General features: G+C 37.8%; 6 protein-coding genes across 10 annotated transcripts; 2 read left to right on the top strand and 4 right to left on the bottom strand.

The window, feature by feature from the left end:
- Positions 1 to 463: 463 nt before the first annotated feature.
- vrtn (vertebrae development associated) lies at positions 464 to 6344 on the bottom strand. The gene is made up of 2 exons (XM_079888753.1): positions 6201 to 6344; positions 464 to 3611 (listed from the first exon to the last, which is right to left on the bottom strand). The coding sequence occupies exon 2, from the start codon at positions 3607 to 3609 to the stop codon at positions 1564 to 1566; it is 2046 nt and encodes a 681-aa protein (XP_079744879.1). The 5' UTR covers positions 3610 to 3611; positions 6201 to 6344; the 3' UTR covers positions 464 to 1563.
- Positions 6345 to 10895: 4551 nt separating this feature from the next.
- Positions 10896 to 13516, top strand: LOC307168693 (uncharacterized protein). Its single transcript, XM_079888862.1, has one exon. The coding sequence runs from the start codon at positions 11014 to 11016 to the stop codon at positions 11830 to 11832; it is 819 nt and encodes a 272-aa protein (XP_079744988.1). The 5' UTR covers positions 10896 to 11013; the 3' UTR covers positions 11833 to 13516.
- Positions 13517 to 23713: 10197 nt separating this feature from the next.
- On the bottom strand, positions 23714 to 29240 carry zbtb1 (zinc finger and BTB domain containing 1). The gene is made up of 2 exons (XM_079887685.1): positions 29047 to 29240; positions 23714 to 27749 (listed from the first exon to the last, which is right to left on the bottom strand). The coding sequence occupies exon 2, from the start codon at positions 27743 to 27745 to the stop codon at positions 25712 to 25714; it is 2034 nt and encodes a 677-aa protein (XP_079743811.1). The 5' UTR covers positions 27746 to 27749; positions 29047 to 29240; the 3' UTR covers positions 23714 to 25711.
- An 886-nt stretch (positions 29241 to 30126) lies between these two features.
- zbtb25 (zinc finger and BTB domain containing 25) lies at positions 30127 to 33836 on the top strand. The gene is made up of 3 exons (XM_079888101.1): positions 30127 to 30244; positions 31563 to 31741; positions 32033 to 33836. Exons 2-3 carry the CDS (start codon positions 31569 to 31571, stop codon positions 33159 to 33161), a joined length of 1302 nt encoding a protein of 433 aa, XP_079744227.1. The 5' UTR covers positions 30127 to 30244; positions 31563 to 31568; the 3' UTR covers positions 33162 to 33836.
- Positions 33837 to 35466: 1630 nt separating this feature from the next.
- On the bottom strand, positions 35467 to 38969 carry LOC307168308 (uncharacterized protein). Its single transcript, XM_079888100.1, has 2 exons — positions 38837 to 38969; positions 35467 to 38258 (listed from the first exon to the last, which is right to left on the bottom strand). The coding sequence occupies exon 2, from the start codon at positions 38142 to 38144 to the stop codon at positions 36735 to 36737; it is 1410 nt and encodes a 469-aa protein (XP_079744226.1). The 5' UTR covers positions 38145 to 38258; positions 38837 to 38969; the 3' UTR covers positions 35467 to 36734.
- A 589-nt stretch (positions 38970 to 39558) lies between these two features.
- mthfd1a (methylenetetrahydrofolate dehydrogenase (NADP+ dependent) 1a, methenyltetrahydrofolate cyclohydrolase, formyltetrahydrofolate synthetase) lies at positions 39559 to 58547 on the bottom strand. 5 transcript variants are annotated; one of them, XM_079888097.1, is made up of 28 exons: positions 58247 to 58547; positions 58036 to 58148; positions 56222 to 56306; positions 55350 to 55409; positions 55217 to 55270; positions 54789 to 54925; positions 53842 to 53942; positions 52608 to 52744; positions 50927 to 51038; positions 50701 to 50828; positions 49248 to 49345; positions 48966 to 49139; positions 48610 to 48746; positions 47312 to 47358; positions 47118 to 47225; positions 46954 to 47028; positions 46765 to 46857; positions 46443 to 46577; positions 46299 to 46367; positions 46042 to 46153; positions 45709 to 45842; positions 45514 to 45555; positions 45197 to 45297; positions 44772 to 44949; positions 44084 to 44191; positions 42673 to 42825; positions 41506 to 41597; positions 40087 to 40158 (listed from the first exon to the last, which is right to left on the bottom strand). In XM_079888097.1, exons 1-27 carry the CDS (start codon positions 58268 to 58270, stop codon positions 41526 to 41528), a joined length of 2787 nt encoding a protein of 928 aa, XP_079744223.1. In that variant the 5' UTR covers positions 58271 to 58547; the 3' UTR covers positions 40087 to 40158; positions 41506 to 41525. The 5 variants fall into 5 exon arrangements, with proteins under 5 accessions (XP_079744221.1, XP_079744220.1, XP_079744223.1 ...); XM_079888095.1 differs by lacking the exon at positions 41506 to 41597 and having other exon boundaries at positions 39559 to 40158; positions 58281 to 58547; XM_079888094.1 differs by lacking the exon at positions 41506 to 41597 and having other exon boundaries at positions 39559 to 40158.
- Between the last annotated feature and the right edge of the window lie 13542 nt (positions 58548 to 72089).

Raw genomic sequence — 72089 nt, forward strand, 5'->3', positions numbered from 1 at the left:
GATCTATCCATTAAAAATGTGCAAATTCAAAACTGACTCACAGAGACGTGTTTATTTCTGCAGATGTCTGGCATCCATAAAGAAAAACACTCCTTAATTCTGATGCTCATCCCTGAATGCTTGGCCTGTCAATTATTTTCATGCTACTGTGAGGTAAACACTTCTACAGTGTCGATATGGAAAAATCTGGCCGATGAGTGCTCCAGAAACACAAGACAAGACAGATATCACAATGTTGATGAATCACACATCACACCAGCAAGATCTCTCACTCACATTTGCCATTTTTTAAACCAATTACACATTGAGAAAAATGTCAAGCTGATAATTTAAACATGCAGGTGCAACTTTTACTGGGCCAATTTAAACAACAGTTTCTTCTCAAAGACTGTTGGACTAAATGATCTGCCTAATCTGAAGTCAACATATTTATTTTCAGAATCAACCCCAGAGCATCTTTGTTCTCAACTCTAACAGAGATCTTTATTAACAAATTAACTCAACACTAGGCGGTAAAGTTTCTAATACTTCATAAACATTTACCTACAGAGAGAACAGTGGGCATAAACCATATTTTATTGCACAGAGCAATTGGTCTCATACATGAGATGCTCAACATGATTAAATGAACAAAATTAGCATTGTGCTCATCCAATTCAGCAAAATGATCCAAGGAGCACATTGTGAACCTGTGTAATTTTTTAGACAAGTTAACCTGAAAGTTATAGAACATCATAAACGTGAAGCTGAAAATAAAATAAAAAATCAGATAGGTAGTTGAACACAACTTCAGCAAACACTTCAATAGTATCAAGTCAGATTGTCAAATATTTACTTACACCTTTAGCAGCAAGAAAAAAAAAATACATGTGTGAACTGAATCATGGTCAAAAACAACGTGCAAAACCGCAACAATTCTATAACATTCAGTTGTGAGAAATCCATTTTAAATTGGCCACAAAGTTTTCCCGAGCAGAGATCACATTCAATTGTCAGTATAAAAATATATATGTATAAAAGAAGAAATAAAGAACACTCCAATGTAAGAATTAAAATAATATACATTTTTGTTTAAGAAAATCCTCAACTGGAACTTTTTCAACTGGAAAATTATAGAATAAAACAAGTATAAAACAAAATAATAAAAATGAAAAAGACCCAAAAACAATTAAAGAGAAATAGACAAGAAAATAAAATGAACCTAATCAGACCTTAGAACTAATTTAAATTGTAAATATTTGGGGGTGGGGGTCAGAAAAGAGCCTGATAGTGTCTTTGAACTGCCTTTTGCCTGGGGGCCATCAGCACTTACTGTAGGTGGACACAAAGACTGTCTGATTTCACACACACGCAAATGTCCTTGAGCTAGAACCAAGTGGTCAAATAAAGGAAAAGGGCAAATAATTAAGATGCATGAACTGCAATTATGCGGGTGACTAAAAAAACAAAAAAACACACAGTCAGTCTCAAAGAAACATTGCATTGTGAACAAAACAAAAAAAAAGCAGTGTCAGTTTTGGATGTAATTTCTGGACTTTACAGTGGTGAAGAAAACAACAGCATTCAGCCATGAATTAATGGCACCCCGTGATGCAGAGCCCTTTTCCACATGTAGTAGGTGGAACGAGGAGTAAGAGGAAAGTAGGACCGGAACTCTTTGAATGTGGGAAAGGACTTCTCTTCAAAGCGTTGTTGCAAAAACAGCTTTGCTTGGGCCTTGAAATTAGCCAGTGCCACGACATCCATTACAAACATATGTTCATTATTGGACTGGTCAGGCAAAGTGTATTCAGGCAGTGTGAATTCAGAGGGACGAACTGTCTGACCATTCAGGCAATCGATGTTCCCATCAAAAGTAAACATTCCTGGGGGTTTTATCTTTTCGAAGACCTCTGGTGAGACAGCCAAGCTCTGGGATTCCTCCGTCTCAGACATCATGACGGGCTTCTTGGTTTTCCCTTTCAAAGGATCTCTCCAGAGCCAGTAGAAAGAGGAGGAAACTGAAGGGAACTTGAGTTTGAATTTAATGAAGGACATCTTTGACCTCCGGATGTGCATTTTGGCTTCTTCCCTTAACATTTTCCTCTGGTGGTATGCCAGCCTTAGGTTCCTTTGTTTGCGTCTGGAGATCTTCACTCTTGGTGACAGTTTTTGTCTGTCAAACTTAGCAATGGACACTTGACTTCTGGGACTCTGGGTTTTATCAGCATCCGAGCTTTCCTCGCTGCTACCTGAGAGCTCTTTGAAAGGTGTGAACAGCATGGCTTCCCTCCTCCAGTTGTAGTATGTGGATCTGGAGATGCCTGGAAACCTTCTTTTGAAAATTCTGTAGGGGAAGGAGGCGTTCGCAATGATACAGTTCTGCAAGCTCTTCTTCGCCTCCTGCATCAAGGCCACATTTTGGGCCCGTTCTCCTTCCAGTTTCTCACACTTGAACGCCAACATGCTAGCAAAGCTCCCTTGGTTGGGCTTCTTCTTGACTTCTGGTGAGGACCAGTAGTCCTGTTCAGTGCTGTCTCCAGGACTCAGCTCCCCTGTGGAGCCGCCCGAGATGCTGCAAGTAGACACAAGCTCTTGCTTCCACGCGTAATACGTGGATCTTGGAATTTCTGGGAAAAGCCCTTTAAAGTGGCTCAGGGGAATCAGCTTCCCTTGCTTGTAGGATGTCAGGAAAAAGTGTTTGGCCTCATACCTGGCCACCGATTTCTTGTGGTACTCGATGCTTTGCCTCTTCCAGCGGTAAAAGGTGCTCTTGGTGATATTGAACTTGTCTTTGAGGTTGGAGTACGACAGCTGGGCATCCTGACTCAGAAGCTCCAGGGACTTTACCGAGGGCATTCGCTGCTCGCTGTTGGGACTGCCGATTTTGAGGTCGCTAGCATGAATCAAAGCTACAAAGTTGAGGGGTTTGAAAACAGAGCCTGCCTCCAGGTCGCCCGACCACATGATGTGAAGGGTCAAGGGCTCAGAGTCTTTCAACCATGTCCTTGGGCGAATGAGTCGATTAAAATAGGGCCGAATCTTTAAATTGAACATGGGATAAACCGAATAAATGTTGCACTGCAGGACAGACGCCAGCGCATACACGTGCCACATGTTTGCAAACGAGCCAGGGAAGCAGGAGGCCTTGACATCTGCGTCAAAGATGGCCTCCAGCACCTGAATCGGAAGATTGAGCATGTCCTGAGACTCCTCGGTGCAGAGGGAAAACCTTACAGCCTGCAGCATCACCTTTGAGTCGATCATACCACACAGGTAGTATCTCTTCCAGAGAAGCATCTCCACCACTGTCCTGACCTGCAGCTCCAGACTCAGGCACGTAGAGCCCACTAGAAGCATGCTAGCTGCCTCAAACAGCATGTTTCCTTCTCCTTTGCAGACCAGAGGGAGCAAACCCGCCGGGGCGTCTGCCGGATACAGTCTGTGAGCTAGTGCGTCGATGCCAAGCCATGAGGAGATCTCAGAGCAGAGTGCTGAAGGAAGACAGAAAGAGGCCAGGGCCTGTTCCACCTCCACAGCAACTTTAGTGAGGGCATCAAGACCCATGCACTCTGTGGCCTCCTGCAGCTCCCCCAAGACTGAGAGCACCACCTCCATCCTCTGAATCATGCCTACAAAGAAAACGCATGAAGAAATAACAACAAGATTAACATTGGCAGATCTATATTTTGAGGGGTTGCAAAATGTGCATATATTTTTTTATAGACAGATGTAAAATATCTATGAAGAGAGATGTCTACTTCAGCACTGTGGTGAGAAAAACATCTAAAACATTTGTATGAAATGAAATTTGTTTTTTGCATAATACAAATAGCAGTGATAATAACAGGAGGACCTATGAATCATAATAATATACGATTCAATTTGATCAAATTCCTAGTCATTGCATCGTTATTTTAAAATATGATAATGCTGAGTAATATGCCAAATGACGATGCGATGACTTGTAATATGACAAAATTTAATCGTTAACCCATTTCTGTGACCAAAATTTACTTTTTTGGTTTGAACGGTCTAAAATAATTACTAATCATTATCATTTCGCACAGCACTGACAACTAATACTGTCTTGATTTCATGTGCACATTTTGCATCATTGTTTTACGGAAGAGGATTAGGGCCAGGCAATAATAAAAAAATAAAACCATCTCGAGATTAAAGTCATTATAATGCGAGATTAAACTCGTTAAATTTCGAGAAAAAAAGTCGAAATACAATCTTGAGAATAAACTCATTAAATATCGAGAATAAAGTCGTTGTGTTGCGAGAAAAAACTCGTTAAATTTCGAGAAAAAAAGTCGAAATACAATCTCGAGAATAAACTCATTAAATATCGAGAATAAAGTCGTTGTGTTGCGAGAAAAAACTCGTTAAATTTCGAGAAAAAAAGTCGAAATACAATCTTGAGAATAAACTCATTAAATTTCGAGAATAAAGTCGTTGTGTTTCGAGAAAAAAAGTCGAAATGAAATGTAGAGAATAACGCATTCGATCAGTGTTCATTGCATAGCCTCGATATCAACCTCATCGAGGTTTCGTGGTTTCCCAGGATACCATAAGACACATTATTAATCGTTGTTGGTTGTGTACGCCTCCATCCACAGAATGTAACGACTGTAACCATCTATACAGCCATTAATGGCAATGCCGTACGGTTTTAATTTATCATGGCTGTCCATATGCCAGAGTGTATTTGGGCCAGCGAAAGTGGCGTCTTCTCAAGCGTCTCCTTCGTCGAAATTCCACACCTTGAGGATCAACAAGTTTAATAATGCGTCTTATGGTATCCTGGGAAACCACGAAACCTCCATGAATTTCATGTTGGACAAAAGCGAGTACATCGCGCAAATTGGACTGATTTTTTCTTCTAAAAACACCTAGCCGACCTAGACCTAATGTTCTATTCTTTGTTACTGAAAGAAAGTCAAAAATATAGATTGTCTAAGTGATCTAACTCTGCCATGTCCTCTATCAGGTTATGCAATGAACACTGATCAAATGCGTTATTCTCTAACGTTACATTTCATTTCGACTTTTTTTCTCGAAACACAACGACTTTATTCTCGACATTTAACGAGTTTATTCTCACAATTACTTCGACTTTTTTCTCGAAATTTAACGAGTTTTTTCTCGAAACACAACGACTTTATTCTCGAAATTTAATGAGTTTATTCTCAAGATTGTATTTCGACTTTTTTCTCGAAATTTAACGAGTTTTTTCTCGAAACACAACGACTTTATTCTCAATATTTAATGAGTTTATTCTCAAGATTGTATTTCGACTTTTTTTCTCGAAATTTAACGAGTTTAATCTCCCATTATAATGACTTTAATCTCGAGATGGTTTTATTTTTTTTATTATTGCCTGGCCCTAATCCTCTTCCGTATTGTTTAGTTCCAGTTTGCCCCTCTTAAAATTGTTGAAGCTCTAGAAAAAATGGAAGCCTATTGCCTATAACACTAATACGGTGTATCTGTATCATAGAAATAATGATCACATGTACTCATGTCAGTAGTCACAGACCCCCGTTTTGATTAAGAAACTGATTGATTCACATTAGCTGAAAATGGCATATTTATGTCTTATGTTAATTGAAAAAGTACATATGCAGTTATTCTCGGTTTATCAATCCATTTTTTCCACAGCTGTGTGGAAAATTAAATATTTAATTGTTAGTTTATTTGCCACTTTTCATTAGGTTTGAATTTCTTTTTTTACTGTAGATTCCCACCCATAATTTCCCTGACTTGAAACCCTTGTTTTAAATGGAAATTTGGAGGCCATCAAAAGAGTAGGCTAAAATAGATAGGTGAATATGTATTAAATGGAAACAAGAAACGGCAAGCCATTACACAGAGATCAGTAACAGATACACTTAACTAATAATACAGTGAAGCCTAAACGCAACAGAGACGAGCCTACGTTGACAAGGCGAAAAAACACAATTCAGACGAAAACTTATAGCACTTTCGTTACTTTTTAGCATGCACGGTTATGCATAATTTTTTGTCAATTTCCTTTGAAAACGACAATTAAGTTGGCCTAACTCAATTAAGTAAATGAGAAAATAAGATAAAATAGGCCTACACTTGAGAAAACAAAAGTGGATTAACTGAATTATTCCGAACAATAACAAACAATTTCATTCAGAGTAAACTATTCAAACGGACAAAATTATCGCGCAAATAGGCTACCTTACCTAGCTTTTCACTGTTTCCTCCCTTGAGGTTTAAATCCGTTCGTAAAGCAGTCAGGAATTGCAAAACTGCGACCGTCTCACAACTCCAAGTTTAATCCATTGTGTGAGGTGGACAACGTGCTCATCATAGGTGACAACGAGCGCAATCTGAACCCACGCAGTGGAAATTTCACATGATAAGGGAGGGACCTCCCTCCAGGAAATTGTCAATCACTGAGTTGCGTTGTACACACACACACACACAAACACACACATATAATATAATGAGGACTATACTAATGTTTATTATAGGCTACCCTATAAACTTCACAAAACGGTTAATAGTGGCAGATTTAAAGTGAAACACAATTTGACTCATTTATAGCCTTACAAATAGTGAATTCCACACATTTCGCCATACTTCGCTATATCTGTGAGGATGTTTTCCAAATAATTTTGAACTTACTGATATAGACAAACCTGTCCACACACACAGGCCCCTGGAAGATAATTTTCAATGTGAAGTGTAAACAAAAGCCAACTTTTTTATATGGCTATCAGTAGGCTATCACCAAAGACATGCAAATTATGTAAAAGTGCTGCATTTTAAATTAGATAATTTACTGAGCTTAATTATATTTTTTTAAAAAAAAAAACAAGGTATGGATAATTTATGGTAAAGCTGCATTGTTTGCAAATGCTGTCACGTTTTAACTGTATTCATTGTTTCTTTAATCTGTTAAGTAATGTTACTTTAGAAAAGGCCTATACTAAAAATGAACAGTCTCTCTACACAAATTTTGAATGAAAAGTTTGTTGCAAAGTTCAGCCATATATGTTTGCATTTTTATATTAGCAATAACAGTTCAAAAATGAAAAGATTTTACATTGACAACAAAGTTTGAATAGGGTCTATTGCTTCCTTAGTAATTAAAGTTAAGCTTCACTGCGCTTTTGGAGTTAGCCAATTATCATTGAGGAATGCTGTAAATTTCCATTTCCATAGCTCAAAGTGAACTCCCTCAGACAATGGCTTTGAAGTGTTTTCTTTCCATGCCAAAAGCCTGGGGTCCAGTTTCAATCAGATAGATTTTTCTGTATACCCGGGGATGTGTTTAGTAGTGTTCTCTTTTAATGGATTAGAAAGACCTTGTTTTCCATTTGAAACCCCTGAACACATTCTCAGTATTCCATAAATTCAGCAGGTATGCAATTTTCTAAAACCATTTCCCTTTTAGTCATAGTGCTGCTCATGCTCCAGTTATCTCACTAAAAGACAAGTCAGACCAGCAGGACACAAGGTCAAGCTCACAAATTTGTTGATTGGAGTTGTGCTAGAGCAGACAGTATGTGCAAATGGCAGAGAGAGAGAGAGATCTGGGAAGGTGTATCTGCCTCATGTTTCTTCAGGGTATCACTTTTAACACTTCTGCCTGTCTACCTTTTGCACCCTTTCACAGAACCTTTTGTTTCTACTCCTTCACCCCCTCCACATCATCCTGACCTCATCTACCCCTACATCTCTCCCCCTGAATTTATCCTCTCCAGTCCAGTTTTTTGAGGGGAGAGAGCTTGGTGCCAGGCTTAAAACAATGCGGAAGATCCCTCTAGCGTGTATTTATTTATTCTTATGCCAATTATTGGTTCAGTTGTCTCAAACGGCCAGTCCGAAAGTTGCAAGTCAAACAAGTCAAGCATCATGCTGTTATGGTATATATGGGTGAATCGTGCCTGTGAGGAGTTGTAATGTAAAAACTCACTGAAATGCTGAAATGTTGATGAGCCGTTGTGTGCTACAACACCTCAAGTGTTCTCTTTCCATCCTGTGCTTAAAATGCAAATGGAGCAACATTGGGTCGGCTCCGGTAGTCTGCCACATGCTGAGGTTGTATGTATGTGCTGGGGTATGGGCCGTGCTTGTGTATGTTGGGGGGTTGAGGGGGGTCGTCAAAGATCTGTGGGACACAGACAAGGAGAGTCTTGCAACCCTTTGTTCTTGAGCTTGGCCGTGTGGACTCAGGCACAGTCAAGAGCAGGCCCTTGACACCTATTGGGGCATCTCAACATGGGTTCTGCTTTTGTGAAAGCACATGCAGTCAGTCAGAGTTTGCTTCTAAACAGCGTTTCACCTCATTAACTGACAAATACAAACTAAAGGTGCGTAAAGATAAGGAAACACATTTTTAGATGCCATTGTTACTTATTTTCTAAAATTCTGGTTAAGAACTTAAGTTCGTTCTGGCAATATTAAAATGTATTTATTTAGTTATTTGCATTTCAATGTGATTTTTTTTTCAAGGAAATAAACTATTAAGATTTTTTTTTTCTTTTATGAAAATGTATCTGCACTTTCTTTAGCAAGTAAAAAAATGGCAATTAAATGGATAGTTCACCCAAAAATGAAAATTCTTTCATCATTGACTCTCAAGTTATTCCAAACCTGTTTGAGTTTCTTTCTTCTGTTGAACACAAAAGAAGATATTTTGAAGAATAATGGTAACCAAACAGATGATGGACCCCATTGGAAGAAAAAATACTATGGAAATAAATGATGACAGAATAAAAATTTTTGGGTGAACTATCCCTTTAAGTGGCTTAATATCAATTAAGTTATTTGATAAAATAAGAGAAAACACACTAAAGAAAAGAAATGTACCCTTGTGCTAATAATGAATATAGTGCAAAGTAAACTATTCAAACAAGCTTAATTAAAATATCAATTGTTTTAAATTAATTTGCCGTTACTCTTTTATTTGTTGTCATCAGATTTACTCTTACTATGTATAGGATGTTGGTCTGTGTCTTTAACCCACACACAATGTCTTCACTGAGGTCATTATTTCCTGTAATGGGGGTTTGTCTTCACGCATATAAAGTACAAACAAAATAAAAAAACGTGTTTTAAGCCATAGAAATTAAGAACGCCTTTTTGTAGAATTAAACCGTTTGTGAATGTTTTTAAGATTTTTTGTATGTGGTATCACAACTTCACCCTGACCGAGACAGAAAGGCACACTTGCTAAATAAGGAATACAACTCACAGAGGTGAGTTCATGCCCGAGGAATTGTAACTGCTTTAGTCCTTATTTAGCAACTTGCTAACAACTTACATTTAAAAAATAACAGCCCCCCCTCAAAAAAAAAAAATTAGGAAGGAACCCAAATTTTTGCTCTTTTGGGTTAGCCTGCAATTTGACATCATGACTGAATGGCTCTAATGGGAAATATGACACACTGCTGTTGTGAAAAGTTTAATGGTTGTGGTTACAAGGGTGTAGCTTCTAGCAAACTGAAAAATGGGCAATGTGACATATTTCTCCGTCTTCATATTTTATCCCACACATAGTGGCTTACAACTAAGCATTTACATTTACTCAGCCGAGTCCACGTTACGGAGGTTAAATACAACAGACAAAAAAAAAAAAGTCTGTTATTGTCCTGCATTGCTAAAAGTCAAGCCATCTAGTGGCAACACTAGTCCTCAGTGTTTTCTCTATTGTCTGGTTACTGGAGAAAAAAATAAAATCTGCTGTGTTAAAAACATGTTGAGAGGTGTCAAACGGACAGTAAGTAAAAATGACAAGCTTGCTTTGGGAGTACACAGAATGAGACACATCAAATCTATCTTCTCTCCAAACATCTTCAAATATCTCTCTTCAGACAATCAGATATATTGTATCATCACAATAACCAACAGCAATTATAGTGTACCTTGTTCGACCAATAAACTAAATATTGACTTGTGATATGCTGAAGAAAAAAAAGAAAAGAAAAAAAAAATCAGTAATAGTGCAGTGTAGCTGTTTGCCCAGCTGGTGGCATTAGTTCATTGATGAATATCCATGAATAATGTGCCAAAACAAAGGCACTCAGTACAACAAAAGCAATATTTGACAAAAGTCATAAACCATTCTATATCTGAAATGGCCAAAAAGTGTATGTCCTTTAGACAGATCCAGTAAAACCTTTGACTAGTTTCTAAAAAAAAAAACTCTAAATTAAACTATTCAATACATAATATATTTAATAGCCTATATTTATATAATAGCCTAAATATAGCCAATATGAAAACAACTGTCCTGCGCCAGGGTTTCTAAAACAGGATAGAAAACTATTAATCGAATCAAGACCGGTGACAAAGAACTGAAATTTGTAAAAATGTCTATTTGTGTACAGTTTAATGGTTTATAAAGTTGCTAGAAATGTGTCCTGCAAAAAAAAAAAAAAAAAAAAAAAAAAAAAAAAAAAACAGAATTTCCCTACCTAGTTTATAATTATTTATAAGCGAACTGATAAATGCAATACTGTTCAAATGTATTTGTGGCCAAATAGGATACAGTTTCCCTTTAAATGTAACAATGTCTTATGTTATTTGTCAGCTACCCAAACACAGTCAGGGGGATTCTGACAGGATGACGTTTAGCTGTGGGCAGCGACTTGTTAGTGCGCACTAGTAAGACCCACCTCCGTTCATTTTAGCGGTAGCACAAGGTCCCTTCACTGAACAAACACAGAGGCTGTCTGGATGTCAGTTCTCATGTCATTTAGCAGATGAATCCCATCTCTGCTCTGGTTTAGACAGAGTTAGATTGGTTTAGTTTACCGGTCATCTCTGCATGGAATAACGACCACACGCTACTGTCATGCTGGAAACATCTCGCTATTGGATCGGATTTGCAAAATTGGAGGATTGATGAATGAATAAAAAACAGCGACGTGGATAATCGACAAGCGCTGTGTTTTAAACCGTCAGCAGTTCTCTTGAATTAGTCGTCAATAACAAGCGTTCAAGACGGACGGCGTACTGGAGCACAGAGGGAGAATCCGCACGAACATGAGGGAACGGGACTTTATGCCCAACATGGAACGGGGCAAACCGGCTACATACACGGGAGATAAAAAAGCTAAAATGGCTGCTAAAACCAATAAAAAGTGGGTGAGACTGGCTACTGTATTCGCATATGTTTTGTCAGTGTCTTTAGCTGCTATAATACTGGCAATTTATTACAGTTTGATATGGAAACCGACGTCTGGCTCTGTGTCTGGACGGTCAGATGTGTTGGTGACGGCCGCAATGATGCCCATAAACACAAGTAATATCACAACAAGTGATGTACCAGCAATTAACAAGATGAATAATACACCACCGGTGAGCTTGAGATCAACACAGACTCCCACCTACGCCCACTCCACTTCTCCACAGGGACAACTGCACTTGGTTGACAACAAAGGTCATGAAGGCCTTCTGAATATCCCCACAACAAAAACAGAGGAAACTGACCAAATAGGAACATTTGACCCAGTACACATTTACGAAAAACCATTTAGTTTCAGTACAGCAGAAGTTAGCGATGAGTCGAAAACTAGTGTTCTAGTAGCAGGTGCATCAATTGAACCTCCTTCGGCGCATGGAGCCACATCTTCGACTAAACAAAACGTCTATGGCAGTTCTAGGTTCGACACCCCTGAGAATCAGCCAAATATTTGGGATTCAGCCTCTCCCACAACTGACCAAGCATCTTGGACAAGCTACAGTGCAAGACCTGACGTCTCGTCTTTGACAGAACATGGTCTAGAATTAATGGAGGGTTCGTCGCCGTTGCAAGAGGAGTTGGTTACCAAGGACACAGAGAATGCAGCTATTGGAGTGTGACACCAGATTATTTGTGTGGCATCACTGGCGTGTAATTATATGACATTATCGGCAATGACTGTGCAGTGAGAGAAATAACAACTGTGAATGTCATACAGTTTCTATTAATTTTGTTTCTTTTTCAAGGACAGAAACTGTGTTGACCTACCTGTTCTATACCCGGAAAGCTCTTATAAAGGTTGTCACAATTATAGAGTGCAACAGTCAGGTTCCAGAAGTAAAAATCTTATTTATTTTCTCCAAAGGGGAATTCATTTTGAATTGAAACTAATAAAGACAGACTGTGAGCTATGAGGTTGTTAATTAATGGTATGTGTTTTTATTTAAGCTACCAGCCCGCATTATTTCTGATCGCACATTATATATATTTTTAAATAATAGTGTTTAACAGCAGAATTCCTGTTGAAAAAACAACATTACTTCGGCAGATTCTGCTGTTTCATGAGATTGTATAGTTCTAAAAGCCATTAAGTACACAGTCATGTACCTTGATCTTTTTTTTCTGATTTTCACATCATATAGCTTCAAATCAAAGTTTGTAATGTGATTATCTCATACCTGGTTTGGTTCATGGCTTACAACTCTTTAATGGAGTATATATATATATATTTAAATCCTATGTGGAAAAATACATCCAGAACCATCCAGGCCGTTGAAAAAGTGGCCGGGCACTGCTGCACTCTATAATTCGTTTGCAGGTAATCACAGCCACGCTGATATTCAGAACAACAGAAGGATTATATTGCTTTTATACAACAGTTCTATAAACATGGAAATGAATATCCAGTAACTTACATGTTAGACAAAAATGTATCAGTTAGTTTGTATATTTCTTTCCAATGAAAATAGTTCCAAGAGAAGTCAAAGCATCAAATCTTTAGATGTGCAACAGACGTAGGCCAGTAAGAGCTGTGTGTGTAAACCTCACTCCTCTTGCCACAAGAGGCATGCCAGTTACTGCAGTTTTTAGCGTCCTTGTTAGTGCACCCGCCAACCACGCCGGAGACCCCGGTTTGAATTCCGCTCAGAGTGGGTTGAGTAGCACCGGTTTTCCAAACATAGACAAATTAAGTTAAATCATTTGAGAACAGTAACTGTTGTATAGTGGATTATAAATCATAATAACAGCCTTTACATACAAAGATTATGGTTCCTTTGGAACAACAGGAAAATGAGCCATTCATATCACCAAAATTGGACAAATCCTACAGTAGCATCTATTTCATTGTGTAGTAATTGTGAGCAACACTGTTTAAAGCAAGTTAAAACACTTTGCCAATAGAGTTCAGGAATGCTCAGGAATGAAATATCTATCTGAATGCAAAATACCTGGCTAGTAGGAAGAATACACTGTGCAAACTCACCCATGTTGAAAGGGGTGTTTTATAAATCAGCGTGGGTTGAACAAGATATATAAGATGCAAAATATGATGTATGAATAAACAAATATTTTCCTTCAGTCCAATGTTATTCAGCTTGATTATAATGTGTCCACCTTAACTATAAAGTGATTATCTTATAAACAAAATGGTCCTGCTTAAACACCAGATAACATTTATATATCAGTTACACTGTTTAAATATAAAGCATTATTTTTTATTTTTTTATGAGGCCCTTGTTTTAAACTTGCACATATTTGGGAATTAAGATCTTCCTGTAATTTTATTATTTTTTATTTAATAACATGATTAAATAAAAAAAAAGTATGTAGTCATCCTTATTGAATAAAAGACATTAAATTTAAATCTAGTTGTAGTACTAGTATTAAATGACTTTTTGGTCCATATTTTATACCAATATTTTTATATTTATATTTTATATAAACAATAAGACCAACTTGTCAGGTTTTATTTCATTTAATTAGACTCTTAGTGTAGAATTATTTTATAATTATTTAGTTTTTATGTATTTAATAATTTTGGCTAGATTTAACCCAGATAACTCTAACTTTGAAATATGTCGGACTCATCAAAACAGTCAGATTTATGTTTCGAACCATTGCGTTTAAAGCACTTGAAGATAGCAGCAGTAACCAGATGTCTGCACAAGTGCCCAATGCTCACAACTGAAGCTTATAGCCATCTCTGAATCATCAATCTCCCTGAGGATGCATGAAATGTAAACCAAACCCCAGTCTCAGAAAATTATATATGCTTAGTCTGAACAAATACAAATAAGTTCATAGTAAGATGTCACATTGTATATGGGGAATTCAGTTCGTTTGTTACTGAATGAATGGATCAAGGGATAGTGCATTAGGGACATGATGCATTTAATCAGTGCAGTTCTGTCAAAAGGGAATGGTTTGCTTAATTAACACAGACTTTAAAATCATACTCTTTCAACTATTTGGCATCAAACCAAAGTAGTCCAATAAACAAAAATCTAGAAACAGCTCTAGAAACAAATTCTTGAACTCCTGTTAGACGAGCCATTTGTTGCTGCTGGTTTTAAAGTGACCTGAAGTATCTCTCGCCTCCAGCCATCAGTTCTCCATGGGGACTTCTTCATCACATTAAGCCTCCAGTCGACCAAACTGCCTCTGAGCAGATTCCCATTAGCTTTAGATGAGCAAAGAGTGTTTACGCCATAGCAATATCAACTTAAAATGGGACCTCACTATTTTTTTTTCACCTTTTGGCCCTTTTGATCTTTCAGGCAGATCCATAGACCACAATGCAACATGATTGTGATGTCACAGCAGATGGTGCTTAATTTACCCAGACCCCACACAATCTAGTGTATTATATTAGTTATTTTGACATTTAACCACATAATACTTGTAGCTACCGTAAGCTGACTGTTATATATATATATATATATATATAAACTGTAAATAATAAATCAGCTTCATTGTGGATTTCAAGTCATCAAGGGTTTGGGGCGTTCCATTTAAAAACATTGCAAGGGATCCTCCTGTAGGCTCCTGGGCACTCGTGCAACGTAAGAAATGACGCACATCCAAGTAAGCAAGATGAAGGGAAGTTAGTGAGGGAAGGGCATAAAAAATTGGACTTAAACAAGGCCACTGATGAGCCAAAACATTCTGACCAGTCTAAGGTGAAGTGAATATTGTTGATAATCTCCTAACAAGGCCACATAAGATCTATTTTAGATGCTAATCAAACAATCAGTTCTTGTAATCAAAGTGTTGAGTGCAGGAGAAATGGGCAGGAATAAAGATCTGATTGACTTTAACAAGGGCCAGATTGTTATGGCAAGGCACTGTTCCGAGCCAACAGAAGGTCACAAACAATTTTAATGATGGTTATGATGATGTCCATCCTCTTCAAAGATTAAAGTCTTTTTAATCTCAAAGATTAAAATGATTTGTTCTTTGAGTCATAATTCTATTATGGTATATGTTCCCAAGAGTTTGGACTGTGAAAGTATTAGTTCACCTTGATTGGCCTCTTTTACCTTTTGTGGATTAAGTTCCTGAGGATTCGCTGTCTCTGGTTTCTATCTGACGTTTCACAGGGGGCATCACAGGACAAACCAACACCGTGGGATTTAGAAACACTAGGGGAGCAAGACAGGTGCCCTCAGACGAAAGCATTTGGGCCCATAGGGCTAGAATAACTGACATATGTCACCTAAACATAATTAATATGAATTATTATTATTTGAATAACAGAAAAGGAAATGAGGGCGAAAGGTAGCAGAGAACCCATTTTGTGGTTGGCTTCATCTCTACATGTATATCTTAAAAAAAAAAAATACATCCACCTTACCATTCAAAGGTTTTGTAACACTTGGAAACTAGTGTCCCAATCTGACCTTAAATCATACAGAGATTGAGAAATATAGAGACAGAACTGTGCACGTCACATAACCAGGATTTGCAGGATCCAACCTGCATTTGGTGATCAAAAGTAATTGTGTTAACAATTTTTAGTCAAGGTTATTCACAAAGGGGAGGAATTGATTTGGTGACGCACACATTTAATCTTATCAAATACCATCAAGAGCCAACCTTGATTAATATCTACACTCGTCAAGCAGGCCAAAATACAGTTTTAACACTTTTTCCTCTGCCAAAAACTGATACAGTGGATGACTGTGAAGATGTCATTAAATAAATACACAGCCAACATGTGCTGTCTCTTTCCCTACATCATTACGGAATAAATTTATAGCCCACGTTTTTTTCATCATTTATATTGTTACCCCAGCAGCTGAGGTTCTTGGCAAATAATGTCAGCCACATTTTTAACCAGCATGCAGATTTAAGGGACTTAGACAGATGGGTCAGTTGTCATTTTGAAATATTTCAAGAATTGGTCATGTCCTTTTAAGGCATGAGGCTCTAAAAGCTATATCTCACAAGCTATATACAGAAGCACAGAAGCTATCTGTAAACATTCACACCCAAAAAGTGGGTCAAGAAAAAAAAAAAAAAAGACTAGTTAACTCGACATACAGTAGTCTATATTTTTATTTTATTTTATCTAAAGGCCATTGAGTACATGACTCAGCTACATGAGTCCAGTCATTGTGTGAAAGGACAGACGGTGGGAGTAACAGATAAGGAGAAAGCCATAAGCCATAATAAAACAAAAAGTGAACCTATTTTGGGGTTTTCTAGCATCACATGCAATTGGTGTAAATAAATAAATAAAAAGTTGTGTTTTTCCTTAGGCATATGACATGATGACCTGGGTGTCTGTCTTAAATATATCCACACATGACACATTAGAGCGTGGGTGGACTGGAATAAGGAATCAGCAAGAAAACTAAAGATTTTACAAGGTCAGCCCAGATCGAACGATCAAACCATAGTCGATGAACTCATCAAAGTTCAATCTTAAGTCACTCTGGACAGAGGCATCTGTTGAATGCCTAACAGAAGTGTCCTGTGGTTTATCTGAGCCTATAATACTCATGAAAGATTAATTCGGTAAAGAGGAGTGACAGCCAATGTCTGTGCTAAATGACAAGTAATGAAGCAACTACAAAAGGACCAGGTGGCTGTGAAGTGCTGTAAAGTGCACCTTCAAGAGGACCATGCCTGTAAACATATGACTGGAGTGGGTGGATGATGTGTTATGGAAACTCTCCATTACTGAAGTCGGCGTGACCAGCTCCCATGAGGACCAGACACCCACAGTCGTGACAAACAGACCTGCCTTAAAAGGACATCATGAAAACCAGACTAAATCAGAGGGGCACGAAATGAGACGGGCTCTCCGGGTCCGTGATCCAAGGCAGAACTCTGCTGTTTTGGAACATATAATTAGGGATAATGGAGAAGAAATTCAATTAGCTGGGTGTAACGGAAACAGACTGCGGCGTCAAAGATAAGGCCATTTTTTGAGAAAAATCATTATGTGGTTTAAGTCATTTCTGGTTTTAAGCAATTCTAAAGAAAGTTTTCTGAAGAAAGTCTTCATGTTATAAGGGTTGAAATATACTTTACGCAAGAATAAAAACCAGTAATCATTTATTTGTCATTCTGTCATTAATCTGGATGTATTTTCTTAGTTAAGTTGCTACTAACTTTCTCAGCAAGGCTCTCTTCAACCTGTTGCTTTGCCATGTTTACCTGATACTAGAGAAACTCAGAGGCAGCATCCGAAATCACATACTTCCCTATAAAATAGTAGAGGAAAACTTGACAAAAGAAGTATGTCCGAATTCACAGTACTCATAAAAAAGTAGGCAAAAAACGACCCGGATGACCCACTTCTTCCGGCGAGATTCTGAAATGTGCATACGAAGGATACTTTACTATCCCATGAGGCCACGGGAGTGGATTTATTAATGGCAGTGAAGTGACGCAACTGACGCTGGGAGGCAAGGTTGGGGGCTACTCATTACAAGTAACCTGAGTTACGTAATCAGATTACTTTTTCAAGTAACTAAAGTAACGCATTACTTTTTCAATTTACAACAAAATATCTAAATTACTTTTTCAAATAAGTAACGCTAGTTACTTTTACACATTTATTGACTGACAGCTCTCCTGTCCCCATGTTGAGAGAAATAAAGTGAGGAGGTGTTGTGTGCGCTGTGTAAACATGATGGTTATTTTAGTTCTAAACTAAATGTGAACATTCATTTACTCATCTCACTTGCACAAAAACATTCAGTATTCCTCAAAATTAATAAAAACAGTGTAACATGCAATCTCAGAACTATATTAAAGCTGCATTCCGTAACTTTTTTGGGTTAAACATTATCCAAAATACATTTTTGAGCAAATACTTAACCAGCCAGTCTTCAAAACGATCTGTTTGCCTTAGCTTGATTCAAAACGGTAAGCTTGTAATAATGTTTTTAATTCCTGTGGTACTGGTGTATTTCCGCAGGAAATTTGAGCATGTCTTTGCGTCATTACATCACATCTGTACAAATAAGGTGTCCCGGCTAGTAGGCTATATTGTGTGTAAGGATGTTGGAGGTGGAGATTTATAGCCTTTTCTCACAGCACTTGATATAATTAAACGTACTGTATCAATTTGATGGCGGATCCAGAAAGGTTCAAATGACAATCACCAGTGAATACTGGAGATTCACCCGTTGTAAAATGCAAAAGACTTCGTTCAGACTTCGGAGTGGCTACAGAAATAAAAAGAGACTGCAACCGGGCCCATGCGAAAACAAGGATAATATCGCCATTAGGGCATATAAGGGCATTAAATGTAGTCACGCAATGCTGATGTTGTTAACATTAACAGTTTGAGAACAAAGTATAATTTGCATTTGACGTGATATGATAAGCGATCGTTAGATTTAATCAGTGCGATTTACTGCAATGCTATTTTTCAATGCATTGACCTTCAATGCTCTAATTCAACCATAGTAATAACCAAAAATTACTTTAGATTAGATTTAGAAACAAGAGTGTTGACCTTTCTTCTCCTGTCCTATTGTTCTTTAATGCAGAATGGTAGCACAGCTGAAATGTTTGTTTGAGCTGCGCCCTCTACTGTTCAGGCATAACTATGCATTTCCTTCAGCCTGAAGGGCCCTACACACTGGGACGAATATCGGCGCGCGTTATTCGCCAGCGTTTTTCAAGGCGTTTTTTGTGTTCACACCCAAGCGATTTTCGCTGACGATGAGCCGAGTGAACATGCAAATTCATTCCCTGACATTAGATGGCGCTTAATGTAAAACAGAAACCACTCCATAACAGTTCTCTTTTATCAAGATTTTTGTAGTCGCTGTCGCGTTTGTCATATAGTTCTTTATGTTCCGACACCAACGAGACCAGCAGCTCTACAATCTTGCCTTGCATCTTCCTCGTCTTATTTCTTCCCGGCAGTGTTTAGACGTTACTTGGTGTATATCTTCTTCGCCGTTACGTATGTGTGCTCGGCAAGACCGTTTTGTGTTTGAGCGCCCCCAAGTTGTGTTTTACAGTAACTTCAGAAGCTCCAGACACGTGAACAAAAGCGCCAATCTCATTGGTCAGATAGTTTTTGACGCGGCGCGTCAAAACAAAAAAACAAAAAAAAACAAAAAAACCCGAGGCGTTTTTTAAAAAATGACACTTTTACGCGTGCCGTTTTTCGCGCCGGTGTGCACACTCACATTAAACTTTGTTTAAGTCACGAGGCGTTAAACGTCGGCGAATATCGCGCGCGAAATTCGTCCCCGTGTGTGAACAGGCCTTGAGGCTTATTCATTTCACTTTTGGTGTGACAGGGCCTCAACAATTGCCAAAAATAGATTATTTTTTTAAATTTTTTTTTATTAAAACAAGTAATAAAAACTCAGTGAGTGTTTTAGCGCAATTTTCTGACGTCATGGGATCACAACACTAAGAGATAGTAAATCTTTTTATGTTTTATTTTTTTTTTTTTTTTTTTTTTTTTGTGTGTGCGTTCCCGAGATTAGACCTTCCTTAACATAATGCCGAAAACCCGAAGTCTCTAGGTGGTCTGGTTGAGGAGGAGATAGAAGTGCAAGATTGGTGCGCACAGACAGAACAGAAATCATGAGTTAACAATCGCAATTTTGTCCGTAGGAAAATTGCGCTAAAAAAAAACAGGCAAGCCCAGCCCATGTGAGAAAAAGTAACACAAAAGTAATGTAACACACAGAATAATACTAATGTAGAATAGTATAGTATAGTATACTAATGTAACACTTTACTTTTCATAAAAAGTAACTAAGTAACGCATTTAGTTACTTTTTAGGGGAGTAATGCAATATTGTAATGCATTAGCCAAAAGTAACTTTCCCCAACACGGCTGGTAGGTCACATGATAATGACAACATGGCGAATGTAGTATGTCCAAATTATATTCATACTACAGTCATACTATATAGAACGTACTCTTTTAGTGTCATGAAATAATGGTTAATTAATTCATTAAATAACTTTAAGTATTGTGGTTTTCTGCCATGTTTCTCACTGACACGCCCCCAACTCGTAAAGACCGGTTCTGGTGCGTTCAAGTCATCTCGTATAGATCGTATTTACGAGTTGAACGCACATGAACGCCACCACAATGTCGTAAATACCAGTGGGGAGCTCGGGATTTTCTTTAAGCCCCGATCTGTACGAGTTGGGGGCGTGTCAGTGATTAACATGGCGGAATACACAATACGTAAAGGTATTTAGCTGTGATATTGTCAGGCTTTTCTATTTACAGAGCAGTTAGCTAATCGCCAACACAGAATATGATAGTATTATAATATAACAATGCAACATATAACGATGAGCTGGCAGTGGCTTCATAAACTAATTAAAAACATAAGAATACAAAGTACACCTGATGCACATTTCTTTGTTCTTCATTTTCTAGAACAAGAGTTTAAGAATCTTACTGTATTTTTGTGTAATTAATTAAGAGAAAGTACTCCGCCATCTTGCTCCGACGAAAGTGACTTGAACGCACATGCCGTTATAAGCACGACTTCCCACCTCGTACGTACGAACTTCCCAGGAGGACTTGAACGCACCATCAAATAGAAAATCCCGAGCTTCCCATTCGTATTTACGACATTGTGGTGGCGTTCATGTGCGTTACTCGTAAATACGATCTTTACGAGATGACTTGAACGCACCATATTTACTTATTAAAATATGTAGGCTACCTACTCAAGAGAGTATGCGATTTCGGACGCAGCCGCTGTAAAAGAAAACAGTCACTCTATAGCACCCCTTGCGGCAACGCTAAGAAAGCATAGTTCATCTAAATGCGTCTGTTTACATACTTTGTTCACGTAACAGTGAATACCGCTGTGACCCTGTAAAATATTACAGACAATTTTTTGTCTGCCAACAAAAGAGATTATAGCAAACCGACCTGAAAATCGTTTATAGATTTAAATAGAAAAATAACATTCCAGCAATCATGTCATGTATGATTATTTGATTTCTAGTTCAAAATCAAAATTAGATTCATTCGGACAGTTCACTCACGCACTGAACCGTTTGCAGCTGCATTCCGAAATAGTAACTTGTTTCTTTGACAGAAAACAAAAATAACATTGAACGAGGTGAATCCATGACCATGTAGGAAACAAACATTTTTGTCAACGATGAAGCAGCTCTTAATTGCGCATGCAGCTTGTGGACGAGTATAAAAAACTTTCTTTCTTTTTTTTTTTTTTTTTTTGGGATGGAGGGCTTGTGCCCTTGACTGTTGTTAAAAGGCTAGAAATGGAGGCTTTAGGCTAGAGGCTTTAACTCACTCACAATATATAATGTAATCTGAGAACACATAGCCAAGACTTGTAATATATTACTTATTTAGTAGACTGAATTGTGTCAGCCAAGCAGACACAATAAGCTTCTTAAATGCACCCATTGGGCATGAGTACATAACCTGTCCATAATGTGGTATAAAAGTTACAAACGCATTGATAAGAATAAACAGTGCCACCAAGTGGATAATAAAAGCATAACATGAAAACACATAAACAAAAGCAGACAGCATGTGCTTTGTGCTTCCACTAAACAAACATACTGAGGAAATACAAGCTAAACTACATGATGACAGGGACAAAAGACATTAGGTTCACTTGCCACTTGCCAAAAATGTCTCTTAATTAAGATTTTGAAGGTAAGCCTATAATACAAAGAGTAGAGTTAATAGAAAAGTAGCACATTACATTAATTTATATTAAATACGAAAAAGGCAATATACTTTGAATCCTTCACATTTGTTTGGTCTGAAATAGAAGAATTTCACATCTCTAATCAAGGGTCTTTTTATTAAACACATTCTGCCATCTTAGGTATTTCCCCAAAGAGAACCAAAAGTTCCTTTCCATGCTAAACTAATTTGGTTGGACAAATACAGAGTTTGTATGCGTCACAGTGAGCACCGCAAGGCATCTAGAGATGGTTTCCAAAACCACAAGCTCATTGGCTGTAAAGGCAGTCAAGCTGTTGGGGGAACATGTAGGCATTAAAAGGCTTTTAACCAGACATAAACTCATTTGAAAGCCTGAGATAGGGCCTGTTTTTATGCAGATAATTATAGCAAAACACAGGCTATGTATGCGAAGGATGGTTTTGTGCTGATATCTAGAATTTGGGATAGAAATAACATTTAGGGATACAATCCAAAAGATGATTTTAAAAGATAATTTAAAAGCCTTTTAATGCCTACATGTTCTAACAGCTTGACTGCCTGTGCAGCCAATGAGCTTGTGGTTTTGGAAACCATCTCTAGACTGCCAAAAAAGATTGTAATTCAGCTGTATAAAATCCCTAAGATCATCTCTCCTAAACCTAACCTAACCTGGTAGGCTATATGTATAAAAAGCACCTCTAGAACTTCAGGCCGAATATTATGACAGAAATGTCACCATCTAGAGGTTAGTGATGGCACTACCCTGGAAACAAACAAACACTGTAAATGCTTGTTCAATTTGACCCGTGTGTTTGATTAGTTCACTATGTTCTTACTTTACATACCTACACAGATCACTCCTTGTTCCAACTTTGTACCTTAATTTAAAAATAAGAGTCGTGGCTTTCTACTTTTCTTTTGGACACACTTTTAGATGACACAGGTAGGATGATCAATGCTAATGCACGTGAGCTAATGGTGCGTTCAAGTCATCTCGTGAGTTGTGGGCGACTGGGGCTGGGCGTGCTACTGAGAAACATGGCACATGCAACATGTAACGATAAAGTTGGCAATGGCTTCATAAATTCATTGAAAACATAAAAAACAAAGTAGGCCTACACCTGATGCACATTTATTTGTTCTTCATTTTCTAGAACAAGAGTTCAAGAACCGTACTGTATATTTGTGTAATTAATTAAGAGAATGCACTCTTACTCATCTTACTTCGACGAAAGTGACTTGACCTGCCGACGTAAACACGACTTCCTTCCCACCTCGTAAGTACGAACTTCCCGGGAGGACTTGAACGCACCATAATACACGACTTATAATAATATATTCCATTGTCACTGCAGACAATGTAGCCAAAAGAAATCAGCAAAGCAAGCCATTGACATACACAATCCAGAAAAGTGATATGTAATCTAAAATGCATGTTGTTGATCTTGTATGTTAAATTTGACAAATGAAGCTTGCTGTTGTAAACAAAGTTACATAAATCTCACAGCAAATAATGCACCAAATTATAATTCTAACCCTTTTAAAACAATTTTGTGGATTTATCTTTGCAAGTTATTGTGTTTGATATGGTTGGTTAAATAATGGGATAAAATATCCCAGATGGGTTTGGAGTGATCATTTGCATGGCAAATATTACACTGCCATTGTCCAACAGTCAGACGGCTATAATAATTCAGCAGTCAGCCTGTATCTGACTACAGAAAATACTTAATATGATAAATGAATCATTGTCAAATAAATCAGTAAATACATCCTATACGAATATGTTTTGCATTCCTGTTTGCTATAATTTCATGTCAATTACATCAAACAAATCACCAAATTTTAAACTTTTATTTAAATCCATCCTTTTTAAATCCAAGAAAGTATGAAACACTGAAGGAAATTTTTAAAATATGAACAAAAACCAGTATTTGCATATAGTCCTTTTAATATTTCTACCACATTTTCTCACCATAAGCTTAGATCACAACACAACTCAAATACACAGCTGAAAAGCCTGTGCAAATGTTTGAGCTGTTTGTCTGTACATGTATATTACTTGCTTGCTTTGGTCCTTATACTCTATTTGTTTGATAACCCTTCACAAATGTGACTACTGATGAAGAATAGATGTGATCTGCATAAACCCCACTGTAACACAGTCTTGATATACTTTTACAAAATCAATACATCACGTCATTAATTTACCTTGACTTGAATGTGGCAACTTATTTCAAACAGAAGCATGGAGCACCAACAGTCCAAAGTTTAGCCAGACTGCCTGCTCTTAATCCAATCATTTACTGCACCTAGATTAATCTGTATAATCTCATGGCCACGTTGATGGTTCTCATTGATCGCAGCTCCAAAAATCTGCACTGTGGCCTGTATGAACGCCATGTAATTCAACTTTTAAAAACACAAAAACAAACCAACCTGGTTATTTCATAGGACATTTCAGACAAGATAACGATTGCAGAAGTGCTTGTTTATTAATACAAACATGTAATAATTTACCCTACACCCTTGTGCAAGCATTATATTGCATTTTCACATACTTCACATCAAGCCACAACAACTCTAAAGGTGTGAAATATTTGAAATGTTAAGACCTCTTATAAGTCGATTTAAGCTTTATCTGGACCCTAAACAAAACCACACAGCTCAATAGCTCTGAACAATAGTCACATAGTCCTTATTAGAAACAGATACTGTAGTTTGCGTAAAAACTGAGAGACTTTATAAATCTGTTTATATGAATATTACATGAATATCTTTGGGATACTGAAATAACTACACACAATAAATGTTGATGTAATCAATTAAACTCTGTTCACATCAACTCTGTGAATGCACAATAAATTAGGGTTGAATTTACAACAGTTTGCATAGATTCCTGGGTTTTGTATGAGTGACGATTAAGCATGGAGAGCTAGCTGAAAGGCATCAACAAGAGTGTTTTTCTTTGCTTTTTACAGTATTTTTAGTGTTCTGGTGCAAGGAAGGAAAAGTGCCCGCATACTATTAGCAATCTATTCTCCTTATTAAATCTGTGCTTTAAAGGGATAGTGAGCCAAAAAATAAAATTCTGTGATCATTTACTCACCCTTGTGTTGTTCAAAACCTGTGACTTTTTTTCTTTTGCAGAACACAGAAGATATTCTTAACAATGTTTTCATCCACACAATGAAAGTCAACGGGGTCCAAAACAAGATTAGACCCTGTTGACAAAAGCAGACATTTTTCAAGCTAAACTATCTTTTTAAGGGCAATTGTATATGGAGCATTATGACAGGTAATGGCACCAGAGCTATTTGAAATAATGATGAAATGGTAGCAGTATGTGCTTGAATCTATGCATTCACAAAAAAATAAAGAGCACCACCAATAACATAAAAAAAACAAATGACCCCTTTGACAAAAGTTATCTTAAATACTAAAGTTAAAATGTTGGTAAACTTTAAACTTTAACAAGCCAATGTGCACCATCATTAAAGCTTTATGAACAGATATTATTAATTGGATGTAAAACTAATAGCCATGGGTTTCCTAAGTACAAACCTATATAGCATTTTCAACTGAAACACCACTGATAGTGTGATTTAGTCGATATCTAGACTTAACTAGTGTCTGGATATCCATCCTTAAGTATAAGAAAATGAAAACAAAAGCTTGAGGCACTATATCCCACCAAAAACATTGAGCAAGACATCCAGAATTTGCATACACATAGAAAGTGCAGTTGTAAAGGTTACAATTGGTGTCTAAGTGCATAGATTTGTTCTCACATTTACAGTATGGCTTATTTCAAAGATTCAATGGTTGCAGAGAGAGGCCTCTCATTGTCTCTTGGTGTGCTTGGAGTTGTAGTGGCTCCGCATGTCTTTCCGGAGGCGGAACTTCTCTCCGCAAACGCCACAGATGTACAGATGCACATCCATGTGCTTCTCCAGATGCTCGGCGCTGGGGAAAATCTGGAAACACACCTGGCAGATAGTCTCTCCGGCAGATAGGTGAGAGATCATGTGTCGCACATGATCATGTTTAAGGAACGTACCCTGATCGCACACAGGGCAGACGTACCGCGCCATTCCCTTGTGCATGTCAGTGTGCAACCGAAGCTGTCGTTCGCGCAGAAACTGTTTCCCGCAGGTCTGACAGGTGAACTGCTTTTCCTTGGTGTGCACGGTGTAGTGCTCTCGTAGGTGACACCTTTGGTAAAAGCCTTTGCCACAAATTGCACAGAAATGCTTGCGCCGATGGTCTGGCTCGCCGCTGTCTTCCAACAGAACGGGCCGGAAGGGCTCCTGTTCCGGACAAGACAACGTATGCTCCACTGCAAGACTTTCACTTTCAAATATCAACCCACAGAGCGGACACCGAAAGCCCAGGTCGGCTCCTTCCAGCAAGCTTTCATCCATAGCCTCGGCATCTTCAAGTAGAAGCGAATCCTCCCCTGGGGAGTCCGTCTCGGCTCCTTGGGGTTCACCACAGCGCTCTGCGTGCTCCTGCAGCTGCCTGCCTTTAATGAGCACTTGGCCGCACCTTCCACAGGCGCAGATATGTCCCATGTGGCTGGAGATGTAATGAGCAGACTGATTCTCCTCCGTCAACAGGGTTCCGCACAACTCACATGGAATGGACACACCATCTTGCTTTTCCTCTTTGATCCGCTGCACCTTTGGATCCGTCTCTAACCCTGTGCTTTGGCCCTCCAAAGCATCCATGGCGGATACTCCAGCCTCTTCCTCGCTGTCAAACTTTATCTGGTCTGCAAGATTGTCTTTGTATGCCCTGGTACGAAATTTGCAGCTCCCTACGTTATGGTTCCCTACCTTCACGACTTTTATAGTTTCCAAATCGCTCTCGGAGTCATTGTCTCGTTCCACTTTAATGGTTATATTCCTGGAGAAGGCAGCCTCGCCGTCCATGCCAGTGGCGACAGACCTGATCACGGTCTCTGCATCCAGCTTGTGGTCTGTCCAGTCCTCTTCGCCCTTGCAAACTGCTCGGTGTTCATCTGTACCCTCTGAGTTCGAACTCTCGGCTTTGCCAGCATCACCGTTACCCTCTTTGCCGACTTTGGGCGTCTGGAAAGCTTTGCGATTGGTGCATGTGAGGATGTGTTCGATAAGCAGCTTTTCACAGCTGAACACAAAGCCGCAATCGTCGCATGTGTATGTGCGTCCAAACCGAGGACGTTCTTTCATGGCAGAGCTTCGGCCTGAAGTTCTCTTCCTCAAGTCACACGGCTGGTCTACAACAGTCTCTGAGTGTGGCTGAGGGTGTGGAATTACCACATCTTCAGAAGGCCTGACAGTTGAGATGTTAATGGTTTGACGAGCAGTTGTGGTTAAGGCTTTTGCTGTGCGTTCATTCTCAGAAGGGCTTGGTCGCTGCTGCTCAAACATTCGAACGCCAAACATCATCTTGCCTCCAACCACACTGGATGAGGACGAGGAACTGGACGACGAAGAGGACGACGCAGATGACGAGGGAGTCAAATTGGACGTTCGGATGTCTCGGAGGTCCTCGAGAGAGTCTGGGATGTAGTACATTTGTAGGTAGGTCATAGATGATTTCAGCTCCTCAAACTCATAGTGATCCACAACGATTCGGCCAAGGTACATGAGCTGCAGGATGAGATCGAAGCACTCTGCGCTGATATGCATGTTGCTGAGATCAAACCGCGCAGTCCCCTGCTGATCCCGGATGAACATCATTCTGAAGTAAGAGCTGCAGGCTGCCAGCACGGCCTTGTGGGCCCTGAAATAAATGTCCCCTATGGCAATGCAGCAGTCACAGAGGAAGCCCCATTCCCTTTGGTTGTTGAGCTGCTGCAGGACATGCTCACTGTGGCTTGGCCTTGCCATTACCCTGTGAACAATCATAAAGAAACACATAGTAATTAGTAAGACCCAAGTTTGAGGAATCTTCTTTTTCACAGGTGCCCTTTGGCCATGACCATAATGATAATGTATTGATTTGCAAACTAATTGTGGATGTTCAAAACATACCTTTGAAAAGGAATGAAACATGGAGTTCAGGTGTCTCTAGGTACGGTTTTACAAGTTGAACTATTTTTAACTTGAAATGTCATGCTGTCAAAATATTATAACACTCATCATGACAAGACACCCAAAAGCATACAAAGATGAGTGAATGTGTATGCCTGCTTAAAAACAGGAAGAAAAATAGAAAATAACTTCTATGAGAGGGTTTTATTATGCAAATGTTCAGCTGAAGAACAGCACACTAATTCAAGCACCGACATTAAAAAAGCTTTTTAATGGTTTGGAAATGTATTTGATCAAAAACAGAGTAAAACATTTTAAATTGTGAATAATTATTGCAATTTAATATAACTGTTTTGATTTTAAAATGTAATTTATTCCTGTGATGGCAAAGCTCAATTACTCTCAAAGCACCATTACTCTTTAGTGTCACATGATCCTTTAGAAATTATTCTAATATGCTGATTTGGTACTGGCCCCTAACTTTTGAACAGTAGTGTATATAAGAAAAATAATGATAAAATAGTCAAACTCACTAATCAACTAGATAGATAGTCAGTAGTGAACACCTAGTCGGCATTAGTCACTCACACCTAGATGTTAAACTAAAGTAATGGCCATTTGGCTACATTAAACAAATATTTGCACTATATTGTAACCAAATGGGCAACTCACCAGGTAAAAATTCCCTAAAAGGAGAAAACTTGGTCAATAAACTCAATTGACCTGGCTATAATAATGAATGGAATCTACAGTATAATTAATTAGCTTCAAATTTAGCTCGTTTCCGTCGTTCAGTTCCATCATAAAGCCAACAGAGAGGTTTACATCCCGCCCCCGCGTTCTCATTGGCCCATTTTAGAGACAGAATCATGCGGGCGTTGTGGCTGTCAATCATACACCGCACTTAAAAGTAAAATCAAACTACTTGGACAACACACAAAAGATCTGACCATACGATTGCCCATAGTGTCCACATTAAGTTTTAAAAGGATCTGTTACTCAAGAGACAGCAGAACAGAATATATCTGACCGTTGTCGTAGGGAGATCTCTCACGCAAGCATGCAGTGCCACCCCCGCGCAGCTTCCCGCACATACGCTATGAGCTTCACATTACTGCAGCTCGTGTTTACACGCAAAACACACGGAAAATACTCACCGACGGTAATGGGCGCTAACTTGTAGCGAACGACAGAATTCAAGTTAAAACACAGAGCGAAGAAGTTCCACCTCTTTTGCCTTCGTCCAAGCGAAAACTTGGGACGAGAATAGCTAATCTCGAGGGCGAAGCCCCTTCTGTGCAGCGCGGATGAAAGAACTTCCGCACAGCCGCTCTGCGAGCTCTATCACCGCACTGAGATCCGGCCCCGCTCACGCAAATCCAGCCCGCCCCAGCACGCGCAGCACAGTGAAAATGCAACCAAACCATGTATGAAAATATGCTCGTCAGGACGAATGCGGTAACACTTGTGTTGAAAACGAAATAGAAATAATGATGTAATATATCTTGCATTTTGCAATTTTTTCAGCAAGAACTAGCCTACTTATTTGGTAGTAGTTTTATATAATGCAATTTTTATATAAACAATAAAAATCGCTATACGACCATGCCAAGCATTTTGGATAACTGTTTTTTTTTTTTTCAAAATAAGTTTTTATTTGATTATAATTGAAATGAGAAATATAACTATTTTTGTAAGCCTACATTAATTTAACATCACATAGCTTTTTAGGTTATTTATAAACAAGTTGTTTAATTTTTTACATTTGATATAATTACAATTCTCAAAAAATTAAAAATATAGGCTAATAAAAATATTTGTATTCATTCAGTCTGTCAATTGACTGCTATAGCTATTGTGTTGTTAAGTTTGTGTGCTACGTTTTTACACAGATGAGTTTAAAGATGTAGGCTATCATTTTTAAAGTAGGCTAATTTAAGTTGTTAGAAGTGTCCCTATGTATGTGTGTTAAACTAAAACAATTTCATGAGCGCTGTCAGACTCTTTTGCTAACCTGGATTTGCTCTCGTTCATGCAGGGTTTCAAATGTTTATTCTTTACGCATTTTCGTTTAGCGAGTTTACCACACTAGACCAGCATTGTCTAGGCTATACCTGGCCTGAGTGATCTTTCGACATAAAAGATCAAAAATGTAACGAACGAGCATTTAAATACAAGCATTTAGCGTCTGCTTCATGTTTTCACTATGCGAGCGTCTGGATCAGTTAATGTACAGTACGGTCACGTGACGGATAACAAGCTAAGCCGTCAATCGCATGAAGAACCGCGAGACCATAAGATAATTTTCCTGCTGCAACAAACACGAAATTATTATCCGTTTCTCTCATATAGTTGGTAAGATTGCATTTTTTGACCGCGTGAATGCATTTTGTCTGTGCTTTGGTTAATGCATGTTTTGTTGGCCAAGGTGCATGAAAACGGACACCTTTTCTTCGACAACACTTGATCGGTGTAGACTAGACGTGTAAAAAAACATGATTCTATCGCGGGCAAATCTGCTGGGAGTCAGACCATGCATGTTACAGAAGCATGAACTAAATAGCTCCTACACGATATTTTGTGTAATATCCATTCGTTGACATTTTCCTAGGCGACGTTTGCTGTTTGTAAACGTCCTTTTGTGCAATGAAATAGGCTATAAGAATCACTGTCAGGTATTGTCTGGTCAGGTCTGCATGCAAAGATTTTAAAATGTTGCACTAGTCTGTAACCGTTAAATACAATCCAGTCGTTGCTGCTTATCCGTAGGAATTACGTAGGCTATAATTGATACAATGATTCAAGATGTCATTCTTCGATTAAGTTATAGCGTATATTAAGAAGAACGTGCCGCTTCAGGAGAAAATTCTTCCTATAAAATCCCAAAATAGTAGCCTACCTATAAATAATGTAAGCATGTAATTTACACATATATGTTTCAATGTAAAAAACAAAAAAGCCAACCCTCTCCAGATGTAAACATCTGGTATGTCTCAAAATTTGTTAAAATAATATGGCCATTTTGATCGATAGAGGTCGCCAGTTACTCAGTAAACTCAGGCTCTTCATTGGTTGGTTCTGGCACTGGTCTATCATGTATAACTATGCATCTGCGGGACAAGGAAAAAATTGAATGTCCGAGAGGATAAAAAAAAAGAAATATAGTTTAAAAGTATGTGCTGAGTCCTTTCACATGTAATCGTTGTATTTCTGTTGGAGTCATGCATTTTGAAAATATTTTTCATGCATTTAAAAAAAATATTTTTCTAAAAAAAAAAAAAAATTGTTAATATAAAAAAAGTTTTCTTAAGGTTGCTGTATTTGACATGAACCCCTACCCCCCCCCCCCCCCCCAGCTTTTCATAAAATTGCAAAATAAGTGGATTTAAAAAAAAACTTAAATCATAATGACTTTTATATTTGTAAAGACATGAGACAGAAAAGAGATGTAAAATATGTTTGTCATATAAGAGGATGGTTTTTAAATAACTCAGTAAATACAAAATATACAACATTTATGTTGCTAGAAATGTTGACTAAATACACTATACTGTATTAATATAGGTAAAAGCCATTAATACTGATACCATCATAACAGTAGGCTATTTAAGTTATGCATAGGGATTTATTTGGTTGAAATCTGTCTTCTACCTATGTATGTTCTATGTAACAGGTTGAGATGGACGTGTCTGGTCATAGTCTGTTCCTCCTGCAGCAGCTGAACGTCCAAAGGGAGTTTGGCTTTCTGTGTGATTGCACTGTTGCCATTGGCAATGTATACTTCAAGGCTCATCGCGCAGTCCTCGCTGCCTTCTCAAACTACTTCAAAATGATCTTTATCCACCAGTCCAGGTTAACTAAAGCTCTAAAACTACCACTTTTTGAAACTACCACCTGTTGACTTTATCTTGAACTGTACCAACATAACAGCACTGAATTGAAGGGTCATCCATCATGCTTAATAGTCTGATAATCAAATAAGAATGTGGAGGAAGTCAAGATAACTTGATTGATAAACAATAGAAGTTGTTGCATGTTAATAATAATATTAAATATAGACCAAATGAAAATTATTAAACACAATTAGTAGAAAATGAATACATTGCTTATTGTGTTTTTAATTGACTGTCTTGCTTTTTTCAGTGAGTGCATCAAGATCCAGCCCACAGATATTCAACCAGATGTCTTCAGCTACCTGTTACACATCATGTACACAGGCATGGGTCCCAAACAACCTGTAGACCAGGGCAGACTTCAGGAAGGCATCAAGTTCCTCCATGCATACCAGCTCTGCCGTAAATCAGGCGAGGGTGGCCCCGATGCATCCTCTGACCCCATCCGTATGTCCAATCTGTATGGCATCCAAATCTCTTCGCAGCTAGCCAGTAAAGAGAACTCAGGCCTGAAGGCTGGTGGTTCACGGGACCCTGAGGACAGCTGCTCCAGCACTAGGGCTGATCGCACACATGGCCGTTTAGCTCTCGCTGTAGGGCTGGAGGGCATCGCATCTGAGCGACAGCCTCAAAGCTTCCGTGCCGCGTCCTCGGTGGCCTCGGGGGATGAATCTGACATTTCGGCACGGATCAAACAGGAACGGGTAGAGGAGGAAGAACAACAGGACGGCGACAAGGAGCTTTGCTCTCTCTCCCCAGCCCAGGTGAGCCCCTGTCAAGCCAGTCTATTCAAAGATGGCCCTCTAGCGCTTTTGTGCCCCCGGTGCGGTGAACGATGTCTGTCACCCGAAGGCCTACAAGAGCACCTTTTTACCCATACAGCCTGTGCCCTCGAGACTAGCGGTCTGATGGAAGGCCCTTCAGAGGACAAAACTGGGGAGCACACGTCCCTGGAGGAGAGGCGGCTTCATAAGGAGCGCATAGACTCTGGCAGTCTGGAGGAGGCCCTGCGGCAGAGCCAGGCCCTGGCAGATGAGCTGGCTGTGGAACTCAGGCGAGGCAGCGGGACCGGACGGAGCGGCAGCCCATTGGCAGCCTTCACGCGAAAGCGCAAGATGGCCTGTGCCGTCTGCAATCTTCGTTTCTCGCAGAAGAGCCAGCTGCAGGAGCACATGTTCTCCCACGTGGGCAAGCCACTGCGATACCATCGCTACAGCCGCTTCTGCGGGCAGCTGCTCCATGGCTGCGAGGGCCAGCCTGATATTACCGCAGCCACGGGAGAGGACGCAGCCAAAGACACTCAGGATAATGGCAGCTCCTGCTACTCACTGGACTCTGAGGTCTCTCAGGAGAGCGTGGACGCAGTGACTGTGGAATGACGTCGTGTTTGACTTATATTCATGTGAACACACAATGTAAGGTAAAGGAACGTTCTGGGTTCAGGACGTTAAGCTCAATCGACAGCATTTGTGTTATAATTTTGATGACCACAAAAATACATTTCCACCTGTCTCTCCTTTACTCAAAAACAAAAGAGCAAAAATCTGGGTTAGAGTGAGACACTTTGGAAGTGAATGGGGTAAATCGCTAAAATGTTTAAATAAGCACTGTTTCAATAGTACAGCTGACAAGACGTAAAATTTTTAGTTTGAAAATAAAATCACTTACTATCCTTTTCTGTGTAAAGTTATACTATATCCAGGCCATTTGTTTTAAAGTCGACAACAACTGGCGCACAAGTTGACGAGTGCTTGTGTGTGGGGTTAAGAAATTATTCTTTATTTACTGGTCATAACTTCTGGAAAGAAATAGCGCAGACACTGAAGGGATAACATTTTCTAGTATCCTTAGAAAGGCTGTGTTCAGCTGTATATATACTCTAGTGAAACAATACCAAAATGTATTTAAAATACATTTATTTCACACTTAGAACAACCATTAACATATTTACTGATACTTGCTGATATAAATATTATAATTAAACTTTATTTGGAGTACTTCTTTATTGCACAATGCACATTTCTTAATACTAAGCTTAAAAAAATGTGTTTTAATATCATTATTAGTAAGGATAATATGATCTCTGTATAATATCAGTCTTTGAATGCAAGATATTTAAAGTGTACTTAAAGTATACTTGCAATGGTTCCACAATCAAATATATTTAAGAATATCTAAAGTTGGACCTGTTTCCTGATAACTGAAGTGTATTAAGTACAAAATTAGTTGTTCCAATTTAGCAGACCATAAGAATATCAATTTAGTAGACCAACAGTACAATTGCAGGGTATTTATATTAAGTACATAAATATGTAAATGTATTTGTAGTATACTTAGCAAAAATACAGTTTGGTATATTTACTTTTCACTAGGCTATACTTTGTGCTTAATGCTGTAAACCCTAAAACTTTCAAACAACTTTCAAGTTTCATTCCAAGTGCCTTACCATAATGTAGATTTTTTCTTTTTTAAACATGGACAAGTCGAAATTATGTCTTGTGGAAAATGCCATAAATGCTGTCGATTGAGTTTAACTTGTATTGAACACAGAATATTCTCAGACTCAGCACTTCTGTCCTGTCCCAAAAGTCTCTGTCAGTGTTAAAACATAAAATAATTTTGTTTAAAACTTAAGTGTTGATGATTGTAGTGTTGATATATAATGATGTTGCTGACTCTTGGATGACTGAACACTGTTGGATCAATTATATAGTCAAAGAAAGTATTAAATCGACAAGCACATGCGCAGGAAACTCAAATAGCATTATAAAGTGGCACATTTGACAAATGACCGCAATCGTAATATTTGTTTTTAGAGGCCAGTTTAAGCGAATATAATATGTTATTATTTCTTGTTTATTTTGGGGTTGTGGCCTAATGAGTGAAACTGACTGTGCAAAGAGTCTAAATGATTTCTTCCCTAAATCGAATTTCCTACAAAACGGGTTCAGTGCCTTAGAATATATTTTGCCAAACATCTCTGTAAAGAAAAGCACTTAAACTATTGCTCAGCCTGTTGAACCAAATCCAGTTGTTTTTCATTTTCAAGTTAACAGTGAACAGTGCCTATTTGTGCAAAGTTGTCCAAGACTTCTACACAATCAGAATAATCTATCAAATGAATGTGAGCAACTGGTGCTTTTCTAAAAGCTTTTTGATGCTGAAGGACTTTCATGATTATATTGTGTATGAAACAGAGTATAATCCAAGTTTGCTAACAATCGTACTACATAAACTGGGGCAGTGCATAACTAAGATGGGACAATGCCACTGTAAATGTCTAACATAACAATTCTGGACAAAAACAGCAATGGCACATAGTTTCCAGTCATGTTTCAAACACTGAGACATGACAAAACGTTTTATTTAGAATGACTGATCAACTTTTAAGACATCACTGATGGTAGACATGGTTTCTTTGTGCTGTATTTGAACTGTCAAATCACCACTTTTTGCAGTTATATTAATTGAATACTCAAATTGAGGCTGGTGTACTGTGATGAGTATTTTAAATCAGCAAAACTTGCGTTTGTGTTATTTGTGTGACTTGTGTAGTGCATTTAAACAGGCCATTTAGTTTTATTCATCATCAGCACTCAGTGCCATTGTGTGATAATGTGTTTGGTTATTTATTTATTTATTTTTTTAAATAAATGGCACATTGAATAAACTGTGATTTATAATGCATCTGATTTGTTTGTATACTTGTCAATGGTTTTAATGGTTCACCTCTAAAATGAAGATTCTATCATCACTTACTCATCCTCAAACCCTATTATAATAAACCTCCTGCATGACTTTATTCTATTACTTTTAACACAAAAGCCACGTTTCCAATGAAATTACCCGGAACAATTCGTCCCAGGAACTTTTCCCCCCAGACCTGTTGCTGTCTGCGTTTCAGTACCATTAAGATTAGGCAAATTAGTCCGGTGACGTAGCAGGACTGCGGGTGCCTTTCCAGTTCCTGCTGGATTCAGCGCCCAAGTCCCACCCCCGAAAGTTCCTGAAATTTGAAAAAGTAGGCTACTACCTTTCGAGCAGGGACATTTTTACCCAGAACTTCATTTAGACCCTGGTCCCTGCGGTCGAAACACACCGAGTACCACCCCAAAGTCCCTATAGTTCCCATGAGGAAAGTTCCTGCGGTGGAAATGCGGCTAAAACATTTTGGACCCCATTGACTTTCATTGCATGGACAAAACAGTTGAAACATTGTTCAAAATATTTTCTTTTTTGTTTCGCAGATGAAAGAAAGTCATACAGGTGTGCAACAACATGAGGGTGAGTAAATGATGACATCATTTAAATTTTCGGGTGAACTATCTTGAAACTGACCATCTTGTAGTAGCATCTTAGTGCCACAAGAGAGTAGCATGTAGTCACAAAAGCAAACATCTTCCCTGCTGCCAACTCTTGTCATCCTTATCTTCAAGCATTACTCCCAAGCTTGTCAGGTATACAGTCACTTATAACTTCAGTGTAGGCTTCAGTCAGCGCTTCATTTAAATATGAATTGAGCAACCGATACACACACCTTGGTTCTTAGACCAATTATTATCATAAAAACGTTGCCTTTACTTTTACACAACATAAACATGTGGCTCAGTGCCTTCTTGGAATCATGTGTGAGATATTCATTGCTATAGAAACTAGACTGCAGTGACATCGGAAATAATATCGCAGTATAAAAAATATGAACAATAAAAGGTAACATTAAATACAAAGTGTAAATAATCATAAAAAGAGGTTAATCATGCAAACAAAATTACAGCATTTAAATCACACAGTGAATACAAACTTTTCCACAATCTGATATCAATCACATTTCCAATGTGTTTATACATGCGTCATCTTACATTTAATGAAATTCCTCTCCTCTTTTATGCAGCTTATTTATACCATCTCAGAGAAATATTCACTGGCTAAATAAAGAATGTGAATATGTGTGGTTACACATGGTCCAAACTTATCTGATTGTGCTGCTGCTCGACTGCGAGCTGTTCCACAGCGCCACGGATGGCTGCTCGCACCATTGAAATTGCCGTCTGAATCAGTAAGGTCTCATTACATCGGCCATGGTCATGTTCAGTAGACACATTTAGGTCAGAAGGATGTAGTGTGTTTGTTATTTTTAAATGTTGCCAGGACCCATTCATTGTAAGACCATCAAACTCTGGTGCCTCATACATGTTCTCTTCCTCTGATAAGTATGCATGCTCTATAGTAATCACTGGCCTGCATGTTGTATCATTCTCTATAGTCTCCTTATTTAAGACTAGCAGATCACTACCTGATGTTGTGGCCTGAAACTCAGAGTCGAAACTACAGCCACTGCAACATGACAGAGGAACCGCAGAATCCAAAATACCATTGGTTTGTAACACCTGATCTTCTTCATTCATACTCACATCTTGGTCAGGACACATTTCCTGCTCTTTATCCATGTCAGACTCCATATTTATGCTCACATCTGCACTGAATGTAAATGTCTCTGGAATGCTTTCTGCTTGTATTTTCTGTTCTTCCTTTTGGTTCTCTTCTTTCTTGATACCGGGAATGTCCATAACAGCCGCAGGGGATTGATTCAGTTGATCAGCTAGGCCTACTTCTTTTTGTGTTGGATTGTGAGCACTACACTCAAACTGATCAATAGGAGGTGCTTTCTTCCTTCTTGGAAAGATGCGATAGATCTTTTTAAATGTCAAATCTTTTGGTGCCGTTATCTCCTGAAAAACCATGCCACCGCCTTGCTCTTTACATCCCCTTCCTAGACTGACATTGGATGTGGCTGATCTCTTAGAAATGGGCCACACTGTGAAGAAAACTCTCTTTTTACTTTTTCCATTAGGAACTTCCTTATTGTTTGCATTACTCAATGTATTCTCACACACAGAGTTGCACATGTTGTGTTGAGAATTGTTTTTGTCTGATTCCTTCCTCTTGCCACACCTGAGGAGTGAGGAAAATGTCCTCTTAATGGATGTTTTTGAAGTGCTTCTGGTCATGTCCATTTTACTTTCCATATTTTCATCTTTGCTTTCACTCTCCTCCAGTGTTACAAGAATTCCTGAGGTATCTCCTGGAGCATCTGGCTGGGGTACCCTCTCCTCTGAGGCTTTTTGAGGGCTGTGGTGGGTAATAAGTGAGGATTCGTGGTCTTTGCCATCACTGTTTTCTTGATCATTATTCTCCACTGTGCCATCACAACATTTAGCTTGTCTTTGCCTCCTCTGTGATTTACCTTCCAATCTCTCCTTTGATATTGACTTCCCCAGCAAAAGCCTGGGTGGACCCGTGAGTTTTCTCTTTAAGCCCCCCTTCTCCTGACAGTCTGGTAATTCAGTCTCTTGTGTGGACATGGTTAATCAAACAGTACTACAGTCAATAATAGTTCTCACTGGTAATATTGGATCAATTACATGAGCGGCTGTTTTCTCCACTTAAAAATTTGTCTGCTTAAAGATGTGGAAATGCTGCAAACCAACACAAAAACATTGTATTACTGAAGTTAAAGGCTGTATTTCACTTGTTGGTTGAATCATATTCAGTGACTCATTTGTCTTTTTATATATCACACATTTAAAATGTGTATCTTTAAGTATAGGCTATATATTTTTTTCAGAGACGACACGGTGCAATGTTTACAGCACAAACAACAAACTCGCATAACGTTACTGGGTGTGACACCAATGCGAAGTCTCTTTATATGAAAACATCTTAAATAATTCAGGCTAAGCGTTTTGCTAACCGGTTCTAACAGTAAAAGTTAACTATAAAAATATCATTAATGTCAAATAACAACTTTATTTATTCATGTCGCATATAATTTAAAGAGATAAAGATATCTCAGTATAATGTCACAACTCGACGACTAACGTTACTCCGATTAAAAAAGTATTTTTGTTTGTGACAAATGTAACAACGGTCATTACTTTTGCATCTTAATCTTTGTGATGACAGATAACTCATGCGAAGAAAAACATGGGCTAACTTAGATTTAAAAAGTGGTACAACAACGTACTCATTATTAATGTTAAATTAAAACACCTACCTCAGGCTACCTGCAAAGTGAAGAGCACGACTTAAACTTGTCACTGTTGTGGCGTTTATAAATCCACTCTCGCAGAGTCTGCTGATCTGCCGCGCGCAGAGACTCAGCAGGTTACACGCCTATCGGTTTCCATAACGACCAGCTGATTGACGCTTTATGTGCGCGTGCCCCTCATCCATCCAATCAACACGGAGGAGGCTCGGCTAATGTGAAGATTGATATCCATCATTCCGACCACATTCACAATTTCCTGAAACAATTACTATTTAGCCATTTTTGTCCACACTTAAACGTCGAAAATACACTAAACTGTTAATTTATTCAACTACTTTTGGCCCTTGAAACACTTTTCACACTCTCATTAGTTTAATTTATCTACTATCAATGATAGTTGATTATTTTAACACTTTTTGAATATCTGATAAAATGACAACTTCATTGGAAACGATTAATTAAATATTTTATTCATGTGATAAGTTGTTTTTCACACATCCAATGTCTTCATTTCATCTGATCAATTTTGTCTCCTTGGTAACCAAGTACCAAGATTTGATTACTTATTTTATGGGCAAATGTGTTGGTCTTGATTAGATGAGATGATTGTAAAACTGAGGGACAGTTTTAATCTCTCTCTCTCTGTCTCTCTCTCTGTCTCTCTCTCTCTCTCTCTGTCTCTCTCTGTCTCTCTCTCTCTCTCTCTCTCTCTCTCTCTCTCTCTCTCTCTCTCTCTCTCTCTCTCTCTCTCTCTCTCTCTCTCTCTCTCTCTCTCTCTCTCTCTCTCTCTCTCACACACACACATACATGCTTTTTTTGTTTAAATTCAATTTGTAGGTTAATAATGACATTGGCTCACTTTGGACTATATACTGTTAAAAATAGGCAATATTCATTTATCAGTTCAGTGACCCTCAAATGATCACAAACAAAAATCTTTAATCTGGCATTCAAATGAAACGTCCACGATGAGCAGATGGCACACAGAAATTAATTCTCATTTGGAAGCTCGCTTGATGTTTGCAAAAGACATATGTGCAAATATGACCGGTTATCTAATTTTCCCAGGGTCTTCTTTATAATTATGTCTGTAGCAGACATTTCCATTTATTTATTTTTTTATCATTCAGGCATGTTTTAAACTTTGTTCAGAAGAGGGATTGCATCTTTTATTCAGGAGATATGACACAAATCTTGATATCTCATTCATGAAATGTTATTTCAGACTCAAAGCCACCAATGCTAATACACAGTGACTTGAGGTCCCAGAGGTCTGAGGAAAATATGCCCTTGGAAGCCTGTGTATGCATGTCGGTTTTCCATGAAACCTATAACATTTTAAAACATGAAAACAAGAAGGCAACAATTTGTTAAAATAAGCCCATAAAACTTTGGGTTTAGCTTTAGATTAGCTCATTTATTCAACAGTTTCAACAAAACAATTAATGGAACCTTTTTTTTTTTGGCTGTTAATGGGCAGATACAATGCATGGAATGTATATAAATATGTACTGTGTACACACACACACACACCAGCATACACACACAGTGCTGGGTAGTAACTGATTACATATAATCTGGATTAAGTAATCAGATCCCTCTTTTTATTTTCAATTAAATGTGTTAAACCAGTTAGGTAAAAAATAATCAAAAAGTAGTCAGATTATATTACCTAAAAATGTGTAATGTAATGGATTACATTACTAACTACAATTTTTGCCGTGTAATTTGTAATCAGTAACAAACAATTTGTAACTAATCTACCCAACACACTACCGTTCAAATGTTTGGCGTCAGTATGATTTTTTTGGACAGAAATTAATACTTATTTTCAGAAAGAACACCTTAAATTAATCAAAAGAGACAGTAAAGCCATTGATAATGTTACAAAAGCTTTCTATTTCAAATAAATGCAGCCTTTGTGAGAATAAGAGACTTTTTAAAAAATATTTTGAAGTATCATACCGACCTCAAACTTTTGAACGGTATACAGTATGGTTTCATCTATTAAAAACTGAATGCTTTGCTAGCCACACAGCACCAGATAACTGGAGACATATGTGATCCTTGACTACTGGACAGCAGCAATGGCTGCTGGGTAACATGTATAACTGGACTAACAAGCTGGACAAATATACAATATATATATATAGTTTACAATCAGGCTGTCAGCTTAGTATATATAGCAACTGGAAACTTCATTAAAGGCCAAGCCAAGACTTTATTTAAGTCATATAAGATAACAATGTGTAGACATGGAAGCTATCTCATAAATCAATGCGTCAACTATAAAATCAAATGGGACTTTCAATAATACTGGCAAACTGCAGCGTAAACGTGCTAAGAACAATACTGACAGACAATTGGTTCTGTGCTGCTAAAGCTCAGTCATGGCTAAAAATATCTTATGGTTCAAGGAGCCAAGCGTATTAACTGTGAAATCTGGAGTGAATTAAAATACTGTACACAGCAACATCATTTGTCAGTTTACAAATAATATAGTGAAAAAGATATTCTCAAATTTGATGCAATGATTTGACTGTCTTTGTAGGTTTTAAAAATAATTTAGCCATGTTAAAAAGAAAAGTGTCTCTTTCTTTCCAGTTATTAAAAGTTTGATTGACCATTAATTAAACCAATTTAACAAAACCAATTACTTGCTAAGGCTTTCCCACCTTAGCAAGTAACCACTGAGCTACTTGCTGTCATGGTAAAGGTTGTTGCCATGGAAACAGGGCCACATGGGATCATCCATTTCTGTATTTGTCTGTTGGAGAGTTTGAAGAAATTAGTCAATCTGGAAGGAGACTAGCTTAATAACACACCCCATTATGTTTTGTTTTCCAGATAAAAAAAAAATATAGATATTTTTAAGCTAGCTCAAACAATGAACAGAAAAAATAAAAACTGTCCGACAAGCTAAAGAAAACCATCCTGAGCCAAGTTAACCAAAAATGGATATGGCAGCTACCCTGAAGAGCAGTTTAACAAATTGACTTGCATTTGTAATCTGTAATGAACATAAACGTTGGATAAGGTCACTTGGACCACCAGTGGATTTTGTTGAACAGCTCATGTTCAGCACAGCATGCAGCCTAGCAACGTGTCTGGATAAAAATATCCACAACAAGTGTGACCAAATATTCTCTCTTTCTTTTCTGCAATGTAGACTCACCCGATGAGCGACTGACTAAAGGGGACAGAAATGAGTCAATGACATTATCTGACTAGAGGTTAACCACCCTAGTGTTCATGTAATCTCATCATTTAATCTTCCATTAGTATGTTCAGCCAGTTATCATAAACACGGTTGACGACAACAATCACTTTACTGTTGTGTTTTTTCCTTCTTCAGGCATGGGAAGATTTGTGGGAACTCATTTGATGTAGTGTTTTAATGTACACCACCAAGGAGTGAAAAATATAGCCTTTACATATACCATTCAAAAGCTGGGGATTGTTACGATTTTTTACTCCAGTCTTCAGTGTAACGTGATCCTTCGGAAATCATTCTAATATGCTGATTTGGTGCTCAAGAAACATTTCTTATTATCAATGTTGAAAACATTTGTACTACTTAATTACTACTACTTAAATTTGAGGTTTCTAATATATTTTTAAAGGAATCTTTGATGAATAGAAAGTTCAAAAATATATATTTTTTGTAACATTATAATGTATACATGTCTTTACTGTGACTTTTGAGCAATGTAATGTGTCCTTGCTGAATAAAAGTATTAATTTCTTAAAAAAAAACTTGCTGACCCCAACCTTTTGAATGGTAGTGTGTGTATATATATATATAATATTGCTACAGATAGATCAAGTACTATAAAGCTCACCGAGTTAGTCAGACAAGAAAGGAAACCTGCTCCAGCATTGGCCTTGATATCGATTATGGGCAGCATGAAGTTGGTGGGTTCTTCCTTCATCATGGGGTCATTGCTCAAGGACAGGTGTGTTTTGGCTATGCAAACAGGCAAATTCCCAAAGCCCTTTAAGAGAGATTAAAGAGATAAGTCGAATAAGAGAGAATGTTACACTCCCTCAGGCAGACAGGGATACATACATTAAATACTGTAGTGCAAGTTTAGAGCTTCTGGAAGCAGAATGAGTATGTGTTAAAGAACACATTGTAATTTCCCAGAAGTCCAATAATTCCCCAAAATAACAAGAACCCCCCCTTCTTTTTATACACACAAAATACAACATACACAAATTCACAACAGTCCAACCTATCTCTTCAACAATCTGGTACACAACATTTTCCACTTAAAGTATCCACAATATGTCCCACCATATGTTTTTAAACCTCTCATTAACTTTCAACAGCTGCTTCCACTAATTATAACCAATCCACATTAATTAACCAACAGTATTAGTATTTGTGTCATAGTATATATTGCATTTGATGGAGAACTTCTCATTAATCCAGTTCGTTCTATAACTAAGCAAATATCTTAGAAATGTATGTGAATCACTGCATGTATATGTAATTAAACACCCATTTTTGCTCTGAAAAATGTGAGATCAAGGCAATTTTTTAAAGGAGAACTTGGTAACTTTTTTAACTTAATAAAACTGTCTAGAATTCATTTGGATGGTTAAACAACCTGTTCTGGTGATATTGGTGACTTTCCCCGCTCCCCCCAGCGTTCCCAGGCGGAAAACCAACCTTGCAACTTGGGGACTACCGTCCCGGCAAGATAGAAATTGGAAGTCTCGTGAGAAGCGAGAACGAGCGCGAAACACGAATTGCTTTACGGCAATTCGACATAAACACACACGCATGTATTACCAGATTACCCACCTCGGTAGACATAGCTCCACACGATACAGTTGGCTTGCTCCGATCAAAACAAACGCACATGAGCAGCTGTAGAGAGGGGGAGGAGGCCGCCGCAAGTGAGTTTTTTACGACCGTGTTGTGAAATATACGCCCCCCCACAGCTGTAGGGGGAGCTCGTGGGGAAAACACGCGACAACAAAAGGGAAAATCAGCGAAGAAGTGACTAGAGTTCGCTAGAGTTGCCGAGTTCTCCTTTAAAGTTGAACTGATTTTAACATGAGCGCCGCGTTTTTGTCATGAACGCATGAAGCCGTTTTTGAGAACGCTATGTCATGTGTGAGACGCTGCAAAAAAGATGCAAGACGTGAAGTGCAACGGTTATACACGTCCGTCTAGCACGTTTACATAGACAAACAATGGAAAAGTAGAGCATTGGAATGGAAAATTGTGTAAAGGAAGCTCACCTGTTTTGTATAAAGTGCAAGCTTTTCCTTTGCTTTTGGAGAGAGCTCGATATCTTTCGCTCTGTACATCTTCTGTGCCACAGTCCTTAACTTATCAGCAGCTGGAATCTGGAGGAAAAACAACATTTATTTGTGTTTAATAATGCATTTATTAGTTTGAGTGATGGATTTTGGCTTCATTCCATCAGTGGAATCTTTCTGTACACACCCAAATTGCTTCTACTCAAAGCTAGTCACACACATCACATAGGCCTACCACCCGTTATACACACAGGCATCTTTCTAGCCTTAATTGCTATAATGTGTGATGAACAGTTTTTATACTGGTTATATTTAAACCTTGTCAATTAAAAAGATTTCATGCATGATAAAGTAATTGGCTGGTAATGAAACAGCTCTATATATATAAAGTGTTAATTGATCTCAGAATATGTGTGGGAATGAACTTCACAAGGACCTTGGGTGGTGAAAAAAAAAAAAATCCTGAATACTGTATACTTGTATAAGGCATTTAATGATGCCGCTAACATATATCATTTCAGTGGTAAAATTAGTGGATGTTCCCTTGTGGGATTTAAACCTTGGTTACCTTATTTGTACTTTATGTTCTTCTTTGAATAAAAGCGACTGCTAAATGCATAAATGTAAATGTATCAGAGCAAATTTTACCCACTCTGCCACTTCTTACCTGCGAGTCGTACAGGAACCTAAACCGTCCAGGTAGTTTTGCTGCTCTCTGAACAGCTTCGGCCAGAGCCAACGCTCCAGCGCCCCCCTTAGACCAGTTAGTGCACTTCACTGCATCAAAGGCACCAGCCTGCCTCGCCTGGCCACACACCAGCTCCAGCTCAGCGTCAGTATCAGAGCTGCGCCAAATACAATCAGAGGCCATATTCACACACATTCACTCAGAGTGGGAGGGCTGTGTGTGGTTCAGATTGGCTCGTAAGCATACGATTAGTGTACAATGGATAAAAACCTAAGAGACTATTTGAATATAATTAGTGATATTAGTGATAAAATGGTACATATTTATAATGTATGAATAGTTGCAAATAGCTTGATGAGAAAAGGCACAGACAACACTTTTTTGTTGGCTGCTTGATGTCGTACCTGAATTTGTTGACAGCTACGATCACTGGCAAACCAAAAGCTTGTGCACATTCCACCTGTCTCCTCAAGTGACAACATCCTCTCTCCAGCTGCTTGAGGTTCTGCATTGGAGAAAACACCATGTATCATGTGGTATATAAACTCATCTAATCATAGGCATGCATGTAATTACCTGACTGGTAATTTGACTTCCACCTGACTGATGATCATCAAAATTTAGAACTGAATATTAAATGGTTGTCAGTAAATTATAGGTTATAAACATATTTAAAATATTAAGAGATTGGCAAAAAGTGGCAGCTAAAAGATTGCACTACCTCCTGTGAATACTCTTTTGGAAGGGGCAAACCTGCTTGGACCTATAAACAAGAACGAATAGAAGCATAAAGACAATGTGAGCTATTGCCTCTGTCACCAGCACAAGATTGATCATTTAATAAACAGTTGATGTGTTATTGGTTCAATTGAACCCATAATGGAAATCTATCTATAGATTTGTGGTTATGACTCACAGAGGGGGCGCCGCCATGCATCTTCAAGGTACGAACAGTGGCCACCATCACTACCACATCTGGCTGCAGGCCAGAGTAGCGGCATTTAATGTTGAAGAACTTCTCCAAGCCAATGTTAGCCCCAGACTCAGTAACTGGAAAGACAGGAAAGTAGCTTCAGATTAGCCAGACTTTGAATATTGTGACAGTTTTATTTGTGTTTGCCTTTTATTTTCCAGAAACCTAGACCATTGTGCAGTATTTTTTCTAACATGAGTGCACAGCATTTAAAAAGTAAGAATGATAAAAAAAAAAACTTTTTAATTAATTATATAAAGTGTATTTCTTCTTCACCTACAAATCCTTTGGATCCGACCATTTTTAAAGCCATTTTGTCTGCCAGAATGGAAGGACTGCCTTGGGCAATGTCAACTAATGGGCTGGTGTGAAGAAACACCGGTGTACCCTAGAGAGAAAGATGTGCTAAGACAGAATCTGACAGAGCTGAAATCAATAAGAATAATTCTGTGTGCAGTGATAAAATATTTATTCTGAAAAATGACAATGACATTTTTAGTAGTCATGCAACATTTTTCACTATTAAATCTTACCTCTACAGTTTGCATCAAAACAGGTTTAAGGGCATCTTTCAATAGCATGGCCAATGGACCACTGACATTCTGTGATGACAAAGTTGTGTGCATTAGATCACACGCATAATATAGACACACACAAACACATGAACACATACTGACTAAATCCTCTGTGGTGACAGGATCTCCAGATTTGTTTGTAGCCACTACTATCTTGGCCAGTCTCTGCTGCATCTCCTCTTCACTGCTGCTGAGTGACAGTATAGCCATGATCTCGTTTTCCAAAGAGTCAGAATCCTGAACAGCACAGATACTTAAAGTAAACAAATCACTCTCCAACATTTTTTTTTGTGTACAATATATATATATATATATATATATATATATACACACACACACAACATAATACAATGTGAATTAGATTATCAAGAAAGGCACTAGGTCAAATGTAGTGACAAAATGACATTGTGATACTGATACATACTGCTGTAGTTTCTGGGTCAATGTCCAATTGGACAAAACGTCTTATCTCGGTCCCTGTGAAGGTCAAGGGGTCAGATTTCTCAATGCCCAGTTTCTACAGGTCATAAAGGACAAAGTGACCATGTCATCATACTTCTGCAGTGGTTTTGAAATTAATATTTGACTCTAGAATGTGTTTTCTATGACTTACCTTCAGCCGGCTAAGCTGGGCTGGGGAGACAGATCTTTGACCCTCTTTGAGAGGAACCAATAAGTCAAACAAAGCCTGTAAGATACAAGCATATGAGATCATACCAAATACAAGCCATTCAAACACATGAGTATAACCACACGCATATCAAACACAAACCTGACCTTCTCAGAAAGCTTGGTCTCATAGTGAGCATGTGCTTTAATAGTGTCCATCACAACTCTACTGGCAGCAGATATGAGCTCATTCTGGCCTGAAGGCTGAAGGCTGACCTGGGATCAGTGTGTTAGAAGATATTCGCGTTACATTTGATGAAATATGCTATCGAATCTGCACTTCAAGAGGAAATCAAACATACCTCCTCCAATGGGATAATCTGAGAGTATCCACCTCCAACAGCAACCCCTGTAAACAGGAAGGAACCAACAAATCTTTTGAGCCACTTAAGCTATTAAAGCCTGTTTTTTGTCTCAGAGTCTAAATTAAAATGGGTAATTGTGAGTTCCGTAAATTAAAATAAGAAGTAAGTGTGAGACATTAAGTTGCATGGCAAGAAATTATGAGAAATATAAGTTTACAAATGTTTGTAATCCATTTGCAATTGTGAGATATTTACGGAAGCCCTGAACCGCAACGTAAAAAAAAAAAAAAAAAACGTAAAAAAAAAAAAAAAATTACGTAAAAAATGCTATCATTTCGAGATTAAAGTCGAAATATTTCAAGATTAAAGTCGAAATGTTTCGAGATTAAAGTCGAAATGTTTCGAGATTAAAGTCAAAATGTTTCGAGATTAAAGTCGAAATGTTTCGAGATTAAAGTCGAAATGTTTCGAGATTAAAGTCGAAATGTTTCGAGATTAAAGTCAAAATGTTTCGAGATTAAAGTCAAAATATTTCGAGAATAAAGTCTTCCGTAGAAGTTGCGTGTGTGCTTTCCGTTATTTCACATTGCCGCACAGGCATTCATGCGTGTGCGTGTGTGTGTGTGTGTATCTGTGTTGACAAAATAAAACTAAAAGTTATAATTATGATATTAAAAGTCACCAATATCCCTTAATATCTACGGAAGCCCTGAACCGCAACGTAAAAAAATAATAATAATTAAGTAAAAAAAAAAAAAAATATGTAAAAAAAAAAATGCTATCATTTCGAGATTAAAGTCGAAATATTTAGAGAATAAAGTTGAAATATTTCGACTTTAATCTCGAAATGATAGGATTTTTTTTTTTACATATATATATTTTTTTTTTTACTTAATTATTATTATTTTTTTTACGTTGCGGTTCAGGGCTTCCGTAGATATTAAGGGATATTGGTGACTTTTAATATCATAATTATAACTTTTAGTTTTATTTTGTCAATTTCGACTAGCTTTTGTCATAATTCTAACGTTTTATCTCAATTTCATTTATGACAAAATTATTAGATAAGTCATAATAACATAAAAAGTCAAAATTATGTAATTATCATAATTATAAATTTATTTCGTAATTTCAACTTTTTGTTATTATTCATAACATCTATCATTCACATCTTCATTTTTATCCCATAATTATGATTTACCAAAGCATGATTTTTTTTTTCTTATGTTGCGGAAATGAGCTTCTACAGTAGTTATCTTGGAAACTTGACAAAAAAACAAATGTTTGTCCCTCACCCCTAGCACCAAAACAGGATCCTGGGGAAGGTTCTTGCACACAAGCAAAAGCGTTGATATTCAGGAGGGCCCCGAAAGCCTGAGCCAGTCCGAGAGCGGTGGTGCGCTTTCCCTCGCCCAATGGAGTAGAAGTAATTCTGGTCACCGTAACACAGAATGGATTGACTTTGAAAGCAATGCGTTTAGTTTGTTTGGCGAATTGCTCAGAAACAGAGCTTAAGCTGGATGTGAATGCATTGTGTGACCCAGGCTTAATGGAGTGTTGCAAGATCCCATTTGGTGCTTGTGGAAAGTTACTACCCTATAAGATTATGCTAATGTTCATAATTATATTTGCATATCAAGATGCATCTTACCCAGTGACAACCACATATTTCCCATCAGGCTGTTTCTTCATGCGTTTCAGAACATCCAGTCGTATCTTAGCCCTACTTCTGCTATATGGCTCCACTTCCTCAGAAAACAGGCCCACCTCTCTTGCAAGCTGACCGACTGGTTTGCTTTGGCATGAACGTGAGATTACAGCATCACTAGGAAATGCAATAGGCATCACATGGGTCAGCAAGAGTCATGATGCATTTCACAGAATATGCTTAAATTAAACAATCGTTATAATAGCAAGCAAGCCATGACAGTACCTCGGCTGAGGCTCTTGGGGTTTCTTCTTTGTGAACACTATGCTCCACTTCCCTGGAGTGTATGTCTGCAGAAACCGCTTTGCACTTTCAACTGTATTCTGATCCAAATCCAAATGAGAATAACAAACATTTGCAAAAGCAAATAAAATCAGTTATCGGCCGATATTACATTTACATTTTTTTTATTTCCATTAGTCAGTATTTAACTCAGCAAGCTCACTTCCCTATATTTTTAAATGTAGATGACATTTTGTCATTAAATGTTTACTTAAAGATCCACTTTAAAAAATGTAATCTTTAGCAAATCTCAAAATGTACATCCATTTTCATACTTTACACTACTGTTCAAAAGTTTGGGGTCATTAAGATTTAATGTTTTTGGAAGAAGCCTCTCAAGCAGTCATTACTCTTGTTTTCAGTGTCACATGACCCACAGAAATCATTCTAAAATTCTGATTTGGTGCTCAAAAACATTTCTGATTATCATCGATGTTTAAAACAGATGTACTACTTGATTATTTATTTTTTTAACTGAAACACATTTTTTTATTTTCAGGATTCTTTGATGAATAGAATGTTCAAAATAACAGCATTTATTTGAAATAGAAATCTTTTGCAACATCATAAATGTCTATACTGACACTTTTGATCTATTTAATGCTGCTAACATTTTGAACAGTAGTGTATTTTATAATGTTGTGATTCCCTTGGTTTTAATTTTTTTATTTATTTAGAAGAATTTCAATATCAGCCATAAAATAAAAAATAATTATAAGCTTATTTCTACTGGCCAGAATTTTAATAATGACCCATCTCTAATACAGTATCTACGGAGCCCCTAAAGGGACATGGTGAAAATATTATTTGCGTTCTCTCGCAAATTGTCTGCTTTCCCTGAGAAACTTTGCATTCGCTCGCAAAGAACAAAAAAAGTTTTGCGAGTGAATGCAAAAGTTTTTGCAAGGGAATGTATAGGTTTTGCAAGCTAACGCAAAGTTTCTGTGGGAACGCAATACATTTCCGAGAGAACGCCAAAGCAGTGACTTATTATTTTTCTTTCCATCTCAGATTTTTTTTCCACCACCATGTCCCCTTAGGGGCTCCGGAAACATCAACAATCACCGATATAAACTTTTAATTTGTGACAAATAATATTGTTCAGTACTTTACGGAAAGCTTGTTCAAGGAAAGCAGGTCCAACTTTCCACTAATTTTAACAAGTGAGCATGAAATAAACAAGACTCTATGTGACAGTCTTTTTCAGTTACATTACTCAGCTGATTGCAGTAAATACTCTCTCCAAAAATCTCTCTCGTCTTTGCATTTGTTTGGGAAAATGCAGAGTAGGCCTATCTTACTGCATTTATTTGTCTGTACTAGTCATTGTTGTTGGCACAATTGCTGTTCACTTTACAAACAAGTCAAACAGAGTAATTTGCTCCTAAAATGATACCTTCATCAGCATAGCTACAGTCATGGGTCCGACTCCACCAGGCACTGGGGTGATGTATCCAGCTCGCTCTTTAGCTGAGGAGTAGTGTACATCCCCCACCACTCGTTTCCCACTGGCTTTACTGCGGTCTGTGTGCGAGTTCAATGTAAACACGTGAGCTAAAACCAGTAGCTATTTAATATTCCGTAACTGCTTTAGACAAGTAGATACAGTCAAGCAGAGAGACCTGGTATATGATTGATACCGCAGTCTATGACCACCGCCCCCTCCTTCACCCACTCTCCTTTCACCATCTCAGCTCTGCCAGCACCCACAACCAAGATGTCTGCTCTGCCCACCTAAAGAAAACAAGACACTGAAAGTTACTCCAGCATTCACTCCAGCTCTCCATCCATTACACCAAACTGCACAACAAGTAAAGGTCTGTACTCAGCAACGATAAAGCAAACAATAAATACATCTCACTATTTTGTAAAGAACCGAGTCATGAGCACTTCTTTTTTGTAGAATCTAGATGAAGAAAGTTTCAGATTACGCATGTAACCATGGTTCCCTGAGGAGGGGGAAGAAGACACTGCATCCTCTAGAGGACACTTCAGGGAATGCATCCAGCTTGACTGGTGTCTGAAGCATGTGTTTAAACGGGACAATGTCATTGGCCGGCGACAGTTCGTGATGTCACAACTGGTGTGACAGTGAGTATATAAGGGCACCTGTTATAGACATCATCAACTTCTTTGTCTTAATGCGAGACACTACAGGTGAATAGGGTAAAAATTTTAACCATGAATTTATCACCATGAAACTTCCTCAGTTGATTACTTACACAAGTATATAAAAAAATGTATTACAAGTTTTAGAAATTTGTATGTTTAATTATGCAAATTATGCATTATCTCATTAAATATGCAAGATTTTGCATATATTTTCGGTAGATAGATCTGAACATATGATAAAGCCAGGTGCAAAATTCTTTTTTCATTTTGTTTACACACAAGATGAAAAAAAAAACTCAGAGGGATTTCAGGATATATTCTTTCATTACCTAGGAAATCAAAATATACTGTCCATAGCCTTAAAAAATCGATTTTCGCCATATTTTTTTAATTAAAATATCACATAAATCAGGCCAGGAATGATTTATTAACAAATCCCTCTGAAAATATCTTCAGAATACTGCTAAGTGTATGACTGGAAAGTTTGGTGTACATAAGTGCTACATAGGCTGAGATGTTTGTACTGGAGAATGACAAAAAACTAATTTTGAGAAAACGGCAGTTAAAGATTTAAATAGCTCTAAATGAGATATCGTCGTTAGCTTTAAATCCCCCTTTGGACATTCACGATTGGTTACTGATAGAAAGGAAATGCCCATATTTGGGTTACATAGCGTTGTGCAGGAGACTCAGAGCTTTACAAGGATACCGGTCATGACAGACTTCAGTAAACAGACGGAACTCGGCATGTCGCGTTGGAATGCTAACTTGGGTAAATTCGGGAGAAACTTACTGCCGCAAGTAAACAAAATGTGAAAAAATAAACATCTTAATGTATATTTTCAACGTTTTCTTTATAGCAGCTTGAAAGAACACATATTGAAGGAGTAAACTAGTCCAAAATCTCAAAACTGACCACTGCATGAAAAATCAATGTTTTTGCCTGCTGTGTCTTGCCTTAAGGAGACGTAGACAGGTAGGCCCGACGCATGGCAGAGAGACGCATTGCCTCATTCCCCTTCTCAGGGAACCATGGTTACATGCGTAAACTGAGACGTTCCCTTTCGAATTGGAACTCATCCTCTAGAGGACGCAGTGCGAGTTCCCATTCGAAAAGGAATTGCTCATATTCAAAACTGTAATGGGAAAAGGGATATAAAATAGAGCATGAGAGAAGCAAATGAAACCAACATGTTCAGCAAGGTCGAGGGTCTTTGAATGACAGGTGGTCACTGTGGCGTGGTTCCATAAGAGCAGATCGTGCATTGGAGCTCCAACGATCTTACTGCGGCCGATCACGACAGCATTCTTTCCCATCACACTCACACCTGCACACATGAATCACACTTGCAGAGAGACAGCATTTTCTGAAAATTCTAAAAGCTCTTATCTTAATTGTCCTGCCTTGTTTGAGTCAAATTATAAAGCAGCAACACATGTATCCTTTGTGGAGAAGGCAGAATGCATTGCAATATGTTCAGCTTTAAGAAAAGACAAGATGGTCGACAAGGTTATAGAAATATTTGTCGCACATAAAAGTGTACACTAACGGGCAAACGTTTGAGGTCAGTAAGTTTTCAGCAATGAAGTGACAAAGACATTTATTATGCTATTATATGCATTTATATGCATTTATAATGCTGTTAATTTTCACTTGTTTCACATTTTCACATGTTCACTTTCTATTTATCATGGTTTCCACAAAAATATAAAACTGCACAACGGTTTTCAACATGGATACTAAATAAGAAATGTTTCTTAAGCAGCAAAGCAACATATTAGAGTGATTTCTGAAGGATCATGTGACACTGAAGACTGGGATAATGGCTGCTGAAAATTCCTTGCCATCACAGGAATAAATGACATTTCAAAATATATTAAAAAAAAGTAATAATATTTCAGGACATTACTGTTTTTACTGTATATTTGATCAAGTAAATGCAGCCTCGTTGAGGATTAGACTCTTCTTTTAAAAATACTACAACATTTTACCGACCCTAAACTTTTGAACGGTGGTGTATATTTTATTAAAGACTGCAAAACACCAATCGATCTGTATATTTTACGAAATATTTTTGGTGTATTTTTAAGCTTATCATTGGAGATGCTGTCCATGTAGACAGTAGATAATAAGGAAGCTCACTAGGTTTTGGATCAGAGCTCCTTTCTGACTCATCTAGATGTGATGCAAAAAAAGATTGTTCTGGATCCTTCGTTCCTTTCCTTAGGGTGACAGCTCATTTCACCACCCAGTCATCAGACGGCACTGCTCTCTGTGTGTGTATATATAGATCTCACACCTATCCAGTGACACTGCACACTGATTGTGCTGTAGAATGAAGGCCCCTTAGACAATCATGCTATGATTCTTCTGACTGATGAGAGCTAGAGCTCATGGGTAAAGGTTCACAAGATTTCCACCCACCGGTCTGACTGATTAGCTCCATGCAGCCATTAGGAGTGCAAGGGATGAAACAGTCGCCCAGGTCTCCACGAGACAGCTTCCCTGCATTTATACTGGTCAAGCTGGGGGGAAAGACAAATCAAATAAAATACAGTTACAATGTTCTGTAGAGGGTTTGTTTTTTAAATATACCATGCATTAAGGAAGTTTTCCTGAAAATGTATATCGAGCAGGCATGACTATTTGTTGCTCAATGCATAAAAAATACAGTGTGATTTGAGTTTAAAAAAAAGCTACATTTATGATACCATTGTTGTGAGCTTGTATTATTGATTTGAACTATATTTTTTAAATATAATCTTGACAAACGGTTTTGAAGATTTAATTTAATTAGTCTTAATTCATCCCCTTTTCTCTCTCACCAAGGTATTAAAATGATTACTGGCAGTTTTCAGCGCTAAAAGCTCAATATAGCTCAGTACTCCTGTCAGCAATCACAGTAAACACTGTGAGGAACACATTTTAAATGACACACGGTAACACAACTGATCTATGCTTGAGGTTGATGAAACTATCATGAGGATGTGTAAAGATCCTGCATGTGGATATTGCTTATTTGTGCAGATTTTAGACTCAGCTGCCCCTCAAACTTTTCTGAAATCAGTAAAAAAAAAAGGCCAATATTCACAGACATCTACAAAGAGGACATTCGCTCTCTGACTTTGGGTGGAAAAATACAGATAAGAGAGCAGAGTGATTAGACCTGGAAACTAGCAGTGGCTTAATAAATCAACTCTGCAGTCTGCACTACCTGTCTATTCCAGTTAGTTTAATAATAATAAAATCCACTATTTCCCCCATACTCTACTCTACATACTGTACTCCTCAAACAAACATTTCAAGCATGTCAGTTTGACAGCTGCACCGTATCTTTCTTGAAGAAAAAAAAAAAAAAAGACTTCACCTACCCATCAACATCTTTCTCTGGGGCCACAGCATTGGTCACTTTCTCTGTGTTTATTGGGTTGATGGAGTCAAGAGGTAGTTGTACGATGAGACCATGAACCGCAGGGTTCTCGTTCACTGCAACTATGCTTTGTAGGACCTTAAGAAAATCAGTGGGATCAGCCTTCAAACTACTTCTCACAAAACAAAGTTTCATTTGCTGCGTGCCACATTTTATAAACAGTTTAGAACGCTGTTGATCTGTGACCAAAACAAGATGAGATTGAACTGCATGGCTCAAAGTTGAAATGAACAGAAGATTTCCCACAGCTCTAATTTTCTTTATAATGAATTGTGAGCAATGGCGCATGTATATATGAAAGGAGAAAGGATAGAAAATGAGATGAGGTGAATCACACATTTGTTATTGTTTGAGGCCTGTTTCTCTTACTTCATCTTCTGTGGCTGTTTCGGGAAGCCTAATGTGGTTTGCATTGATTCCAATCTATGTAAGGGAGAGAGACAGTGTCAGCGAGAGGTTTATGTTAAAAATGATTTCTGTTTATTAAATCAGCTCACTGAACCTCAGCCGCTGCCTTGAGCTTCATGCTAATGTAGAGGTTTGAGTCATCTCTGTCCCCGACCTAGAACAAACCATAGGCTACATGAGAGTGCGCAGAGGATATTTTTTTTTTTTTTTTTTTTTCATGTTTACGTCCTGAAAAACATAATCAGCAAACTCACTGATCTGAGTATGTCTAATATGTCTAATATATCTATGATCTCACACAATACTGGTAAAAATGCTGTTTTATCTGAATATTTTAATATTTCTGAGAAAATCTTTTTATTTTTGCTAAATATTCTTTACTAGTTTATAATACGAATATATAAATATAATGAAAAAATAACTATTTTGCATGTTATTTTTCATTTATTACATTGAATATTTGTGAAAAATATTTATAATATATACATCTTGATACTGAAATTTAAAATGTATTTTATTTATTTATTGTTTTAAATATAGTTATTTGTATGTAATGGTCAAATGCATTTATCAAAACAGACCGTAAATACTACAACATAAGAACAACAAAACAACACACAGCAAGCAGTGAAGTTATTATGAATCAAGACATGAGTCACCCACCATATCAATGTTATCTTATCCCAAGATAAGACTTTAAACTAACACACCTTTCTTTCACATTGCACACTTTTGCATTTATCAACGCATGACCGTGAAGCCATAGAGAGATTATCTATTTTAACAAAACACCCACAACCGTGAGAGAGAAGAAAATGGCACATTACCAAATGACCATCTGGAGTAGAGTGATAGAAAAAGAAGAAAGATGAGTCAGAATATCAAGAGAGATGAAATTATAAAGCTAGCTATCACCACAAGGTGTATTATATGGACCAAAATAATGAGCAAGAGGTTCAGAATGACCTGGAGCACAACCAGGCCGGGCCTGAAGCCTGGGAACTGAGTCTTCATCTCTGCTACCTCCTTCTTCAGTCGCTCCTTCACCTGTCTGGACATACAGAGAAGAATGGCATTTGATCTACTTCCAGGGTCTTAAAAAGGGGGATTTTTTCATATATTGTTCGATCAAATTATATCATTTTTAATATTGTTTTATATTTTTAAATTGTCATTTATTCCTGTGATGGACATTTTCAGCATCATTACTTAATACATAAATACATTGTTTTTGTATTTATATGTGGACTTGGGGTTGGTAAGTCGTCTCTTATGCTTACCAAGGCTCCATTTATTTAATCAAAAATGGTTAAAAAAAACTGGAATAGTATTACAATTTAAAATAACTGTTTTCTCTATCTTAATATATTTTAAAGTGCAATTTAAAAGCTGGATTTTCAGCATCATTACTCCAGTCTTCAGTGTCTCATGATCCTTCAGAAATCAGTCTAATATGCTGCTTTGCTGCTCAAGAAACATTTCTTATTATTATCAATGTTGTGATGCTTAATAATGTTGTAGAAACTGTGATAGGCCTACATTTTTTTCAGGATTCTTTGGTGAATTTAAATTTCAAAAGAACAACATTTATTTGAAATATAATTTTTGTGTAATAATGTTTTATCACATTTCAAAAATGTAATGCACTAAATGTAATGTACTTGTAGTAAACTTGTAGAAAAATACTGCTTGGAACTAAATTGGCCCACTTTTAGTATATAAAAGTATACATTTAAGTGTTAAATGCATTAAATCTTGCAAATAAATCTTACTGACCCCAAATTTTCGAACGATTGTGTATATCTATAAATAACAATAAATTAATATATTAATTATTATATTACTTACTATTAATACCTGCATGTAGTAATTTAATTATTATATTATGAGCGTATGGCCAGGCTTAAAATGCAATATGTATCTATAAATAACAATACATAAATATATGAATTATTATATTACTTAACATTAATATTGTTATGCAATAATTAAATTGTTATATTATGAGCGTATGGCCTGGCTTAAAATGCAATATGTATCTATAAATAACAATAAATAAATATATGAATTATTATATTACTTAATATTAATATAAATATATCTATGTAATAATTCAATTATTATATTATGAGCATATGGCTACCCTTACGAAAAAGAAGTATACTTCAAGTTAATTTTATGAAGTATACTTAAGTAATGTTCAAGTATATTTTTAAGTATACTTTATGTAGTAAGTATACTAATATCAATGTGTACTTGTAGTAAACTTGTAGCAAAATACTGCTTGGAACTAAACTGGCCCACTTTTAGTATATAAAAGTATACATTTAAGTGTACTATAAGTGTTAGAGTAGTAAACTACTTAGTTTACTATTTTAAAACAAGTAGTACATTTTTTAGTTTATGAAAGTACACACTGAAGTGTACTCTCAGTAAACTACTAGTTTAGTAGTTTATACTGCCAGTATACTTGCAAGTTTTCTTTAAGTGAACATAACATTATACTTATAGTTTACTATTTATATATTATTTTTGCACTTGCAGACAGTATACTACTATGTTCAAATGTAGATATTACTTTTTATACTTGAAAAATACCTTTAACCGTACTTTAATTTTAAAAACATTTTATTAGCTTCATGCATCCTTTTTTAATCAACACTTGAATGTTGGGGGGTCTCTGAGCCTGAAAATGATTTTCAAAAAGGGGGTCTTTGGCCTGAAAATGATTAAAGACCCCTGATCTACCTGAAGGGCCCCTTAAACACACTCAAACTTACTGCGAGGTCTTGTTTCCGGACACAATGGTTGCCATGGTGCATTGGCTGTCCCAGTACCTCAAAGCTCCTCGCCGGAGCACAGAGGCAGTGAGGGCAAACATTTCCAGCTGCTCCTGAGCAAAACACAAAGGCAAAGTTAGTAGGAAAACACTATAGAGAGAAAAAAACACCTAAAAATCAAGCTGCTTTGGTATTCTACAGATATCAACACCTGTCCTGTGTGAAAACGGAGCATGCACACCCACTTCTGCGCGCTTCTCCTCTCCTCTGCTGTCACGGGACACTGTGCAGTGCGCAGCTCCCAAACCAGAGCGTTATCACTGGGTCCAGCTGCGGCATTCCACACTATTCCAGTATGAGTGGGGAAGTAAGCTGATAAAGGAGCCCTTTCAAGGCTGCAAAGCTTAGACAAGCTCAAACAAACAAACAAACACTCACATGGTGTGCGGAAAAAGCTTGCACAGGGCCAAAGAGGTTAAAATACAACTGCTGGGCTGTAAAGGAAGTGGGATGTTTCACAGAAAGAGCCAGGCAGCCAATCAGGGATCCTTTGAGCTGGGAGAGGAGCATTCTTGGGACTCTGAGCTCTGTTCCCCTCCTCTTCTTTCTTGCCTGCGAAAGAACTGCAGCATGTGATCTCCAAATCAGAGTCCCCCCTCCTCACGTCTCTGTAAGCTTCAAAACAGCTGTCAATCATACGGTTTCTGGGAGGAGTCGAGTGCAGAGAAGTCTGACACTTGGTTTTTGTGTTCACAGTTTGTGCTGCCTGCAAACTCGTATAAGTATTTGTTTGTTTTAAGGCATATCTGCCACGATGCTGAAAAAGATATAGATGAGGTGTGTCTTAAACTTTCACTTAGTAAGTTTGAAGTGCTACAGATTTCAAGGGTAGGCTATAGTCTTTAAAAAATGGCACAACCAATGAAAAAATAAATTGATCTGAAACATATGCATATGATATCACATATGTCACATACGTTGTTCGATTAAAGAAAATGTTGACAACAGAAAACTTGAGAACATCATGACACGTGTCTTGGTTAACTTTAGCGCCCACTGGTGAGAAACTGTTGCATAACAACTTTGAGACGCTTGCTCTGTAGACTCAATCTTATTTTTTTAATTTTAGATTTTAGACTCAGCCATTTACATTTAGTCTAAGCATATGGTATTCATTATTTGGGTGATTATTTTTGGCAGATTATTCTCTTTTTGTTAGGGGGTCTATAATATATGAGGTATATTATACTGTATATATATATATATGGGGGTCACTCTTTAAAATAAACATGCCTTCATACTTCAAACGTACAAATACATGATTTTGATTTAATTAAAAAAAAAATATTACAGTTACCCAGATGTGGTGTAATTTGTACGTCAAACGAACAATTTTATCTCTAATTCATAAATAATAATAATAATAATAATAATAATTTCAATTAATTGAAATTCAAACCATGTATTTGACATAAATGTGGAAAATAAAGGTTAAAAAAATTCCCCTGAAAATTATGATTTTTAACTGCTACTCAAAGAATCATGAAAAAATGTATCACCATGTAATCATGTAAGCAGCACAACTGTTTATAACACTGATAATAAGAAAGGTGTGTTGATCACCAAATCAGTTTTTTTTTTATAAAATAACAGATATTTTAAACTGTAATGTCACAATGTGTTTTTAAATAGTTTGAAAATAAATAGAAAAGTTTGTAAATAAATAAAACAATCTACCAAAACATTAGTTGTGGGAGCAAAGATTGCCTTTTAATAAAAATAATAAAAAGTTAATTTCTGCCCCTGCCACGACTAAAGCTAAAATGTATATGACCACTAGGGGGCAATATTGTGTTAGCTTTCAATGTAGCCTAAGTGACCTCACAAACGAGTCAGGTGGTTATCAGCTCTAGAGTCAGTGCAAATTGCTTTCAGTTTAGACAGCTCAAACATTTTAGTCTAGGACTATGCTTAAGCCTTGTCTCTGAAACTGGGCAATAGTGATGAAATATAAATAAAACAAAACAGTCATATAACAGTCAGTTTTAGTAAAACAGTCAGCAATGAAACACTGACGAACAAAACACTGCAGTCTACACAGAAAAACAGTCTGATGAATGTTAAACCTTTAAACCACAACTGTGCTTTTCTCGTGTACACAGTCCAATCTCTGGTGAATCCCCACAAATGAACAGTCTGGCTATTCACATGCAGATCCACCAGGCTCTCTCCAGAACACCATTAGTGTCCTATAAGCATTAAAATCATTAGGATTATTTCCTGCTTAAGGGACATTAGAGTGTAATTACTCTGGTCTGACTGAGCTTGTTAGCTAAATAAAATAAGCCCGACTTCCTTCTGGTGCCGGGGAGAAAATGTTTGAAGAGTGATTTTACATTTACACACATTGCCAGAAGTAGGTCCATTACATCATGCCACATGAGTCACTGAGACGCCACTGACCCAGAACTCCTGGCTGATGATCAAACCAGAGGTGGATACTGGGCATTCAAATATTATTAATATACAGCTGAATACAAACACACAGTTAATCCAAAGCTAGAGGTGTAGAAGCAGTCCCTTTGCATTGGCTACCAGCTGGTATCATAACTCATTGAAATGGTTTGTATTGATATTGTACTCCTTGTTTGTCTTCAAAACCTGCTGAACAGCCTGATCAAACCCCTAAAGACTCACACAAGCTCACTGGCATTGGATGGTTATCAGTTTATAAAAGGAGGACAACATATGTCTTGCGGCTTTAAGTTACATACAGTAAATACAGCTTCTTACAGTGTCATGAAAGCCCCGTTTTATCACTGGTCGTTCACACTGTCGCTTGTATCTGATGACATCAAATTTCTCAAACCTTGTTGCTTTCGCTCTTATTTTGGAAAAGCACTTTCAACTTTTATTGTGTCTGGCTGGCTCGGTGAGCTTTACACTTCTATTTCTGTCCACAATCTGAAGTGAAAATTATATCTGTAAAAATCAAATAAATTCAGTTCTTTTAAAATCAAAGCAGCACGAAAATGACAATAAATAAAAAATCAGCATGATTGTGTCAGAATGATTTCTGAAGAATCATGTGACACTGAAGACTGGAGTAATGATGCTGAACATTTTTTGATCAAATAAATGAGCATGAGATTCTTAAAACATTAAAGATTCTTACCGACCCCTGTATGTGATCTTGATGCATAAATCATTATGCATTAATAGCATAACTGAACATTCAAATGAGACTGCATAACTGTCGGTCACAGAAGCCTTACGGATTCTTCCAAATCTTCAGTCCTCATTCTCCTGGATCTGTCTGCTGCCTTCGACACTGTGAATCATCAGATCCTTATGTCCACCCTCTCATCACTGGGCATCACAGGAACTTCCCTCCACTGGTTCGAGTCCTATCTCACAGGTAGGTCCTTCAGGGTCGCATGGAGAGGCGAGGTATCCAAAGCACATCAACTGACCACAGGGGTTCCCCAGGGTTCAGTTCTTGGACCCCTCCTCTTCTCCATCTACACCACATCACTGAGACACATCATACAAGCACATGGTTTATCCTACCACTGCTATGCTGATGACACACAGCTCTTCCTCTCATTTCAACCAGATGATCCCACAGTAGCTGCACGGATCTTAAGCTGTCTGGCGGACATCTCGACATGGATGAAGGATCATCACCTGCAGCTCAACCTGGCAAAGACAGAGCTTCTCGTCCTCCCTGCCAATCCGTCTCTACAGCACAACTTCACTATCCAGCTAGATTCATCATCAATCACCCCATCAAGGTCGGTCAGAAATCTTGGAGTAATATTTGATGACCAGCTGAACTTCACAGACCACATTTCAAAGACAGCTCGATCATGGAGGTTTACACTGCACAACATCAGGAAGATCAGGCGTTTCCTAACTGAGCATACAACACAACTTCTCGTGCAGGCCCTGGTCATATATGCTTGATTACTGCAATGCTCTTCTGGCTGGACTTCCATCATGTGCAACTAAACCTCTACAAATGATTCAGAATGCTGCAGCTCGTCTTGTCTTCAACGAGCCAAAAAGGGCCCACGTCACTCTGTTCATCTCTCTGCACTGGCTACCTCTCGCTGCTCGCATCAAGTTCAAGGCATTGACGCTTGCTTACAGATCTATCACAGGGTCAGCTCCATCCTACTTTCACTCGCTCCTACGAGTCTACATCCCTATCAGAAGCCTACGATTGGTCAACGAGTGACGGCTCGTGGTTCCATCACAGAGAGCCACAAAATCACTTTCCAGAACATTCTGATTCACGGTTCCATGCTGGTGGAATGCTCTCCCCACCCTCATCCGGAATGCAGAATCCCTGACAACATTCATAAGACAACTGAAAACTCATCTCTTCCGTGAGCACTTAACCTCAAAAAAAAAAACTTTTCCTTTAATCCTCCCTTATCGTGCTTATGCTACTCTGAACAATGCCTGAACTTTGTATTTTGAGCACTTCTTGCTTTGTTTTTGCCTCTTCACCATGACTCACTTAATTTAGTCCTAAATTGTAAGTCGCTTTGGACAAAAGCGTCTGCTAAATGACTAAATGCAACTATAAATTAATAGGAAATATTTATAATTATTTATAACTTTTTATTGTATATATCTAGTCTAGTGTGTTATAATGTGTGTCTTCAAATGAACCTTGAGTCTGACAATTCAAGTTGATCTGAACAGATTTCTCACAAAGTTCTTGAAATTCTTTTCTCAATATAATTATACATCTGTTGACGTGGCTGACTGAGAAAAGCCCTGTCTTCCTGATGCACAACATGAAATCTGAGGGCACATCATGTGATCTTGGTTTACAAAGGGACTTCCTTTGCCCATGTGATGATGGATATTGTGTTTTGTGACACTCCTCCTCCTCCACCACCTCTTCCTCTAGAGCCTTAACATTCCTTCTTCTTTGCTGACAAGCTCAAACTTGCATGACATTACACTAATAGTACTAAGAACTGTGTGGGAGTATATGTGGGTGTCTTGCTTGTTAAACAGATTGGCCCGTATGAAAATGATGTCCTTATCAGGGTTGATGCATTCCCTGGAGAAACATGAGCTAGCCAAAACAAACAGAGAGAAAGTAAAAGGGATTGGTACATGTTTTGCATGTATATAGCAGTTAATTTGATTCTAATACTTGGAGACACATGCACATACTCATTGCAATATGCAAAGATGGTCCAATTATCTCTCCTTTTCTGAGTTCTTTTGACCTTTCGTCACTTTTTTTTTTCCTTTTCCTTTCTTCTAGTCTAAAGTAATGGACTGGAAATCACAGAGTGCTCTATTTGCACTCTGCTTTTACATTTTAATTCACTAAGGACAGAGAATTTTGTGACTCAGATTGCTAATAGGGGTGTGAAAGCAAATTTACTTTGTGCTTGTTTCTGGGGAAGAGAAAATCACATGAATTCCTATGGACGGTCACCTCTGTCCCACTTATGTCCTCATAAAACAGAGTAAGCAAGACAGCGCGATAAATCAGCTATGGTGATCACCAGTGTAAAAATGAAGAGATGAGACATGGTGATTTAGGGGCAGCGCTGTGCTTTTCTTTTCTCCCTGGATGCCAGCCTGGACTCACTTGTGTCAAAACGTGCATGTAAAGGTAGGATGCGCATCCCTAAATGGGTCATTGAACTGGGACAGTGTGGGATATTTGCATTCGAGATCAACCTAAATGCAGATTCACGTAAATTAGACTTATGCTTATGAGAGGCTTAATAGTTTGGGGTGCAAACTGTTTGGTTGTTGATTTTTTGTGGAACAAAATGCTTTTTTTGCTGATCCTATACTGTGCATAGAAATTACATGATTCATCAAACTTGTACAGTCAAGAAGGTTTACAGTTATTGTACAGAGACAGCGTTCATTATCGCTAAATAAACAGCGACAGAACAAGAACAAGATGAACACAGCAACAATATTACAGTAATATTAATTCTGAAGTGGTGCAAGCTTATTTCCCCCACAATCGATAGCTGAGAGACACAAGATGGTGCCAGTTGCATTGAGTTAATGACGAATCATAAATGTATTGGATTATTTGCTTGGATTATTATTGGACTATTTGGATTATTACAGAAAATCTGTATTAAATCCATTTATCTGATAAAGGTGTGTTTTTTCAACTTTTTCAATGCAATAGCATTCACTCAAAGACATTTGCAAAGACATTGTCTATCCCTGACAGCTTTTTTTTTTTTTTTTTAAGTTGCCGGCCACTGCTAGCCTGGAAATCCAGACCTAAATCTAAAAGATTAATGGTCTGGCGTCGACTAATGAAAATCGGCCAGCTCGAGGGGCGGCACCAAGCATGCATTTGAAAATCTCACTGCACGCAATTGGATAACACTACGACCAATCACAACAATAAACCCCATACGCTTAGCTACCAGCGGAGCTAACTGGTAGATTATACTCTTACCGTATCCGGTCTAGCCTGACAAGCCAGACCTACAACTCACCATAGACACGGCTCAATCCGAGGGGCGGGATAAACGGCTGTCTTTCATATTCCCTCTGCACGCAATAGGACAGAGCTTCAACCAACCAGAGCGTTTTCCCAACAGCGGAGCTAGTTGATAGATTCAACTTTTGCCATATCTGGCCGGAAAAACTACGAACACATCTTCCTTTTTTTAAGAATGACTTAAGTGCCATTCTATGCTCTTTTCTCAAAGAAAAACCTAACTCCAAGTCCTCCAGAGTCGCGGCCAAAGCCGATTCGAAAGACTGTTCTCCAGCAGCCATTCTTTGTTTTCAAGTGGCAGGTAACCGTCGCATTATGTCGTCATTATGTTAAGCCCGCCCCGCCTACTCTATACACGACGTGATTGGCCTTACCCAATTTAGGTTTTTGCAGCTCGAAAGTCAATGGAGAGTTGCTAGACTGCCCTGGCTGCAAAATACATTTTGCTGCCGCTAGGGTGCGTCTAGATTTCTAGGCTATATCTGGTCGGCAAAACAGCAAAAACGCCCTTCTTGCAAAGGAATGATTCGAGCGGCGTCTTCTGTTCCTGTTTTAGATAAAAAGCCAAGTCTAACTCGTTAGCTGCCAAAGCCGTTTCAAACAACTGGTACTCATCCATAGCCATCTTGCAATGTTTACTAATGACTTTGACGTCACAGTGCTGTCATCATCTGTTTATCTCACCTCTGGCCCGCCTATATCAGATAACCCGATGTAATTGGTGCAGCTCAGATAGAGGGGCATATTTAATGAGCATCATTACTCGACACCAGAGTAACTCGTTGAGCAAATTCAACTTGTGCTCTCGCGAGAACTCTGGATTACCAGGGTAGGCCACTGCCAGGATTTTTTATCATTTTCACAAAACATGGTCCCCAGAATAATTGGAAGTAGAATATCTGAACATGCAATATATCAAAAAGAGAGAACAGAGCCTCTGTTGTTGTTGTTTTTTTTACACTGTTATTCTAGCTTCATGCATCGTTTTTTATCAACACTTGAATTTGGGTAAGTTTCATAAAAACTCACTAATAATTAACTTTAGCGCCATCTGCTGGAGATGGCAGTTATCTTTGGCAGCCATAGCGCCATCTTGCGCCATCTTTGGCAGTTTATTTTAATGGAAAATTAAAATTGGAGTTAAATGGCTTTTACTTAGCAATTATTAGCAATATTTTTTTTATAAAAAAATCACTTTTTTCTAAAGACTACAACGTGAATAAGCAACACTTTTATCGTTTGTTTCTGCTCCTTTTTTGCCGGTTTTGATCCAGAGATTCTCTACTGCATAATGCGTAATAGCGTCCCCTATCGTAAAACACAGAAAGCCGGAAAATTCCGTCAATGGAGGGTAAAGAGTTAAAGGTAGGGTAGGGGTTGCATGAGATACCCTCCCTTCAGAGCGCTCTCCAAAGCCTCACCTTCCTCAAAACACATGAACGCGACACACAGTTTGCAAAGCGTCTTGCACGAGACAAGAGACGCCATTACATTACATGTCTCAAAGCACATAACATTACAATAATAATGAACATAACTTACAGAGCACTGACCTGTACCATCCGTGACCTACTGCTGCAGATTCATTTTGGCGTTGATAGTGTTGCACTTGAAACGCATAAATTGGAGTCATGAACCACTCCGAGTATAACTTCACGGATTTCCATCTCTTCCAAATTACAGTAGTTGTGTGAACACTGCATAAGCTCACAACAAAACAACTTTGATGCAGGAGGAACTGTAAAACGTGGCTGCTGTTTGTTTGTGGTGCTCGGGTGACTGACTTCTGTCTGGTGACTGTGATGGCACGCGTTGAGGTATGGAAATACTTACGCTGACAGGCAGGTAGGACATCGAACCATTGCATTCGGACCAAACGCAATGATTGGACGAACATTTTATGGTCTTATGCCCTCCACAGATGATATATATACAAATAAATACATTTAGACCACTTAACCTATGATTTCTATATCAGGATGTGGATATATCAGGACTTTCAACCAGCATAACAAAAATATTTCTGGAACAAATGACCTATACCCTGCCTTACCTTTTGTGACGTATATACAAGTGATTGTTACGATCTCACTTGAGTGACAGGTTGCAGGAGAGGTGAGATTATTGTCCTTCCCTCAAACCAACGAACACATAGCCTAATCAGAGAAGAGATGCTGTTGCCAGGGGGAGGAGATCATGTTTTTGATTGAGGATTATGAGGGCACATTGATTTTTCAAAAATAATAATGTACACGGATAAATAACTTATTTGTAAACTCTGCAATATTCTATAACAAATAAGAACTGTCAATTTTGATTTCGTTGGTCATTAAGTAATAGCCATTTAACTCCAATTTTAATTTTCCATTAAAATAAACTGCCTGTCCAGCAGATGGCGCTAAAGTTAATTACATTAGTGAGCTGTGGAAAGCATAGCAAGCTCCACAAAAAAGAAAACATTGAGCACCACAGGTTTCCTTCAACAGGCTTTACTGTGACAATACAAAATTAGATATTGCACTAAAACTGTATAACCAATGATATATACACCGAAAACAATGAAAATCTGAGCGTCAACCCCATTTGAAGTGTAACGAGCCATTGGTTGACATGAAATGGGCTGAAAAACATTTGAGGCCTGACTCACACTGTGTGTGAATAAATCACCCACTGAGCACAGCAAAACATGGGAATGTTCATTTTAGCGGACAGTACTGTGTGTCTGCCGATTAAAATTTCTTTCAGATTTCCAACAACAATCTGGTTTAACCTGTAAATGAATGGGTAGAATTACAGTTGTGATCGAAATTATTCAACCCCCATTGCAAATAAGGTTTATTGGCACAATTTACAGACTTTCAGCTGTTTGCAATTAACAAATCAAACAAAAGTGACTGAAATCGCTCAACACAACAAATGTTTCTAGTGGTTTTCCCAAATTCAACAGAAAATGTATCTTTCAATGACTTCTGTAGTCTCAAAATTATTCACCCCTGAATAGAATCTCTCACAAAAACACAAATCAGCAAAACAGGTGTTGTCTCAAGTCAAAAGAATGTTCCAAAAATTTAAGAGAAGATATCATCGCCCTTCACAAACATAGCAAAGGCACTAAATGTTCCTAGATACACAGTTGGAAACATAGTTCGCAAGTTCAAAGTTAAAGGAACAGTGGTTACACTTCCTGAACGCGGCAGAAAAATAAAGCTATCAGTGGCTGCCACCAGATTTCTGAAAAGTTCAGAAAAACCCTTGATTGTAAAAGACCTGCAGCAAGACTTGGTGGCAACAGACACTGAGGTTCCAGTGTGCACAGTAAGGCGCGTACTAAAAGTAGATGGTTTCCATGCCAGAACTGCAAGACGTACACCACTACTGACCCAAAAAAAGTCAGCTCCAATTTGCTCAAAATCACATATATATAAGCCACAGAAGTTTTGGGATTCTGTTCTGTGGAACGTTTCGGCCCTATGAATCAGCGGTATGTCTTGAGTAAGAAGAAAGAAGCATATGCTGAAATGAACACTCGGTCTACAGTTAAGCATGGTGGTGCTCGGTGATGCTCTGCAGCTGCTTTGCATCCTCTGGCACTGGAAACCTGCAGTGTGTGGAAGGCAAGATGAATTCATTTTTGTATATCAGGAAAATCCTAGGAGAAAACGTCATGCCGTCAGTGAGGAAGATGAAGCTTGGGCATCATTGGACCTTCCAACAGTACAATGATCCCAAGCATACCCCAAATTCCACCAAGGTTTGGTTGCAGAAGAAGTTCTGGAAGATTCTACAGTGACGATCACAGTCACCTGACTCGAAACACATAGAAAATCTCTGGTGGGATTTAAAGAAGGCTGTTGCAGCACACAAACCCAAGAACATTACTGAACTGCAGGCCATTGCTCATGAGGAATGGTCTAAGATTCCTCAGAATCGCTGCCAGAAGCTGGTGTCTGGTTATTCATCTCATTTGCAGCAGGTCATAACAGCAAAATAGTGATCTATTAAGTACTAAAGATGCTTGCCATGAAGTGGCTGAATAATTTTGAGAAGTTGCATTTTCAGTAGAATTTGGGGAAACAACTTGAAACATGTGTTGTGTTGAGCTATTGCAATTACTTTTGTTTGATTTGTTCATTGCAAACAGCTGAAAGTCTGTAAATTTGCCAATAAACCTGATTTGCAATGGGGGGTTGAATAATTTCGATTACAACTGTTGCTGCATTAGCAAATTATTTGCAATCTTTGCAGGTGAGACCAAATAATGTTATCCCCTGCTTGACAGAAATTGATGCTTGGTTTATTTCAGCTTTTTATACTCTTTTAAAATGAAAAAGGAGTGTTGCTAAATTACATTAAGAAAAATAAATAAGTAGCCTACAAACCGGATATAAGATGAAGTCAAAAATAAAATCTGATCATATAAAGCTACTTGATATTATTTCACTTATAGAGTGAAATCAGTGGGGAATCATGGATTGGTAACGCATTATTATATCACATTATAGAATCACCTTTATTAGATACAGTCACAATTCTTCTATTAAACCAGCGAAACTTTGTTATTTTTTCATTTTCTTCAAAAATATAAAAAGTAGAGGCTCAAGAGGCACCAGGGAGATAGACAAAGCCTGAAAGAATTGCCCAAAGCTGTTTGAAGCCATTGCACTTTAAAACCTTAAAGGTCTTCTTGCCGTTTTTAATAAGAGCTTCAGTTTGTGAGGAGTGGGATAAAATCCCTGAATACATTTAGGACACTTATGCATCTCTCTGTCCATTTTCTACCATTTTTCTGGTGGGGGAAGGGGTAATGTGCTCTTTCCTTTCTTCTTTAATGACATCTTTTACTTGATAATCCCTTGATGCAGAGGAGCTTTTGAAACCCATTGGAGAAGAGGGTCATGGGGTGGTCCTTTACCATTAGCACAGAATGAATTAATTGACAATCTAAGAAAAAACAGCTTTCTGTTCAGATGTGAAGCGAGACGAATATGATGAGGTCTGATTTCCATCAGCTCAGTTTCTTTTTACTTATTTATTTTTTTGCTCAGAGACATAGCACTCACTGTATGAGGGATCATCTCTGTGTCGTCAAGCAGAAGAGCATCAGATATGCAGGTCAGATACAAGTCAGGGCTATCCCGAGGCCAATAATGTAGAGTAGAAAAAGACAAACAACAGTAAACACATTATTTTTCACATGATGGGACAAAACAAACAATTAAGACTGATTAATTTATGCCAATGTCACATTTAAGACACACAAAACAAAGGCTCATATTAGAGCCAAAAAGTCAATATAATAAATTCATGTAGCCTGATAAACATGGCAAAGCAAGCAAAAACAATGTAATTTTAACTAATTTTAAAATCATCCAATATCAGACTTGGCTTGTAACTTCAGACAAAATTATTGGAAAGCTATTGGCTAGTAGATGCACCGTTACCAAACTTGCCTGGTATGCTCAAATCATAGTGGAAATAATGTCTACTAAGTTACGTTTCAATTGGTCAACATACCACCAGACTTCCAGTTCCAAAATTCTCAATTTTGTTGGGGTGTAACTTGGTAAAGGTTGTGAAAATCAAAAATTCATGCTTTCATTTTTGTGAGACGTGGTCTGATGTTCATATGAGCCAAATATGCTGAAAAGTGGACAAGATTAGTACAAATACACTAACAGCAATGTCTGTGTAGTATTTTTCTTTCAATAAAATTGTGTTTGTACTGTATGTGAATACATAGAATAATTTTTATAAACTGTCATTTCCACAGAGACCAATAAAAACTACCTGCTTACTATATGGTGTCAGAGCAAAATCCCATTACTTATCAGGCTTTCACATGCTTTTAGCATTACCTGATAATATTAGACAGACTGAAGCTTCTTTTGAAACACCTGATGGTACTATCTTGAGTTTTTTTGTTTATAAAGACTATCAAATGAGCCTTTACATGCAGTGTCTATATCAGATAACATGGCTGTCTGAATGAAGCTTCCCACTTGAGAGTAAAAGCATGATATCAGGACTAGATGCAATACCTCTGACTATCTCAGAGGGAAACGGAAATGACTTTTTTTTAAATGAAAATTTTTTTAAATACATTTTTTTTTTAGATACCCTGCTACTGAATAAACAGGTATTTTTGCCCATCACAAAGACAAAATTACACATAATATAATCAAATATCCTCTCACAGAAAGGGGTATAAATGGATGAATCTTATAACACATGCATGAAGTTCTTACATCTATTCCATTGCGATTATTATGGATTCCCTTGCTAATGGACAGGCACTTTACTTTACCCCAGTATCCTCATCTGCAGTGATTGCAAAGGTGATTGACTAAAAATGGATGTAATTCCTAATGATTTAGCTATCAAGTTCTCAATGCATTATGCAGGAATCAACAGTACAGCAATTTTGGTCGCCTAGATTCTATGAATATATCCATATACAAAAAGAGGATGAATGTTTTCTACACTAGCTTATTCCAATGCAGTTTCTATTCTGGAAGCAGGTTCATTTTAAGTTTAGCTTTAAAAATAATGAACACCTCATGCAGCTCTCTGTTTTTATGAATTCTTGAAAATGTGTCAAGTAGCAACAGAGACAGCATTAAGTTCAAAGATTTGATCTATAACGTAGAGACGCTGAGTGACAGTGTGAGCACCAGGCCCCAGTAAAGGTTTTTCCCTTGAGCCTATGTACTGCAAAATTCAGGAACAGAGAATTATTGAAAATAAAGACTATTCATAACCATAAGCATGAAAAGAAGATCACTGACACCAGTGGAGGCTATCCTGAAGCACTGGCAAGTCTGTTCTCATTTAATTGGATATGAATTGTTAATATCATTTTGGTGAAGGTGAGCTTGGGAGCAAAGTGGTGAAAGGATTTCGTCAATATTGCATGTCAGGTCTCAAGAGGTTAAAAGAATGGAAAGAAACTCAATGAATTAGGGAACAAGTGATGGAGTCCTTCACAACCTCTATATGAAAGGGACAGAACGTATACAGCAAATAGTCTGTTTTAGCAAAATACTTGTATTCAACATTTTAAAAGTAATAATAAGTGCGAACAATGCACAATAAATCATGCTTTAGGTGTTATGTGCTAGACATACTCATTAATAAAATAATAAAATGCCATAGGTGAACATGCTAAAACAAAGATAAAACAACAGTTTTGCTCTGGGCAGAGTTACAATGCATGAAATCCACTAATTAGTACAATGCTGAAATTAATTATTGCATGATAACAGTAAGACAACAGGGCCTTAACATCTATAATTCAAAGCTAGAACATTAAAGTCTCCATTTTAATATATTGACTAACAAAATACAAATTTGTCTTTTTGCCAAATTTGTTGTCAAAAGTATGATTCAGTAACAGTGGATACAGCCCATGTTTATACCTGCATCTCACATGTTTGGAATACTTGATACTGATTGGTCAGATGCTCGTCTGTGGAAATTTTAGTATGTAATAGTGTTACAATGTTCAACTTGTTACTATGCTGATTGTTTTATTTTGCAATGGATT

This window comes from Squalius cephalus (genome assembly GCF_949319135.1).
Source record: "Squalius cephalus genome assembly, chromosome: 12".
NCBI lineage: Eukaryota > Metazoa > Chordata > Actinopteri > Cypriniformes > Leuciscidae > Squalius > Squalius cephalus.

Bases quoted from the DNA above. Each gene is read 5' to 3' on its own strand.
- LOC307168693 (XM_079888862.1), top strand. From the start codon at position 11,014: ATGAGGGAACGGGACTTTATGCCCAACATGGAACGGGGCAAACCGGCT.
- zbtb25 (XM_079888101.1), top strand. From the start codon at position 31,569: ATGGACGTGTCTGGTCATAGTCTGTTCCTCCTGCAGCAGCTGAACGTC. The intron at 31,742-32,032 runs GTTAACTAAAGC...TGCTTTTTTCAG, and splicing joins ATCTTTATCCACCAGTCCAG to TGAGTGCATCAAGATCCAGC.
- vrtn (XM_079888753.1), bottom strand. From the start codon at position 3,609: ATGATTCAGAGGATGGAGGTGGTGCTCTCAGTCTTGGGGGAGCTGCAG.
- zbtb1 (XM_079887685.1), bottom strand. From the start codon at position 27,745: ATGGCAAGGCCAAGCCACAGTGAGCATGTCCTGCAGCAGCTCAACAAC.
- LOC307168308 (XM_079888100.1), bottom strand. From the start codon at position 38,144: ATGTCCACACAAGAGACTGAATTACCAGACTGTCAGGAGAAGGGGGGC.
- mthfd1a (XM_079888094.1), bottom strand. From the start codon at position 58,270: ATGCTCCGTTTTCACACAGGACAG. The intron at 49,346-50,700 runs GTATCATTTTAG...GATTTGGATCAG, and splicing joins CTGTAGCTATGCTGATGAAG to AATACAGTTGAAAGTGCAAA. The intron at 46,578-46,764 runs GTATGTATCAGT...TGTGCTGTTCAG, and splicing joins TTGACCCAGAAACTACAGCA to GATTCTGACTCTTTGGAAAA.